This window comes from Apodemus sylvaticus, chromosome 3 (assembly GCF_947179515.1).
Source record: "Apodemus sylvaticus chromosome 3, mApoSyl1.1, whole genome shotgun sequence".
Lineage (NCBI taxonomy): Eukaryota > Metazoa > Chordata > Mammalia > Rodentia > Muridae > Apodemus > Apodemus sylvaticus.
This window is the reverse complement of record NC_067474.1, coordinates 85,485,746-85,557,834: the sequence shown is the minus strand read 5'-3', so window position 1 is coordinate 85,557,834 and position 72,089 is coordinate 85,485,746. Positions and strand designations below refer to the sequence as shown.

The window sequence follows — 72,089 nt, the reverse complement described above, 5'->3', positions numbered from 1 at the left end:
TATTATCATAAATTGATTGCACATAATGGTTTGCATTGACAGTTTTGGAAATGTATATATTTTAATTATGTTCACCCAAATCCTTTCCTTTACCACCTTGCCATTCCTGCTTCCTGACCAGTACCTCTTGAACTGTCTTTTTCATGTGTATATATTAACCAAACACTTAAATTAGGGTTACTTACAAGTGACTTGGTAAGAGGTTATTTCGAGGAGCATGGTCAAATAAATACTGATTATATCAAAGAAGAAAATGCACCTTGTTACAGCAAGCATTAATCTCTCTGCTCATCATCAAGAAAGAGTGAAACAATTTAATGACTAAAAAAACCATAGTCATCTTGCCTATGTAGTTTATTTTAACTTTGATGCTCTATTATGAAACATAAATTGTTTATACAACATATTGTTGAGAATTCCTTCTTGGAACTCTGAATTTCATAAGAGTTACTATAGGGAAAATAACTATGATATCCTACTTCATTGTAGGACTGGTAATACCAAGCTCACACTAGACAGTTCTCATCTCTGTGAGTGCCTGGAAATTTTAGGCAGCCAAGAGAAATACCAGAAATGATGATTTTCAATACTGTTTAGCAGAATACCTTTAAAAAAAGTAATGTTTCAAAGGAAGAAAAAATAAAGAATAATACACAAAATACAATTTTGCTCCTCAAAATAAGTAATTATAAATGTTTGGAGATTATGATATCAGTCAGTGTTCACTGCTATCTGTCTGCTGCCTGTGGATTAGGATGCAAAACTCTCAATTACTGTTTCATGCCTGTATCTATCTGCTTCATATCATGATGATATGAACTGAATCTCTAAATCTATGGACAATGAAAAGAAACAAGTGAAGTTAAAAGAAATACAAATATTATGCAAACATTATTCAAGAAAGTGGCCAGGTTCTACCTGCCAGAAAGATTTAGCAGTTTCAGCTCTTTGGTGTGGCTTTAGAGTCAAGGATGATACATGAGTAAAGAGGTTGTAGAATCTTCCTCTGCCATTAAGGAAAGTTACAGAGACATGTCTATAACAGAGGAGACCCTCCATGAAGGAGATGCCATTGTATGAGTCTATGAATGTTAAGCCAGGATTGCACTGGAACCCCCAAATGATGGAAATGGCAGATCTGAAAGATACCTGCCAAGAACTGCTTACACTCAATACTACCATCAGAGAGAAATATGTTGTAGTCAGAACAATTAGAAAAGAAAACGTAACAGGACTTTCTTTGGGAATACCAGTCAATGCTTTCTCTAAAGAAACTAAAATAGCATTCATTTATATATATATATTTATATATGTATTTATATAGAATACATAACTACAATTATGTATTATATGTGTATTTGCTTCCAGCATTAATTTTTGAAGACCTGATATAATTTAAAACTCCAACTTAGAAAATAGGTTATTATGTTACTAAAGTAATCTGAGAGCCACCAAAACCTGATTAATATTAGAGAAGTTTCCAGAGACAAAAATATTTAGCCAGTAAATATTTTCAACAAAATTATAGAAGAAAACTTTCCTAACCTAAAGAGATGTCCTTGAACATATAAGAAGCCTATAGAACTCTAAAGAGAGTGGACCATACCATAAATGTCTCCTGGCACATAATCAAAACACCAAATGCACTAAGCAAAGAAAATTAAAAGCAGTAAGGGGAGAAGGTAAAGTAACTTATTTTATTTGTGGTAGCCCAGACTACTATACCCAGAAAAACTCTCATTCACCATGGATGAAGATATTCCATGATAAAACCAAATTTACACAATATCTTCCCACAAATTCAGCTCTACACAGGATAATAGATGAAAAACAAAGAAAACCCAAAGAGGAAAACTACAACCTAGAGAAAGCAAGAAAGTAATCTTATTCCAACAAATCCAAATCAAGATAACCATTCAAACATAAAAATAACATCGAAAGTAACAGGAAGCAACAATCACTATTCCTTCATATCTCTTAACATCAAGGACTCAATTCCCCAATAAAAAGACAGACTAACAAGTATTTTCCATGTAAATCTTCAATTTTATCAGAAAATGTTTATAATTCCTTTCAATTAATTTAGTAGTATTTTTAATATCTATCATCTTTCATGTTAATCTTCAATTTTAACATGTTTTTCTATGTACTTCTATTTTATCAAAAATGTTTTCCATGTAAATCTCTGATTTTATCACAAAATGTTTTTAATTCCACCTTCAATTAATTTAGAAAGGTGTATTCTATCTTCCATTTTGTCTGTATAATTTTCCATGAAATAGTGAATTTTAATGTGTCTTTCTACATTTTTCTACAATTTTATCAGAAATATTTTCCATGTATCAGAAATTATTTCCAATTCTATCAGAAATTATTTCTACTTCCTTTTTCAATTAATTTCACAATGCTTTTATGTCTATCACTTTACTCTTTAATTTTCCATGAAAATTGTCAATTTTAATGTGTTTTTCTATATCTCTTCTATTTTATCAAATTATTTTCTATGTGAATCTTCAATTTTATCATAAAATGATTTGACTTCCTTTTCAAAAAAGAACATGCTTTTCAAAAAATTACAAGCCATAAAATTTACCATCATAAATGTAACAGTATATATTTTTATATATTATATATTATAGAAGACACATTCACAGGTTTATATTGATAAAGTTGCAAAACATCATGACTCAATTCAGAATATTTTTCTCAACTTTTTCATCTGAAAATATAACGCACAAAAAAGGCTGTCTTATCATCATGACACTCTCCTGACATATTTTCTTCCTCTTCCAACAAGGTTCTTTCTTTCAAACTCTATGGACTCCTAGACTATGGATATTTCCCAGAAACCAGCACACTTGTGATGAACCACATGCAAATATTTCCCAAACAAGCCTTGTTTTTCCTGACTCACTAAATACTCTAAATGTATTTCTGTTGTCTTTCAAATAGCACCAATCTGTTCAGCTGCTGTGTGTTTCAACTTTTAAGCCCATATTATTTCTTAGCTAATATCTGTCTGCTTTTATTTGGTGTGTTTCCTTATTGCTTAGACTGTAGGTACATAATTCACATTGACTTGTCTTGGTCTAAGAAGTACAACTTCTGATAGCCTGGTTCAGATAGTCAATAGTTCAAATGTGAGCTCCTTCAGGACTCTCATATTTAAGATAAAAGGCTGATCTGAGAAATTTGAAAGCTATACAATTTTGTGCTCTACTAATCACTTGCCTTTTTGTTGAAAAGTGCTAAATTCCTGTGTCATGTACTAAATGATGAACAACAGGACACGTTAGCCAGTCTAAAACCCTGAAGAAGTCATAAAATCGTAACAGGGAATTGCCAACAATGTATGAAAAAGCACACAAAACCTAGCAGCACAGGATTCTTTAAACTCGTAGTTTTAAATGTTTGAAACGGTCTTTGTGGGAATAAAAGCCTAAAAAAACAAAAATGTAAACCAACTTTTCATAAAGAACTAGGAAATATAAGCTCAGAAGTCTTCTTTTTTTATTAGACATTTTCTTTATTTACATTTCAAATGTTATCCCCTTTCCTTGTTTGCCCTCCAAAAACAGCCTTTCTCATTCTCCCTTCTCACTGCTAACCAACCTTCCCACTCCTGCTTCCCTGTCCTAGCATTCCCTTATACTGGGGCATTGAGCCTTCATAGGACCAAGGGCTCTTCTCTCATTGATGTCCAACAAGGCCATCCTCTGCTACATATGCAGCTGGAGCCATGGGTCCCTCCATTTGTACTCTTTAGTTGGTGGTTATAATCCCTGTGAGGTCTTCTGTTGAGACCTTTTACTGTAGTAGAAGTGTCATCCCTGTCTTTATCCTGATTATGCTGCAATTGAAGCTGAGTAGCTTACTGTTTACTGAGTGTTTATTTCTGATAGTTCTAGATGCTTTAGAAGCTGAAGACTACACATCTACCAAGAGCCTTCTTGATACACCATTTCACTGTGGAAAGCTGAAGAGCCAGAGAACACATGTACTTGTTAGAGAAAACTGCCACTCAATCTTGAGCCTTTTCAGATTTATGCATATTTGATAGTATGTCACTTTCAACCCAAATTGCTTAAAAACTGACCAAGGTTACCTTTAGGTTTAGAGGATTGTCGGTGATCAGATTGTAATCTTTCTATGGAAAAACTCTTATAAAGAAAATTAGATGTCCATTTCTCTTTGGATTCCTGGTGCCAACAGATTTGTGGTGTTCTTAACTTTAGTCAAAGATTTTTTTTTATTGTAGTGAGGAATGGTTAATGAAGAGATTTACAGGTATACAAAGCATTCAGGACTGTGTGTGCTTATCTTGTGTTAAAATTTGTATGACATCTTCCCTATCCTCAAACCTAAGGAAACATTATGGAAGAGGGCTGGAAAGATAATAAGATCTGGAGGATGGGGCAGATCAATATGAAATGGTATCCTTTGGCAATGGCATGGCTACCTCACAGATGAATTCAAAGCACCTCTGGTTATATCCCTAATATCAATAAAGGATAAAGCTAGTAGAAATTTCCAGCATTGAGTGATGAGGGCCCTTCTATTGCTACTATGGATCTATAATATTGATGGGATGCTGGTAAAAAGGACAGTTACTGTCTTATATAGGAAGCAATAAATAGAGGTAATTGGTTCTTAAAAAGAGAAAGGAAGGACATAGGTTTGAGAGGACCCAAACGAAGTTAGAAGGAGAGAGTTGAAGTTAGAAATTATTAAGATATATTGTATACATATATGAAATTTTCTTTTTTAATTTTTTTTTACAATCCAGAATTATTCTTCCTCCTGGTTCACCCTCCAACTGTTCCACACCCCACACCTTCTAGCCCCATATTCAAGAGGATGTCCCTATCCCCCACCCTCCAGACCTCCCCAATGCCTGGGGCCCAAAGTTTCTCAAGGTTTAGGTACATCTTCGCTGACTGAGTCTAGTACAGGCAGTCCTCTGCTATTTATGTATTGGGGAACACGTATCAGCTGCTGTATGCTGCCTGGTGCTGGCTCAGTTTCTGTGAGATCACAGGGTTCCAGGTTTATTGAGACTGTTGGTCTTCCTATAGAGTTGCCCTATTCCTCAGCTTCTTTTATCTATTGGTTGGGTGTAAATATTTGCATATATCTCTTTCAACTGTTTGTTGGGTATTTCAGAGGGCCATCATGACAGGTTCTGTTTGTAAGTACATCATAGCATCAGTAATAGTGTCAAGCTTTGGGACTTCACCTGAGCAGTTTCTAATTTGAGCCTGTCACTAGACTTCCTTTTTCTCAGGCTCTTCTCCATTTTTAAATCTTTTAAAAGAAAGAAAGCTAAGATATTAGTTTAATTCAACAATTCTAATATTAAAATTTTCTGAGATTTCAAGAGTGAAGGTTTGTGCCTTGATCATGCCATAGCACTCACTATCTATTTTTTAAAGATTATCTATCTATCTATCTATCTATCTATCTAGCTAGCTAGCTAGCTAGCTAGCTAGCTAGCTATCTAATGGGCATCAGTGTTTTACCTATATGCATGTCTATGTGAGGGTGTTGGATGACCTGAAACTGAAGTTACAGAGAGTTGCAAGCTGCCCCGTCAATGCTGGGAACTGAAAAGTTTTTCATGTTGGCCAACTATGCCTGGTCATGGGGCTTGCCATGGAGTAAGGTTGACATACCCAGTGTTGTTCCAATGGAGAAAACTGAATTTCCTCATGCCAGATAGTATCAATTGCTAATAAATTCTTATTAAGGAATGGAACTCCATGTCTATTCCCCCTTTCTGTGCTGGGACACCATTTGGCTTGAATCTTTGTAGAACTTTGTGAATGTTGCCATAGTCTTATAAACTCACTGTCCTGTTGTGCCTAGAAATGTTTCTGTCCATCAACTCTGCCTCTTAGAATCTTTTTATCTCCTCTTCTGCATAGATCTATAGGCCTTGATGGGAAGGACTTGACAATAAAATCCCATTTAGGGCTGAGTTCTTCAAAAGTTCCCTCTGCACAATTCCACTTATGTGTTAATTCTCATCTACTATAAGAATAAATTTCTCTGAAAAAGACCACATGAGGTACAACTATAACACTATGTCACTGCAAATCATTTTATCATTATGTTCTTTTAGTAACATAAGCATTAGGTTTTACCCAAGACCATGACCTACCTTCAGGTTTCATGTTCTTAGTCACTTAAGCAATGTTGGGTATGGAAACTGTCTCATGGAGTGAATTTCAAATACAATAAAAACATTGCTTCTGGTTCCTGCAGCATCTGCCATTTTCACTCCCGGATAGACCAGACAGGCAACACCAGGTACACAGAGATATGCCAAGTTTAACATTGCTCAGGACAAAGCCCACCAGGCTTATGCCTACACCCAAGGCCTGGGCAGCTCTGTGGGTCATCTGTGTGCCACCCCTGTCAGAGGATGTTCGCCTTGCAAAGTGACTGGCACTTGGAAGGGTTCTCAGAAGAAGGACACTTCTTGCTAGTCAAAGGAAAAATCAACCCAAAAGAACTTCTCAATTCTGAACATCTATATCCCAAATGTAAGGGCACCCACATTCATAAAAGAAACATTACTAAAACAAAAAGCATACATTGCACCTAACACAATAATTGTGGATGACTTCAACACTCCACTCTCTTCAATGGACCAATGAGGAAAACAGAAACAAAACAGAGACACAGTGAAACTAATTGAAGATTTGGACCAATTGGATTTGACATATAATATATATATTACATTTCATACTAAAGCAAATGAATATACCTTTTTCTCAACACCTCATGGTACCTTCTCCAAAATCGACCATATAATTGGTCACAAGACAAAGCTCAACAAATATAAGAAGATTGAACTAACCTCATGCCTACTATCAGATCACTATGGAGTAAGAGTGGTCTTCAATATCAACAAAAACAACAGAAAGCCCACAACACATGGAGGCTGAACAATACTCTACTCAATGATATCTAAGCCAAAGAAGAAATAAAGAAAATTCAAAGACTTATTAGAATTTAATGAAAATGAAGGCACAACATACACAAATGTATGGCACACAATGAAAGCAGTGCTAAGAGGAAAACTCATAGCCCTGAGTGCCTCCAGAAAGAAACTGGAGAGAGCATAAACTAGCAGCTTAATGGCACACCTGAAAGCCCTGGAACAAAAAGAAGCTAATTCACCCAGGAGGAGTAGAAGACAGGAAATGATCAAACTCAGTGCTGAAATCAGTAAAGTGGAAACAAAGAGAACCATACAAAGAATCAACAAAACCAGGAGCTGGTTCTTTGAGAAAATCAACAAGATAGACAAACCCTTAGCCAGACTAATCAGAGCCCACAGAGACAGTATCCAAATTAACAAAATAGAAATGAAAAGGGAGATATAATAACAGAAACAGTAAATTCAAAGAATCATCAGATCCAACTACAAAAGCCTACACTCAACACAACTGGAGAATCTTGAGGAAATGAACAATTTCCTAGATAGATACAAAATACCAAAATTAAATCAGGATCAAACAGATCATCTAAACAGTCCCATTACCCCTAAAGAAATCGAAGGGGTCATAGAAAGTCTTCCAACCAACATAAAGCACAGGACCAGATGGTTTTAGTGCAGAATTCTCTCAGTCCTTCAAAGAAGACCTAACACCAATAATCTTCAAACTATTCTACAAAATAGAAACAGAAGAAACACTGCCCAACTTGTTCGATTAAGCCACAATTACACTGATGCCCAAACCACACAAAGATCCAACAAAGAAAGAGAACTTCAGGCCAATTTCCTGTGTGAACATCGATGAAAAATAAAATTTTTTGTCAAGTCAATAAAATTCTTGCCAACAGCATTAAAGAACACATCAAAATGATCATTCACCATGATAAAGTAGACTTCATCCCATGTATGCAGGGATAGTTCAATATACGGAAATCTATCAATGCAATCCACTACATAAACACATTCAAAGAAAAAAAACACATGATCATTTCAATAGATGCTGAAAAATCATTTGACACAATTCAGCATCCTTTCATGCTAATAGTCTTGGAAAGAACAGGAATTCAGGGCCCATACCTAAACATAGTAAAAGCAATATACAGCAAACTGGTAAACAACATCAAACTAAATGGAGAGAAACTTGAAGCAATCCCACTGAAATCAGAGACTAGACAAGGCTGCCCCTCTCTCCATATCTTTTCAATATAGTACTTGAGGTACTAGCTAGAGCAATTAGACAACATAAGGAGGTCAAAGGGATCCAAATTGGAAAGGAAGAAGTCAAATTATCACTATTTGCAGATGATATGATAGTATACTTATGTGACCCAAAAAACGCCACCAGAGAACGCCTATAGCTGATAAACAACTTCAGCAAAGTGGCAGGTTATAAAATCAACTGAAGCACATCAGTAGCCTTCCTATACTCAAAGGACAAGCAGGCTGAGAAAAAATTAGGGAAATGACACCCTTCACGATAGCCACAAACAATATAAAGTATATTGGGGTGACTCTAACCAAACAAGTGAAAGATATGTATGACAAGAACTTCAGGTCTCTGAATAAGGAAATTGAAGAAGACCTCAGAAAATGGAAATTTTTCCATGCTCATGGATCGGAAGGATTAATATAGTTAAAATGGCCATCTTGCCAAAAGCAGAATACAGATTCAATGAAATCTCCATCAAAATCCCAACTCAGTTCTTCATAGAGTTAGAAAGAGCAACTCTCAAATTTATCTGGAATAACAAAAGACCCAGGATAGCTAAAACTATTCTCAACAGTAAAAGAACTTCTGGGGGAATCAGTATCTTGGACCTCAAGCATACTACTGAGCAATAGTGTTAAAAACTGCATGGTGTTGGTACAGTGACAGGCAGGTGGATCAATGGAATAGGATTGAAGACCCAGAAATGAAACTACACACCTATTTTCATTTGAAATTCGACAAAGTAGCTGAAAACATCCAATGGAAAAAAGATAGCCTTTCAACAAATGGTGCTGGTTCAATTGGAGGTCAGCATGCAGATGAATGGAAATTGATCCATTCTTATCTCCTTGTACTAAAGCTCAACTCCAAGTGGATCAAGGACCTCCACATAAAACCAGTGAAACTAATAGAAAAGAAACTGGGGAAGACCTTTGAGGACATAGGCACAGGGGAAAAGTTCCTGTACAGAAAATTAATAGCTTATGCTCTAAGATCATGAATTGAAAAATGGGACCTCATAAAATTACTGAGTTTCTGTAAGGCAAAGGACACTGCCAAAAGGACAAACATCAAAATGGGAACCAACAAATTGGGAAAAGATCTCTCACCAATCTTGCATCCGACAGAAGGCTAATATCCATTATATACTAAGAACTAAAGATTTAGACTCCGGAGAGCCAATTAACCCTATTAAAAATGGGGTTCAGAGCTAAACAAAGAATTTTCACCTGAAGAATTTCTAATGGCTGAGAAGCACCTTAAGAAATGTTCAGCATCATTAGTCATTGGGGAAATGCAAATCAAAACAACTCTGAGATTTCACCTCACACCAGTCAGAATGGCTAAGATTAAAAACTCAGTAGACAGCAGGTATTAGAGAGGATGTGGAGAAAGAGGAACACTCATCCACTGCTGGTGGGATTGAAAGCTGGTACAATCACTCTGGAAATCAATCTGGTGGTTCCTCAGAAAACTGGGCCTAACACTTCCATGGGACCCTGTTATTCACTCCTGGGCATATGCCCAGAGGATTCCCTGCCATTTAATAAGGACACATGCTCCACTATGTTCATAGCAGGCTTATTTATAATAGACAGAAGCTGGAACGAATCTAGATGTCCGTCAATGGAGGAATGGATACAGAAAATGTGCTATATTTACACAATGCAATACTACTCCATTAAAACAATTAAATACAATGAATTCATGAAATTCTTTTGCAAAGAGTTGGAACTGGAAAATATCATCCTAATTGATCTTAGCCAATCACAAAAGAACACACATGGAATGCAGTCACTGTTAAGTGGATATTAGCCCAGAAGCTCTGAATACCCAAGACACAATTAACATATCAAATGATGCCCAAGACGAAGAAAGGAGAGAGCCCTGGTCCTGGAAAGTCTTGATGCAGCAATGTAGGAGATAACCAGGACAGAGAAGTGGGAGTGGGTTGATCTGGAATGGGCAGAGGGTAGTGGGCTTATGAGACTTTTGGGGAGGGGGGAAATAATTTGGAATGTAAACAAAGAATGTAGAAAATAAAAACAAAAATAAGAAAAATGTATTTTCAAAGTAAAAGTATCACATTGCTCATAATAGTCATGCCAAAATTGTGCCACTTTATGTTTAAAGCAGATTGGTCTTGTAGGTTTCAATAGCTGGGTGATATTGGTGATTACATTTTTCTTCTGGTAATATGAAGAATACATTTCTACCATGAACATTAGTTATAATGGTGAAGGCTTCTGTCAGATACTAACTCTGTGTTTGTACATCCAGATACTTGATTGACAAGAACTTCCAGAATACTTAAATCTTTATGATCCTTTTCATTTCCCTTTGGTTTTTCTTCTCTTTACCTCTCTCACTCTTTCTTCCTCTCTTTTGTTTGTTATATTTTCTTCTCAACAACTATGATAAATAATATGCCATACCAATAGTGGAAGAGATTCTTGGAAGTCAGTATAAAACCCTTCATATCAATTGTCTTCAGCACAATCAAGTGCAAGGGATCTGATTACACAAAAATTAATTTTAACCTTCAAGTACCCAATACCAACATGCCTTAGAGTTTCTAGAAATGGAAGAATATGTGAAATTACCAACATGTAGTTGATATATGTGAAAATCATCAAAATGTAGATTGATATATTTTAGGATTAGAGATGTAAATGTAAGATTCTGTACAAGTAATTCTAATATTTAATATCAAATCTCAAGCATTTCATTTGATTTTAGAAAAAGTAGGTGTTAATTATTAACTCCAAAATATTCACATTGGCTAAAAAACTTTAGCTACTTCATTAATTGAAGTAGTATAGTCTCTATGGACAGTTAGATGACAGGTAGACAGATAAAATATCAATCTTTAAGTGAGAATGAAAAAGACCTAGTTATCTATCACCATTTGCCACCATTTTCTTACAATGGAGTTTCTGAATAAAGGAAGCTTCCTATTTTTTCCTTTTTCTTTTTCTAGAATTACCAAGGACTCTTTATTTTTATAAATAATAATATTAAGATTCTAACATAGTATTATTATTAAATTACTTCTTATTAAATGTTTAGTTAGCATGCAAAGAATTAGGTTTAATTATGAGACTCCAAACATAATCAAACATAAACATTTTATTTAATCCTCTTTAACAAGTTTCCAACCCCATGGCCGCCCTCCTTATACCCTGCCAGTATAACTGGTATCCTTTTTGCTTTCAAGTCACATGTATTTTGTTTCCTCTTCCTTTTCCTTGGTAGTTCCATTTCCCTTTCCTTTTTTATGGCATTCTTTCTGCTTTATGACCTATATTCACACTTATAATCCTCTCTCTCTCTCTGTCTGTCTGTGTGTGTGTGTGTGTGTGTGTGTGTGTGTGTGTGTGTGTGTGTGTGTGAGAGAGAGAGAGAGAGAGAGAGAGAGAGAGAAAGAGATTTTACTCATCAGAGCTAGGTAAAAACTCTGTTAGTAAAGACTGCATACACTTGGATCTACATATGAAAAAAACACAAAATATTTGTTTTCCTGATACTGGGTTACTTACCTTAATATAATAATTTCCAGAAAGATGATTTCTAAGAATTTCAATAGTTACCTAATACTCCTAAATTAATAATGAGCTTATTGATTTGAATGACTGGTTAGATACACCTCTGATCCAGGGGAATTGCTCTCAAGTAACAGGAAGAAGGAGTGGAAAAGGAAGACTTATTGGAACTGCCTCAAAAGATGCAGAAATCTATGTTATTGTTATATTTCTATACATATACTCAACCTTTCCAATACTTCTTGATGTTTGAGGAGTTATAGTAAATATTCTCTTATTAAAATTCAAACATTATTATAATGTGAAGTGAACATTAAACAAATCATATATAAATCAGCATTCACCAAATGTATTAACCTTAGAAAATCTCTTGTGAACAACAACCACAAAGAAAAAGACAGGGAAATATTGTACTGTGAAACTTCTAAGAATAAGAGAAATCACAACAAAGAAATTGTCCATTAATGATCACTGTGACAAAAATTAGCTTCTCCCAACAATAAATCCTCTAATTCATTATCCCATACAAAGCATTCAGAATTAAAGTCATACACCCAAACAATAAAAATGAACTTAGCAAATTGTATTTATATATTTGTTCGTTTCTCTCTACTTCTCCACATGTTATACTCATATATAAATATGCATTATATAAGCATTTGTGTGTATAGCAAAAATGAGCAACGAAAAGGCAATTATCCAATTATAATGGGATGGAGAGATATGATTCAACTGTAGACATTAACCCTGTCTCCCTATTCAAGTGCATGTAACATACATGCTGAACCACCAGAGTGCTGAGACAGTTACATTGTCCATTCTTCCAGATTTTCTGTTTCTGTGTATATGTGTCTCTTTTTTATTCCTTCTTTTATAGTCCTCAGTATGTTCGGGTCTCTGAAGCCATGCAAGAATGTAGCATAACTCCCTCCCTCATTATGACTTTTCTAAGTAGTGATACTTTGGTTACAATATATTAATCTGCTTTTTGTTCTCTCTTACCGAATAAAGTTCATTATATATAAAAGGTTTAATCGACTCTATTATATATTCCCTGCTTTTGAATGAATATATAATTAGATAAGTCTACCCCTGTATACAAGAATAGGTTTTTTTGAAAATCATGGAAAAATAGCTTTGAGTTGAAAGTAAATTTTGACATACACATGATTCTATTAATTTTTCTTAAATAGAAACAATATTGATGTCCTTAAAGTTATATTTAAAACTACAGTTGCCACTTAGTTGTATAGTGCTTGTATAGCATGGATGAGGCCATGAGTTCTATCCTAAATTCTAAAAAAAAAGTTATATTAAAAAACAGTTTAATATTGATATTATAGAACAAATGGTCCCTGCAGAAAAAGTTGTTTAGGACCCATAAAAACCATAAGATAGACTTCAGTGTTTTATTCATTGCAACAATCATTATTTGCTATGCATTCTCATTTTACTAAACTGCTTAATGATCAGCTTGAAGTACACTTTTTCAATTTGCTTTCTTTGTAACATTAAATGATCCAGACTAGGAATTTATCAATAAACACCCAAGATCAATATTATCTCCCTAATTTGGTGTTCCTGTAGGCACTCAACTTAACCATCTACATTTACTGTCTTAGGAAAGACAAGAAAAGTGCCCTTTTGGACTGGGATGGTGTGAGGACAAGATGTAGCTATGAGAGTCTCCCATAAGGCTTACAAGCTTAGGATTTTAATTGTTGTGCCTATCGATTCAGTTACCATCGTTTCTGAACTGAGTTTGTGTTTGGTTTTCTTTCATGTGGTGGCTAGTTCAGGTTCAAGAGGTATAGATAGAAAAATGTGGGATTGCCTGAGGTACACCACAAAGGCCATGGGGGATTTGAACCACAGGGTTGGTGGGTAGTGACCAGCCAGTGAGAACTTTGCAAACAGGGTGGAGACAGTTCAGGACTCCAGGCCAGAGTCTCCATGAGATCAAAACAGGTAAGTCATTGCCCCCCCCAGTGCATGGCTGGCCAGGCCTCCATAGCAGAGAGTTGTTGGCACAAGTGTGGGAACATGCATACCAGATTTTGTTTGCTTGGTTTTTTTTTTTTTTTTTTTGTATTTTTTTTTAATATTTCCTGCAACAGGTGGTGAACCAAAATGTTGGGCAAGTATCAACTAGAAACTTAAAGTTATTAGCATGAGAGTTAGAGTTTTTGTTTGTTTGTTTGTTTGTTTGTTTGTTTTTGAGTAGCTGGGTAGCTTTGGGAGGAGTCACATGGGCTGAAACACTGGGGGAACTTTCAAACAAAGAAACTGCTAGCAGGCTCTGAGGTCCCCTGCTGAGGTAGTGCAGGCTGCTCTGAGTCCCAGAGCTATAGAATGAAAGCTGCCTACTTCTTGGGGCAGAGAGTGATTGAACTATGAATTTGTAAATTTGGAATTATTTGGTTTTAGAATAGATTTTTATACAATTTTTGTCTGAATCACATGGGGAAATTCTGCCTGCGGTTCAGAGCTAGAATAGGGAAAATTAGTTACTGACTTCAAGTAGAGAGAGCATTGAACAGGTATTAATTAATAATGTCTGTAGCTCCAGGCAGAAAGCCAAACAGATAGAAGGTATAACAAGATGGCTGCTCTAGGCAGAGAGCTGAGCAGAAAAATGTTATAAAGATATATTGCTCTAATATATTTTGCAGGATACTCAAATTCTATCTAACGTGGTCTCCACAGAAATTCTGGGTGTGAATACTGCTTTGACTAGGTGCCTGACTATAAGCAGATACAGATAAAAGTGTGAACCAATTGTTTTGAAGAAGGTATAAAAATATATTGCTCTAATACATCTTACGGGACACTCAAATTCTATCTAACATGGGCTCCATGGAAATTTTGGGTTATTATACTGCATAGCAAAATAGAAAAGGTCTAAGAATCGGCACATACAGTATTTTAGTTTACTTCATTTGTTTTGGATTGTTTTAACATTCCAAATAGTTGTGACTTTGAGTTTTGTATATTAATCCTCTGGAAGAGAGGTCAAAATAAAGGTTTTTCTGGTTTCTGGCTCAAGGATATACTGATTTGGGAGATAGATTTTGTCTTTGCATTTTTAGAAAGGTTGATTAATGTCTATACACCTTCCAGAGTAATAATGATTTGATTTGATAGAGGGCAATCCCCTGAAGAACTAGATTATGGGGAATAAAACAAAAAGGTTATCTTGATGATACTAAAATATTGTTTTGAGATTTGTATATTGCAGAATATACAGTCTAGAAAAAGAAGGGAAATATGTTCAATTGTGTGTTGTTTTCACAATCCAAAATTGTAAATTCCAAATGATTTGAGAAATTTCATGTTTTTCACAACTGTAAGCAAATCATCAGGAATGGAATGAATTGTATCCTCTTGGCAGTGAAACATTTGAAGTACTGTCTTTTCTCTAACAGCAACTCTTGGGAAAGGCTAATCCAATCTCTCTTGTACTCCTAACTTTTAGTTCATATTATATAAAAACAACCATATAATATACAACAGGAGGTATCTGGCTTTTTCCACTCACATAGGGTTTATGTACATCAAGTGGCAGTTCTCTGGATTATGGCTAGATTGTCAATGCCTCCTTTTATCAGTCATTTGCTAGACTTGACACATAAGTGATTTTCAGCTTTTAACTCCTGTGAGTAAAATCATTAGGTGCAATACTTTATAGGGTATTGTGTGTGTGTGTGTGTAATATATGATATATGATATATGATATATGATATATGATATATGATATATGATATATGATATATGATATATGATATATGATATATGATATATATACATATTATATCTATATATGATATAACCATATAGATGTGTATATATGCATATTTCTAGGATATGGTTATATCCAAAAATAAGATTTGGGGGAGGTTATAGTATGTATATGCTCAGTTTTACAGTATAATAATGACAAATTGTTGTATTAAAATTTGCTGGTAAGATTATTCCTGCCATCTATGTGTCTTCTTTTTTGTTCTAGGGTTTTTTGGTGTGTTAAGTTGCTAGTGTAGGATCTCTCTAGTTTCTTTATAAGAGCACTTACTGCTATGAATTTTCCTCTTAGCACTGCTTTCCCTGTGTCCCATAAGCTTGGATATGCTGTATCTTCTTTGCTTTGAATTCTGAAAAGTCTAATTCCGTCTTTATTTTTCCCTGACCAAGTTATCATTGAGTAGAGAGTTGTTCAGTTTCCATGGGTATGTAGGCTTTCTATTGTTTTTGTTTTATTGAAGTCTAGCTTTAATTCATTGCTATTGCCTTCCTCTCCTTTGTAAACTAGAATGTCCCAAATCATGAATCAAAATTAATATTTACTTCTTTAAGTTTTCTTCTTTCAGGTATTGTATCACTGGGTTGAGATAAGCAATGATTATAGAAAATTAGTACTGGAAATTTTTGATTGCTGCTTTAATAGATCTGACCACAAGTAGCACAGATTGTTGAAATTGATATTTAGAGTACCTATAGAAGAGTCATGAGTTTCATAATTAGAATGCTGTAAACAGTTTAAAGAGCCATTCTTGTAGGAAGATAGAAGGCAAGAACTGGTACAGAAGGTTGGTGTAAAAACACTCTATTTTGTAATTATGATATTTCAGAAAGAATGGGTGACTCTGAGAATTTGAACTAGAGACTATTCCAATTATATTTTGAGGAAGTTCTATATTCTATTTACTGAAAAATTTAGTGAAGGTGAATTTTAAAGTAAGGAATAAATTTCACAGGTTCCAGCAGTTCATAAATGATATAGATGTCAGAGTGGACCAACTCAGAGCCCTGGATTTGGGTGTCAGTATTAGCTGAATTGGTCAGTCCACCAATTCTCCTGAACCCACACTACTACAGTAAGATCTCCAATACTGACGCCAGCTTGCTTATTCAGTGCAATAGCAGAGAGGAGCAGGGAAGGACAAGATATCCTACTCTTAAATGCTCACACATTTTTTATTGTAACCAAGCTGGTAGAAAAAGATATATAGAAGCCTGTTGGAGTCAAGGTTATGCCACTATTTATATCAAATACTTCAGAGTTTGGTGTTTGTTTCCCTGGATTTTAGTCTTTTTGGTCTAGTCCTCCTTGTCTGTTCTCTGATTATTCATTTTTGGAGTGAGAACATGTTATTACAAGCATATAACTTGTTATTTTTTATCATTTTACAAATGGTCACAGTCAAAAGATTGCCTTGAGGCTGAGAAGAGTGAACATTGGCCATTTGGACATTATTAGAACTGTAAAGCTATGCATACTTTTGATGTAGAAATAAAGATATTTTATATTGTGAGGTGGTCATGAGTCTATGAGGTCAAAAGGTAGAATGTTATGGCTTAAATGTAAAATGTTCTTTACAGAATGATGTGTCTGAATACTTTCTTGGTAGCTAGTGGCAGTGTATAATGAAATTTTTGTACATGTGTATAGCTGAACAAAATGGAACTATAGGGAATAGGCCTTAAGTGTTTCACCTTAGCCTCTGTTCCAGCCCTAATTTTTCTGTTTTCTGGCTGCTACCATGTAACAAGCCTGCTACTTTTATGGTACGAAGCATTTTATTGTATGGCTCTATCACTGTTCATTTGTCCTTTTACATCTTAATAGTTACACAGGTTAGTAGTGGTTGTTCACTGTTATATAAAAAAAAGGCCATCAAAACTTAAACAGGTTAAGATCTACAGTTCCAGTGGGTTTGGGGTCTGTGTGCAGATTAATGGGATGTCTGTGAATAACAGTCTCTCAACTGGTTGAAATAAATGTACGACCCAGGGCCAAAGTAGTTTCACAATCTAAGTGGAGAAGAATTGACAGTCTTAATAATGGCATGCCTTAGATTCTGTATTGAGGTAGGTGAGACTGTGCTATGGTACCAGACTACTTATGAAAATACAGTGTCTCAATATAGTACAAGTTAGTTCTGGTGCCTGGCTCGGTCAGTTGTGCTTCTTGCTCTCTGTTTCTCTCTATCACTCTGTATATCTGCCTCTCTGTATTTCTGCCTCTCAGTCTCTCTCACATGCATGAGCAAGCACACGTAGATAGATAGATAGATAGATAGATAGATAGATAGATAGATAGATAGATAGATAGATAGATTGATAGATAGATAGATGATAGATAGATAGGTAGGTAGATAGATAGATAGATAGATAGATGGATAGATAGATATAACAAGCCTATATAAAATATGTGGCTTCAATAATCACTGACAGAGAGAGAATTCTGGACAGGTAGACAGGTGTTTTGTTGAATGGCTCTATATCATATCACCCTCATATCCTAATATTGTAGCCCAGGACTTCAAATTGTGGCCCCCATCACATTTTCAGAACCCAGTCCATAACTGCAACATTACTATGAGTTCTAAGCACTAACAGGCAATTTTTCACCTCCTCTGTAGGCTTTTAAATCTCACAAAACTAAGACTTTGCCTTCCTCACTCTTTGGTGAATCTAAAGTCTGTATTCAGAAACAGAACAATAAGACAATTCTTATTCTCCTTTAATTTGTAAAAACATGAGGTTCATAAATAATATGTGTCTGTAGAGTAACATTATTCCTTGGAAAATGTTTAAAAAATGTTTATTCACTCCAGATAGAGAATCAATGATAGACAAATATACAGATGCCTCCCAAGTCCAGCTTGATAAACCAAAGAGATTATGTATGTTACTTATCTAAGGAATATTGTTGAGAGGTTGCTTACAGAAACAGAAATTCTTCAAAGTCCACCGGAGTGTGGATAGCAACAACTGAAATCTGGGAACATGGAGCATACTCAACAACTAATTTGGTAGCTCAATGGGGTACAGAATGTCCATTTGGTAGCTCAGGTAGTTTGTACTCCTCCAGGCAACTTAGGTGCTCTCTGCCTCTTCCAAGTATCTCAACTTGTTTCTGTGTTTGCTAAGCAGCTTAGTTGCTCTAAGCCTCTTCTAAGCAGTTCAGCATATCTGGGAGAGTCTTTCAATTCTCCTGACAGCTTATATATGCTTAACGATAGAAAGCCAGAGTATACCTAATCAGTTTGAGGGAGCTTCTGGAGTCCTTAAGATATTTTCTTTCTGATTCCGAAGAGTCCTTAGAGGCTAGAAAGTTTCATATATGTAATATCACATTATACCCCTTGTTATTTTACCTCATCTTTAACGTCTTATGTCTTGTAGAACTTCCCTCCAAAATGGACAGTTTTATATAAGAGGGAATTGCTACAACTATTGTCCTAAAAGAAAACTGTTGGTAAGTCACTGAATGAAATATCACTTTTATACTTTCATGTTTTAAATTTTATAGGATCCACCTAGATTATAAATAATGATATTTAGTGTTTTGAAACTATACTGGGTAGATTACAATAATATAATACTTTTATTTTGATTTTACAAATGGGTCCCATCTGTGAGTTATTAGATCCTATCTGCTATTATTTTAGGTTTACTCTCAAGTCCTATGAAAAGATTGAAGCAGAGCCACTGGACTTGCTCTAGGATTGAAACTTCTCTTTTTACCAGAAACTAAATTACTCTGTCTCTAGAGTGTCACTAATTTGACATTCTCACCAGTGCACGTTTTCTTGAAAGAGTGTGCCAGTGTCTTGGATAGGGTTTTATTGCTATAATGAGACAGCATGATTATAGCAACTTTTATAAAGAAAAGTATTTAATTGGGGCTAGATTACAGTTCAGAGGTTTAGTTCATTGTGATCATGGTGGGAAACATGGGGAGCTCAAAGACAGACATGTTACTTCTGGAGAAGAAGCTGAGAGTTTTACATCCCAATCTGTAGGCATCAGCCCGAGAGAAGAATCAACTGGGCTTCATTTGAGCATCTGAGACCTCAAAGCCCACCCCATATGACATGCTTCCTACAGCAAAGCCACACTTACTCTAACTAATCCACATGTACTCCAAATAGCCACACCTACCCCAACAAGGCCACAGCTCATAATAGTGCCAACCTCTGAGAGGCCTTGAGGCCATTTTCAGTCTAACCACTAGAGTCTGCTTTCATTTGCTTAGTTTTTATGGTATACCTACCATAGAATACCTGCCTACTCATCTTCATTTGTTCAAATATTGATCCTTCTTTCCTTTCACAGTAGTAGATTCTCCATCCCATTGATTATACACACACATTCCCTGTCTTTCTTCTTGTTTATGGCCTTTCCTCCTGTAAGGTTTACATCTGTGTCAATATAACATAAAGTCATCAAAGGGGAAGAAGCTTCAGTTGAAGAAATGCCTCAATTTGAAGAGATCAAGGTGTAAGGCATTTTCTCAATTAGTGATTAGTGGAGAATTGTCCAAGCCACATTGGGTGGTGCTGTCCTTGGGCTGGTGCTCGTGTATTCTAACAGAAAATAGGCTGAGAAACCCAGAGGAAGCAAGGCAGTATGTAACAGCACTCCACTGCCTCTTTATCATCTATTGCCTTCAGGACTCTTTCCTGTTTGAGTTCCTGTCCTGACTTCTTTTGGTAATAGACAGACATATGCAAGTGGAATTTGAATAAATCCTTTACTCCTTAACTTGATTTTTTTGGTCATTTAGTATGGAATGGATTCTATTTTTGATAGTCTTCTGCAGCCCTCATTTATCATTTCAGTTAATTTCCCATGTTGTTTCCCATGATACAAAGTGGCTCCATCTACTGTCATTCAGAGTGTTGGTTATATCTGTGAGAAGGTAAATTCTAGAAGCTTGCTATTTGCTTATCAAAGGCAGGATGAATGTTAGAAACAAATTGCATCATTTTGTACTTTTACCAGTTTTCAGTTATTCAACCAAATCTTTTCACTGTAATAGCAGCAATGGTGCACAGACTATGATTATCACAAAGAAATCCTGAAAGATAAATGAAAAATCCATAAGAGTATGTCAATGAGACAACTTTTGTGGAATTCCTGGAGGAAATCATTAATGATAAGGCCTTATTAGTCAAAGGTAAGCTAGAATGGCAACTGAAGAAATAAATGGCTACTGTCTCTCTCTACACAATGACTAAATAATAAAAAGTCACCTTTGTAATTCATGATTCATTACCTGGACTAAGCAAAGGACAAGTTTTTCAGACAATATATTATAAATTCCTCTATTTTGAGCTCTAAAAGCTTAACTCCTGCTTGAGTATTGCCTTAATTATCTATGCATTCTTTTCTACTTCATAGGAATGACAAGCGTATGCTAGTCCAAGAGTTCTGCGAACTCCCCTAAACTTGTTTCAGAGAAAGGATTTTTCATACATTGCCTTCCTCACTCTTAGTCTGTACCCAGAGACTTCCCTGGCTTGAACTTGAATAATTTCTCTGTAATTGAAATCACCTTAGACATTTATTTTGTCACCTATAATATCCATGAATTTTCTAATCTGCTAATTGAATTATTGTTTATGTGACTGTCTTAGTTAGGCTTACTACTTTTGTGATGAAACACCATGACCAAAGCAACTTGGGGAGGGAAATTTTTATTTGACTTACATTCTCACCTCACTGTTTATTATCAAAGTAAGTTAAGACAGGAACTCAAATAGGGTAGGAACTTGAAAGCAGGAGCTGATGTAGAAGCCATGGAGGAATGCTGCATACCAGCTTTCTCCTCATGGCATGTTCAGGCTAGCCTAGTATCATTTATAACCCAGATCAGAGGTGTTACCACACACAGTTGGCTGCAGCCTCACACATCAATTACTATTTAAGAAAATATTCTACACTGTAGTGTCTGCAGGCTTGGATATACCCTAATATTATGGTGGTATTTTCTCCCAGTAGTGATCTCTTCCTCTTAGATAACTATATCACTTTGTGATCCTTGAATGATGCTAACACCAAAACAAATTCAAATATATAATAAAGCCTGTGAAACAGCTACATGACTATAACATGGAAATAAAAGCCACTCTGTCGGCAGTATTAAGCAAGATGAAGAAAAAACTTAGAGGAGGAGAAAGCAAGTTCTAGAACTATCGAATTAGAGCATGTTTTTTTAGCATGAAAATGAAATTGCAAAAGAGGAAATATACAAAGCCAAATTTCACAAAAGAATTAACATTGGCATTCTATTTTCAAGTATCAATTGTTAAAGAAGACATTGTTAAAAGTGCATTCATTAGAAATATATTCAGAAAGGGCTTGAATTACAGACTTAGAAATACACTCTTAAGAATGGAGTAACAAGTTGTTGGTTATTGTGAGTAGAAAATAAAATAAGATAGCCAAGAACTACTCTCTCTCTCTCTCTGTCTCTGTCTCTGTCTCTGTCTCTCTCTCTCTCTCTCTCTCTCTCTCTCTCTCTCTCTCTCTCTCCCTCCCTCTCCCTCCCTCCCTCTCTCTCTCTTCCAAACAATGTTTTTCTGTATAGCCCTGGCTGTCCTGTAACTCACTCTATTGACCAGGCTGGCCTCGAACTCAGAAATCCACCTGCCTCTGCCTCCCAAGTGCTGAGATTAAAGGTATGCACTACCATTGCCCGGCTAGATAAGAAATTTCTACCAGGGCCTCAACAGCTAATTCTGCATTTAGTATTACACTTAACCTTAGTGTTGCAACTATGGACAACATTTAATCTCTATGATTATAGCATAAAGAGCAGGAAAACAATGTAATAGTAAATATCCTCCTTATTTCAGCTGAAAAACTTAGGTAACAGACTAAAAACAATGCTTATTATACACATGTGCTTTATAAAAATTTGTCTTTTAGTTGGTGTCTAGAACAAAGTAAATATGCAATAAATGTAGCTTATTTCATGTTAAGAAGGATCCCTTAACATTTCTTTTAGCAAAAGCAATATTACAGTAACAAATATTATAAGGTTAACAAAATAAAACTTTAAAAAATAGATCCCTCAACAGAAGAGTGGATGCAAAAAATGTGGTATATCTACACAATGGAGTACTATTCAGCCATTAGAAACAATGAATTCATAAAATTCTTAGGCAAATAGATGGAGCTAGAGAACATCATACTAAGTGAGGTAACCCAGACTCAAAAGGTGAATCATGGTATGCACTCACTAATAAGTGGATATTAACCTAGAAAACTGGAATACCCAAAACATAATCCACACATCAAATGAGATACAAGAAGAAAGGAGGAGTGGCCCCTGGTTCTGGAAAGACTCAGTGAAGCAGTATTCGACAAAACCAGAACGGGGAAGTGGGAAGGGGTGGGTGGGAGGACAGGGGAAGAGAAGGGGGCTTACGGGACCTTTGGGGAGTGGGGGGCTAGAAAAGGGGAAATCATTTGAAATGTAAATAAATTATATCGAATAAAAAAAATTAAAAAAAATAGAGATATCTTTTAGCCTGCAGTTTTATTAAGAGCAAGATTTTCCCTTTGAAATAAAGATCGAAAGCTTAATATCATGTTTCAATAAATAACTATAATGTGCTGTATGCACATACAAAAATGAAAAGCAGTGAATGAGTATGAAAAAGAATTCTAAGGAAATCACACACATTAGACATATAAGTATGTCATAATAGTACTAAACCAAAAGCAATACAATGAAAATTAATCAATCTATGCCAAGTTTTCATTTTAGTTTGGAATTTCTGTTTTATAAGACATGAGGAAAAAGTTGAGTAAAGGTGTAGAATGGGCAGAAAGTGTGTTGAGTTTTCTGAAATTTCATGAAAGGCACTATTCAATCCCTCAAATAAAATTCCAGCTTTAGGTTAGTGATGTTGATCACCCTATCACTTGGGTTGAACACTTAGGTTGATTAATGGGATACAGTTGAAGACCCAGGATTTAAAACCATACACTTACAGACACTTGATCTTTGGCAAAATAAAGTTAAAAATATACAATGGGGAAAAGATGGCATCTTCAATAAATTGTGTTGGTCTAATTGTCAATCAGTATGCAGAAAAGTAAAAATAAATCAATATTTGACATCTTTCACAAATCTCAAATCCAAATGGTTCAAGGACCTCAACTTAAAACAAGATACACTGAATCTAATAGAAGAGAAAGTGGGAAAGAGACTAGAACTCACTGGCATGAGGGTAGGAACTTTTACTAAACAGAACTCCAGTGGATCAGGCTCTAAGGTCAAGAATTGGTAAATGGGACATCATAAAACTGAAAAGCTTCTATCAGGCAAAGGATAGAGTCAACAGGGCAAATCAGCAATTTACATACAGATTGGGGGAAAAATTATTACACTAACTCCACATTTGATAGAGGGCTAATATGCAAAATATATAAAGAATTCAAGAAACTAACCTACAAAAACCCAAACAACACAATCAAGGAAGGGGGAATATAGAGCTAAACAGAGAATTGACAACATAAGGATCTCAAGCAGCTGAGATGCAATTAAAGAAATGTTCAAAGGTTTTAGACATCAGGGAAAGGCAAATAGAAATGACCCTTAAATTCCACCTTATATCAATCAGAATGGCTAAGATCAAAAACTCAGGTGGCAGCACATGTCGCCAAGGATGTGGAGAAATAGGAATACTCCTCCATTGCCACTGGTATTGCAAACTTGTACAGCCACTTTGGAAATCACTCTGGTTGTTCCTCAGAAAATCAGAAATAGATCTACCTGAAGATCCAGTTATACTACTCTTGGGCATATACCCAAAAGATGTGCCACTATACCACAGGGGCATCTGCTCTGTGATGTTCTTAGTGACATTATTTGTGATAGCCAGAAGCTGGAAACAACCCATATGTACCACAACAGAAGAATGGATACAGAATATGTGGTTCACTTACACAATGGAATTCTACTGAGCTATTAAGAATGAGGACAACAATTTTGCAGGCAAATTGATGGAACAAGAAAATATCAACCTATGTGAGGTAAGTAACCCAGAACCAAAATGAACTGCATTGTATGTACAACTAATAGGTGGACATTTGCCAAATGTACAATCCACAGAACTCACAGAGGTTAGCATGCAGAAGGGCCCAAGTGAAGATGCTTCAATACCACTTGTGAGGGAAAAGGAAGTAATCACAGGAGGCAGAGGGAGGGAGGGACCTGAATGGAATAGGGAGGGGGAGGAGAAAAGCGGAACAAGATCAGTAGTAGGGGGGAATGTAGAGAAGCCCTGAGGGCCAGCAGAATAAAGGAAAGTATGCAACCTTGGGGGGGGGGGTGGAAGGTATGGGGGCAGGGTCCCATAGAAAGTTCCAGTCCTGAGCAGTGAAAAACTCTCTCAGGACTCAATGGAAGGGACCTTGGTTGACAAGTCCAACAGTGGGGAGATGGAACTTGTAGAGTCTACCTCCAGTAGAAAGACAGGGTATCAAGATTGGGGAAATGGTTGCTATTCCACAGTCAAAAACTCTGACCCAAAATAGTTCCTGTCTAAAAGAACTGCAGGGGAAAATATGGGGAAGAGACTGAGGGAAAGGCAGTCTAGTGACAAACCCAAATTGGGATCCATCTCAAGTAGAGGCCCCAAGGTCTAACACTGTAAGCACTGATGTGCTTACAGACAGGAGATTAGCATTGTTGTCCTCTGAGAGATCCAACAATCAGATGACTGAGACAGATGCAGATATTTACAGCCGACAGAGTCTGAAGTCAGGAACCCATATGGTTGAATTAGGGAATGGTAGAAGAAATTGAGGAAGAGAAAGACCATAGAAAAACCAGCAGTCTCAATTAATACAGACCCCTGAGATCTCACAGACACTGAATCACCAACCAGGCAGCATTCAGGAGCAGGCCTGAGGACACCTGACACACCTGTACCAGATCAAAGTACTGACTGATCTGGCCTTAGTGGGAGAAGACACACCTAACCCTGAAGGTACTTCATTTGAGGCCCCATGAAGTAGGGAGGCTTGGCTTGAGTGGGGTAGGGTGGGGACATCCTCTTGGAGACGGGGGCGGGGGGGGGAATTAATGGAATAAGGAACTGTGTAAGGGTGACCCAGGAGGTAGGTAATGACTGGACTGTAAAAAAATAAAAATAAAAAAATAAAATAAAAATAATAAAAAAGGTTTGATGCCATGAATGAATACAGTGGTTAAAATGAAAATGAGAGAGAGATTGAGAGAGGAGAGAGACAGAGAGAGAGAGAGAGAGAGAGAGAGAGAGAGAGAGACAGAGAGACAGAGAGACAGAGAGACAGAGAGACAGAGAGACAAAGACAGAGAGACAGGGAGAGGGAGAGGGAGAGAGACAGAGTGACAGGGAGAGGGAGAGGGAGAGGGAGAGGGAGAAGGAGAGGGAGAGGGAGAGGGAGAGGGAGAGGGAGAGGGAGAGAGAGAGAGAGAGAGAGAGAGAGAGAGAGAGAGATTTGATTTTTAAGCCAATATTTCTCTTTGTAGACCTGACTTTCATGAAACTTACTCTTTAGACTAGGCCGGCCTCAAAGTCAGAAATCTGCCTTCTTCTCCCTCCTGAGTGCCAGGATTAAAACCATCTTCTGTATATAAAAAAATAAATTTAAACAAACAAACAAACAAATAGCAATTTCATTACTTTGTAAACATAGCTTTGTTTCTTTTTTTGTCTTATTCTTCTTCCCCCTCTTCTTCTCTCCCGTCCCCTGCTCCTCCTCCTGTTTCTTCTTTTCCTCCTCCTCTTCCTCCCTTTTCTCCTCCTCTGCTTCCTTTTCCTTCTCTTCCTTCTCCCCCTGCTACAGAAATGGCTCCTTCTCTATCTTCTTTTATTTTCTCTTCCTGTTCTCTCTCCTTTTCTTACTCCTCTGCATTTACCAATTTGCCAAGCAGCAGAGATTTTGTCTCATCATATGTGCAAAGACCATCTTGAGCTTGAGATGTCATGATCTCAGACATTCAGAAGGTTTTCTTTTGGGAAAAGTACTAGAATGAATACATCTCAAATTGGAAGCTGTTGTTGATTAAGGCTGAAATGTAATGATATAGTCTGGAGTAGTGGAGGGAAGTTGAGTTCTGTCAAAGAATGCTGAGACCTAGTGGGCAATAGTGGCAGGCTTGACCTGCCAGTTCTATGGTAGCACAGACGAGCTCATGGTGGCATAGGATTAAGTTAAACTGAGTAGCATTCATAGCAAATGGCCCTGTGTTGTGATGTTCACAATTGCTGTCAGGGTGCTAAATACAATCTTGAAAGGTTAACAAAGCAACAAGAAAGAAGCTACTAACTGCTCACTGCCTCCTCCCCCATTTCCTTTAGAGATGATTTTCAAACTCATTTAAAATAAAAATGGACAAGTGGGTCTTCTGTCCACAGCCTGATCTTGGCTGAATAAGATTACTTTCAACGATATAAAATGCATAAATGCCTTTTCATCGCATGAGGAAAGCATGCCTACTGGCAAATGAATCATATTATGAAAATTGATTGCATCCCAAAAGGGGAAATGTTATTGAAGAGCCAATGGACTGGGCTGATATATCATTGATCATTGTAAAGAATACTTCCAGCAACTGTTTTTAATCTTTCTGCCAGAGCATTAGCAATTATTCTTTAGGTTGCTGTGAGTAATGACTTGAGTTTCCCAGCTTCTGAATCAATAAAACATTTACCCAACTGCTACAAATGTACTCTTCGCTTAGACAAGCAGAATTTTTCTTCCAATTACTATTTTTAAGTGTGCCCTTGTAAAGTATTTAAAATGTATACCAAAGCTTTTCTGTTTTATGGAGAAGGCAATAGACATCCATTCTTTTGCATTCTTTTTTTCTTCTTACCTTTGAACAATAAGTCATGAGGGTTTCACTGTGATTTGATAACTAAGATTTATTTTCATCATCTTTTTCAAACATAATATAGGACAAGTTCTGCCAACTGGTGTATTGGACTTGCCAGTCAAGGAATGTTCCCACTTCTCCTGCCTGAGAGAGGATAAATTAACACTACTATAGAGGCTGACCACTCACATCATCTTCATAAAGCATACATACACACTTCTTGAAGCTGTAACACTGGCTAATCAAGGGCACCCATAACATAGTTATCAACCTAACACAGAGATGGGTAGAAATTTTAAGATATAAACAAATATATACACATGATCTTAAACCTATCAGACAATTTTCCTTTGAAGAAGAAAGATCCTGTTTCCAATTGAAATTATTGCCAAAATCCAAGACAAATCTCCTACTATGATTTTTCTTTTCATCTTTTTTTAAGTTTTTTCTTTTTTTATTTATCATTCCATTCGTTTACACCTCAAATGATATCCCACTTCCTGGTTACCCTTCCATCAACCCTCCATCCCACCTCCTCCCTCCTCCTCCCCTTTGCCTATATGAGGGTGCTCCCCCATCATCTCCCTCCTCACCACTCGAGCATCCCCCTACGTGGCATCAAACCTCCGCTGGACCAAGGGCCTCCCCTCCCATTGCTGTCAGGTAAGGCCATCCCTGGCTTCACATGTATCTGGAACCATGGATCCTTCAAGGTATACTCCTTGGTTGGTGGTCTAGACTCTGGGAGAACTGGGTTGTCAGGCCAATCTATGTTGTTCTTCCAATGGGATAACAGTGCCCCTCGGCTCCTCTAGTCCTTCTGTCAGCTCACACACCAGGGTCCCTGAGCTCAGACTGATGGTTGGGTCTAACCATCATTGGTCAGTTGCTGGCCAGACCTCCCAAGCATTTCTTGACCATGGCATCAGTGTAAAGTTTGGTGTCTGAAGACATGATGCATCCCCAGGTAGGCCAGTCCCCGTTTGGTCCCTCCCTCAGTTTTTGTTCCATTTTTCTGTCCCTGTTCTTCCTTTGGACAGGAACATTTCTAGGTAAAAAACTTTGAGATGGGTAGGTGGCCGCATCCCTTGACCAGGGACTTTGCCTATATACTGGTGGTCGTCTCAATAGGCTCTATCTCCCCTTCTCTGCACATTTTAGCTAAAGTCATCACCAGAGGGTCCTGGTAATCTCACTCTTCCCAGGTGTCTGGGACACTCCAATTGCTAACCCAGTTCCTCATCCTCCACTGCTATATATTTTTATTTGATTTCCTGACCCACCGTACCTCTCTCACATCTACTCCAGTTCCTGATATTGCCCCCTTATTTCCTCCTCCTCTTCTCACCTTCCAGGTCACCCTCTCCTTTCATCTCCAATTCTCCCATCATCCTGTTCCTTGCTCAATGCAGGACTGAAGCATCTACACCCTAGTCTTCCTTGCTTCTATCCTATATATGGTCTATGGGTTGTATCATGGGTATTGTGATACTTATTAGTGAGTACATACCATGAGTGGTTGTTTTTTTTCTTGGTTACTTCAATCAGGATGGTACTTTCTAGTTCCATCCATGTGCCTATGAATTTCATGAAGTCATTATTTTTAATTACTGTGTAGTACTCCATTATGTATATGTTCCACATTTTCTGTATCCATTCTTCCGTTGAGAGATATCTGGGTTGTTTCCAGATTCTGGCTGCTATAAATAAGGCTGCTATATACATAGTGGAGCATGTGTCCTTTTTATATGTTGGAACAACTTTTGGGTATATGCCCAGGAATGGTATAGGTGGATCCTCAGGTAGAACTATTTTTAATTTTCTCAGGAGCTGCCAACCTGATTTTCAAAGTGGTTTTATTAGCTTGCAGTTCCACCAGCAATGGAGGAGTGTTCCTCTTTCTCCATATCCTTGCCAGCACCTGCTGTCACCTGAATTTTTTATCTTAGCCATTCTGATTGGTGTTAGGTGGAATCTCATGGTTGTTTTGATTTGCATTTCCCTGGGAAGTGAAGAAGTTGAACATTTCTTTAAGTGCTTCTCAGCCATTTGGGAGTCCTTGGCTGAGAATTCTCTAGCTCAGTACTCGACTTTTTAATAGGGTTATTTAGTTCTCTGGGGTCTACCTTCTTGAGGTATTTGTCTATTTTGGAAATTGGCCCTTTATCAGATGTAGGTTTGGTATCTTTTCCCAATCTGTGGGTTGCCGTTTTTGTTGACAGTGTTCTTTGCTTTACAGAAGCCTTTCAATGTTATGAGGTCCCATTTGTCAATTATTGATGGTAGAGCATAAGACTTTGGTGTCCTGTTCAGGACCTTTTCTCCTGTGCCCAAGTATTCAAGGTTCTTTCTCACTTGATCTTCTATTAGATTCCATGTGTCTGGTTTTTTTTCAATATTTTTATTGGGTATTTATTTACAATTCAAATATTATCCCCTTTCCCAGTCCCTCCCCAGAAACCACTATCCCATCTTCTCTCTCCCTGCTTCTATGAGGGTGTTCCTATACCTACTACTTTCCCACTTCCCTGCCCACAATTCCCCTACACTGAAGCATCTATTGAGCCTTCATAGGACCAAGGACCTCTTCTTCCATTAATTCCTGGCAAGGCAATGCTCTGTTACAAATGCAGCTGGTGCCTTGTATACTCCTTGGTTCATGACTTAGTTCCTGGGAGCTCTGGAGGGTCTGGTTGCTTGATATTGTTGTTCTTCTTATGAGATTGCAAATCCCTTCAGTCCTTTCTCTAACTCCTCCATTGGGGACCCCATGCTCAACTGCCAACATTCCTATTTGTAAGGCTCTGGTTGAGCATCTTAGGAGACAGCCTTATCAGACTCCTTTCAGCAAGCATGGCTTGGGATCCACAATAGAAATGGGGCTTGGTGACTGCATATAGGATGCATCTCCAGCTGGGACAGTCTCTAGATGGCCTTTCCTTCAGGCTTTGCTCAATATTTTATCTCCAAATTCACTCCTGTGAATATTTGATTTCCCTTCTCGGAAGAAACAAAGCACCAACACTTTGGTCTTCCTTCTTGAGCTTCATGTTGTCTGAGAATTGTATCCTAGGTATTCAGACATTTGGGGCTACTATCCACTTACCAGTGTGTGCATGCCATGTGTGTCCTTTTGTGATTGGGTAAACTCACTCAGCATGATATTTTCTAGTTTCATCCATTTGCCTAAGAATTTCATAAATCCATCATTTTTAATAGCTGAGTAGTACTCCATTGTGTAGATATACCACATTTTCTGTATCCATTCCTCTGTTGAAAGATATATGGGTTTTTTTTCAGCTTCTGGCTATTATAAATAAGGTTCCTATGAACACAGTGGAACATGTATCCTTATTACTTGTCGAAGCATCTTGTGGGTATATGCCCAGGAGTGTTACAGCTGGGTCCTCAGGTAGTGCAATGTCCACATTTCTGAGGAGCCCCCAGACTGATTTCCAGAGTGGTTGTACCAGCTTGCAATCCTACCAGCAATGGAGGAGTGTTCCTCTTTTTCCACAGCTTTGCCAGCATCTGCTGTAACCTGAGTTTTTAATTTTAGCAATTCAGAATGGTGTGGGGTGGAATCTTAGGGTTGTTTTGATTTGCATTTTCATGAACCAAATGGATCTAACAGACATTTATAGACCATTTCATCCTAAAGCAAAATAATATACCTTCTTCTCAGCACCTCATGGTAACTTTTGAAAAATTGACTATAAAATTGATCACAAATCAGGCCTCAACAGATAAAATAAGATTGAAATAATCCCATGCACCCTATCAGATCACCAGGGACAAAGGCTGGTCTTAAATGCCAACAAAAACGAAGAAAAACACGCATAAGCATGGATGGTGAACAATTCTCTACTCAATGATAACTTTGTCAAGGAAGAAATAAAGAAATTAAAGAATTTTTAGAATTTAATGAAAATTAAGTTGTATCATACCAAAACTTATGGGACATAACGAGAACAGTGGTAATAGGAAAACTCATAGCTCTTAGTGCCTCCAAAAAAGAAACTGGAGAGACCTTACACTAGCACCTTGACAGCACACCTGAAAGCTCTAGAACAAAAAGAAACAAATACATTCAAGAGTAGATGGCAGGAAATAATAAAACTCAGGGCTGAAATCAACAAAATACAAACAAAAAGAACTATACAAAGAATGAACAACACTAGGAGACGGTTCTTTGAGGAAATCAACAAGAAAGATAAACCTTTAGCCAGACTAACCAGAAGGAATAGAGACAGTATACAAATTAATAAAATTAGGGGGATTTCAAATTAATGAAGAGGGAGACATAATCACAGAAAATGTAGAAATTAAAAAAATCATCAGATCCTACAACAAAACTTATACTCAATATATAGAAATTCACCATTGTAGTCCACTACATAAACAAGCTAAAAAAATGTTCATTTTATGAGTTGCTGAAAAATCATTTGACAAAACTCAGCATTTCTTCATGTTCAAAGCCTTGGAAAGATCAAGAATTCAAAACCCACAGCTAAACATAGTAAAAGCAATATACTATAAACCAGTAGCCCACATCAAACCAAATGGAGAGCAACTTGAAGCAATCGCACTAAAATCAGGGACTAGACAAGTGTACCCACTCTCTCCCTGTCTATTCAATATAGTACTTCAAGTCCTAGCTAGAGTAATTAGACAACAAAAGGAGGTCAAAGAGATACAAATTGCAAAGGAAGAAGTCAAAATATCACTATTTGCAGATGATATGATAGAATACTTAAGTGACCCAAAAATTTACACCAGAGAACTTCTACAGCTGATAAACAAACAACTTAAGCAAAGTATCTGGATATAAAATTAACTCAAACAAATCAGTAGCCTTCCTATACTTAAAGAATAAAGAGGCTAAGAAATAAATTAGGGAAACAACACCCTTCAACAAATAATATTACATACCTCAGTGTGACTCTATATAAGCAAGTGAAAGATCTGTCTGATAAGAATTCCCATGCTCATCACTGATAAGTATATAGTAGCCCAGAATCTCAGAATTCAACCCAAAACACAACCCAGAAACCAAAACACAACCCACATATCAAATCACTCCAAAGAAGAAGGAAGGAGAGGGTCTGGGTCCTAGAAAGGCTTGATGCAGCATTGTAGGGGATTGCCAGGACAGAGGAGTGGGAGAGAGTTGACTGGGGAACTTGTGGAGGGAAGAGGACTTATGGGACTTAGGGGGAGGGGGGAACCGGGAAAGGGAAAATCATTTGGAATGTAACAAAGAATATAGAAAATAAATAAATAAATAAATAAATAAATAAATAAATAAATAAATAAATATGATTCCCATGCTCATGCATTGGCAGGATTAATATAGTAAAAATGGCCATCTTGCTGATAGCAATCTACATATTCAATGCAGTTCCCATCAAAATTCCAAATCAATTTACAGAGTTAGAAAGAGCAATTTGCAAGTCCATTAGGAAAAATAAAAAACACAGAAGAGCAAAAACTATTCTCAACAATAAAAGAACTTCTTTGGGAATCATCATCCCTGACATCAAGCTGTAATACAGAGCAATAGTGAGAAAAACTGTATGGTATCAGAGTTTGTATGGTATAACAGAGGCAGGCAAGAAGATCAATGGAATAGTATTGAAAACCCAGAAATGAACTCACACACCTACAGTTACTTGATCTTTGACAAAGGAGCTAAAACCATCCAGTGGAAAAAAAGATAGCATTTTTATCAAATGGTGCTTGTTCAACTGGTGGCCAGCATATTCTTATTTCCTTGTACAAAGCTCAAGTCCAAGTGAATCCTCATAAAACCAGATAAACTGAAACTTATAGTTTCAGTTGGAACACATGAGCACAGTGGAAATTTTCCTGAACAGAACGCCAATGGCTTATCCTCTAAGATCAAGGATCGACCTCATAAAATTGAAAAACTTCTGTAAGGCAAAGGACACTGTCAATAGGACAAAATGGCGACTAAGAAACACATTGGGAAAAGATCTTTACCAACCCTACATCTGACAGACAGCTAATATCCAATATATACAAAGAACTCAAGAAGTTAGATTCCAGAGAATCAAATAACCCTATTTAAAAAATGGGGTACAGAGCTAAACAAAAAATTTTCAACTGAGGAATATTGAATGACTGAGAAAAGAAATGTGTATCTGGTTTTATGTGTAGGTCCTTGATCCTCTTAGGCTTGAGCTTTGGACAAGGAGATAAGAACAGATCAATTTACATTCTTTTACATGCAGACTGCCAGTTGAACCAACACCATTTGTTGAAAATGCTGTCCTTTTTTCACTGGATGGTTTTAGCTTCTTTGTCAAAGATCCAGTTTTAATTTGCCATTAGTCCTCAGCTATAGGTAGAATTCTGTGACCATCTCCCCTCTGATTGTTGAAATGTGGTTTAGCTTGAACTCAGTGTAGCAGTATAGGGCAAAACCAGAACAGGGAAGTGGAAAGGAGTGGATGGGAGAACAGGGGGAAGGAAGGGGGCTTATGTGACTTTCAGGAGTGGGGGGCCAGAAAAGGGAAAATCATTTGAAATGTAAATAAAAAAATATATCGAATAAAAAAAAAAGAAAGACATCACAATATCTGTGTTTTATATGTATGGATCCTGGCTGTATCCAGTGGACACTTTACTTTTAGTCAGCTACAACCTGTCACTATTGAAATATTTCTGCTCTTACTGTTGATTATAATAGTCCATGAGCCTTGGGAGAATTAGATGTGATATAGAGGAATAGTTAGTCTAAGAGTGTTACCCCTGATATGTTAATTTTACTCCAGTGGGAGGCTAAATAACCTAGAATATATGCACAATACAAAATGGACTTAATGGATGAAAAATAAACAAATTTGCATGGGTACTAAAGTGAAATGGATCTGGACAGAATGTGAGAAACAATAGTATCAAAACAACTTGGACAAAATTTTCAAAAATCTAGTGGAAAAAAGTCTGAAAGATTTTACATGAAATGCACTCTAGAAGAAATACATAATTCATTAATTTCTTTCCATGTGTTCCTCAAAAACAGCATTGGAGCTAATAACTTTTACTATGGTTATTAGATTATTTCTTTGTCTCTCTTTGTATTCATTCAGTTATGCAGCAGATACTGATTAAGTGTCTGTAACATGTGGGATATTTTATTCTACTCTGTCCCCCAAAACTTGTTTTCCAGTCAGAAAGACAGTGTGGGAATATATTTTTGCTTTCTTATTATATGTAGAGATCCAAAAATAGTAATTACTTGTGCATCTTCTTATGACTGCTCCTCCCTATGAAAATGTTCTGAGGAATGTTTCTCTAAAGTAAGTAGCTTGATTTATTCTTATCTGCCTCAGACATTACTAATTCACTAAACAACATTTTTTCTATCTATCTTTATTGCTTACACGTATTGTTAAAAAAAAAATCCAAGTACAGAATTGAATTGACAGAGAATGGACGTTTTCTTTTTGTTTGTTTGCATTGTTTGGTTTGGTGCCACTGACCCAGGGTGGGTGTTCTAGATTCTGCCTCTCTGATACAAGGGAATTTGTTAACAATCAACAGGGATGCTGTTGGTTGTCTGTAGTACTGTGAAGTACTACACATTGTCTATGAAGCACTAAAGAGACAGTGATTGTCAACTTTTAACAAATGTTTTGAATAAAATTATGTACATATTGGAAACATTCTTCTTTGAAGGTGCACTTGTTAGTTTTAGACACAAACTCCATTCGTCAGACTTTCAATACCCTGACCTATGATTTTTCTTATATCTCTTCAGGAATACCATGTTTTAAAACTATTGTTACACATTCCTATGTAGCTGTAGACCCCTAGCTGAATACATTTCTTTATGGAGAAAGTTAATCAAACGCAAGCACCACTTCATTCTGTGGGACATCTTGTTACATACAAATTGGGATAAGGAACTGACCCTGCTACTCATTCAGACATGTACGCTGTGGGACACATTCTTCTAATGAGCAGCAGGGAATAGTAAAAAGGCAAGTGTCGTTAGCTAAAAGTTACCTGAGGATTCAAAAGCTATTCACTAGCCTTTAAGATGGATGTCTGAAAAGAAACCCCTTTGACCTCTGCATCCTTATAACAGTAACTTCAAGGATGATTTGTCTTGGTCTTTAGCACAATGAAACTTACAGTATAGCTGGGCCATGTGTATTTTCTTTTTCACTTATCTGTTTCTTTATTTCTGGTATTATTTAAGAGAGTTAACTTTGGAGAGTCAAAACTGCTTACAGTAAACTTTGTGTAGTGGAGAAGTCCTCCATGTTAACAATGTATAGACAAATACAACACAGATCATAGTCAGAAATTCATATTTGAAGCCTTCCTTATTGGGCTACAGATTTAAATAATTAAGAAGCATTACTCAGAGAAGTCTGTTGGAGTTATGTTTTTATGCAGTGTATAAAGATTATCTATGTATTATATGAATGCTGATATCCAGGCTATCTGAGATCCAGTTTTAGATGAGACTTTAGTTTTGTTAAACATCGCCTGTCTTAATGGTTTGTAAGTACTCCTCCCTCCATCACCTTCCAATTGGTTTATTTAAAATGTTGATGACTTTTAGCAAAGGCAAGAAGTACAATCTAGAACTTCTGGGAAAAGAATGCCACTCTGGGAAAGACATAGGTGTGCAAAGATTCCCCAACCTGTCACAGAAGAAGATGGATGTATGAAATTACAGAGAGGAAACCTATTACATGGTAGACTTAGATTAGTATAAATGAGAAAATTGAGTTGTGAGATAGTGGAAACAATGCCTAGCTATAAGGCCAATGGCATTTGTTAATAAATATATTCTCCATGTCATTATCTGGGACTGGGGCAGACATAGAAAGAGCCCAAGCAGAGTATAAATGTCATCCAGTGAAAAGGGCTAGTAAAGTGCAAGGTTAGAGATGAAAAAAAGTGCTGTGAGAGAAGGCAGGAAACAACACCTTCTAGAGCCAGACAAAGATTTATAACTTGGCAGTAGTCTAAATCTCTCAAACAGAGAGCAAGTAAAGGCCTATTAGTGGCAGGTATCATGCCATGGATCCTCAGTGCAAGCCCACAGACATGCAACTTCTCAGAGATAGGGCAGGTAGGCACAGCACTCTACTGGTTGCTGGGGGTAAGAGACCCAGCATTCATGAAAAGGCAATCATTACTGCCAAGGGCAGGTAGCTCGGTGGAGCCACCCAATGGGCAAAACTGACTGACCATCATAGAAGCAAGTTGGCTTTAGGAGCCTGCAGACACATAGAAGGAGAGAAAAAAATGTTCCTGGAGCCACAGTGGGACAGACAAATGCCAAACTTCTGAAGTGGTAATGTAAAACTTGAAAACAGTTAAGGCAATAGAAACTGGGTATAAAGAAATGTAGAAAGAAATAATTAGTTTGAAAATAATAAAATGAAGCCTCCAAAGGAAGGAGAGAGTTAGAGATTAAAGGAAAAATATTTTTAAGTGCATATATTTTTCATTTACATTTTGAATGTTATACGCTTTTCTGGTTTTCCCCTCCCAGAAAGGATTTTCTCCCCTCCACAAACCATCCTCCCTCCCCCTGCATCCAAGAAGATGCCCCTCGACCCAACCCACTCCCACCTACATCCCCTCAATTTCCCACACTGGGCCATCTATTGAGACTTCATAGGACCAAGGACTTCTCCTCCCACTGATGCTCAACAAGGCATTCCTCTGCTGTAACCATGTATACCCCTTGGTTGATGGCTTAGTCCCTGGGAGCCCTGGGGGTGTCTGGTTGGCCATCATCCCCATTCTTCCCATGAGGCTGCAAACCCCTTCAGCTCTTCCAGTCCTCCCTCTAAACCCTCCATTGGGGACTCCATGCTCAGTTCAATGTTTGGTTGCTAGCATTTGCCTCTGTATCTGTAAGGTTCTAGCAGGGCCCCTCAGGAGACAGCCATAACAGGCTCCTTTTGTCAAGCACTTTTTGGCATCTATGATAGGGTAAGGGTTTGATAAATGTTTATAGGATGAATCTCCAGGCAGGACAGTCTCTGGCTGGCCTTTCTCTCAGTCTCTGCCCTACACTTTGTCTCCAGAAATACTCCTGTGAGTATTTTGTTCCCTTTCTCAGAAAAACTGAAGCACCCACCTTTTGGCCTTCCGTCTTCTTGAGCTTCAGGTGGTCTGTGAATTGTATCTTGTTTATTCTGAGCTTTTGGGCTAATACCCACTTATCAGTGAGTGCATATCATGTGTGTTCTTTTGTGACTGGGTTACCTCCTTCAGGATGACAATTTCTAGTTACATCCATTTGCCTAAGAATTTCTTCAACTGGAAGTCAGCATGTAGAAAATGCAAATTGACCCATTCTTTTCTCCTTATACAAAGCTCAAGTCCAAGTGGATCAAGGACTTCCACATAAAACCAGATACACTGAAGCTTATCTTCTATCTCCAGATAGAGGAGAAAGTGGGGAAGAGCTTTGAACACATGGGTACAAAGGAAAATTTCCTGAACAGAACACCAGTGTCTTATACTATAAGAACAAAAATGGACAAATGAGACCTCATAAAACTGCAAAGCCTCTGTAAGGCAAAAAACACTGACAATAGGACAAAATGGCAACCAAGAGAGTGGGGAAAGATCTTTTCCAACCCTACATTCGATGGAAGACTAATATCCAATGTATACAAAGAACTTAAGAAGTTAGACTCCAGAGAGTCAAATAACCCTATTAAAATGGGGTGCAGAGCTAAACAGAGAATTCTTAGCTGAGGAAACTCAAATGGCTGTGAAACACCTAAAGAAATGTTCAACATCCTTAGTTATCAAGAACATGCAAATCAAAGCAACCTCAAGATTCTGCCTCACACCAGTCAGGATGACTAAGATGAAAAACTCAGGGGATAGAAATACTTCTCCATTGCTTGGTGGGATTGCAAGCTGGTGCAACCACTCTGGAAACCTGTTCGATGATTCCTCAGAAAATTAGACATAGTACTACCTGAGCACCCACCTATACCACTCCTAGGCATATACCCAGAAGATGCTACAAAATGTAATAAGGACACATGCTCCACTCTGTTCATAGCAGCCTATTTATAATTGCTAGATGCTAGAAAGAACCCAGACATCCTTCAACAGAGGAATAGATACAGAAAATGTGGTATATTTACACAATGGAGTACTTACTACTCAGCTATTAAAAACAAGGAAATTATTTTCTGTTGAAAAATTAAAAACACAATAACAGGGAGTAGTTGGACCCCATGTAGTTTTGTTATGACTGTCAATATAGAAATAACTGTATGTTCAGTAATGATTGTAGTTTTTAATATCCTCTTTATGATCTTTATTTTGATCTTTAAGAAAGATCAAAATGAAGCAAACTTAGAAGAGGACTGAAAGATGAAATGCTAGGTTTTAGACCATAGAACAGATATTAGAGGATTGTTTATATCAGGATAAATAATCATCAGAAGAATCTAATATGGAACTTGCAGTGACAGCAAAAATGTAGTTCCAGATGGGAAGAATCCACAAAGGATGTGGAATTAGGATGGTAAGCCATAGAAATACAGTATGCTGAGTTAAGAGTACAGTTAATCATTGAGCTACCTTAGAACAATGTCATAGCCTTCTGTCAGATTTAGGGTTGGTAAAGATCCTTTCCCAATCTCTTGACTGACGTTTTGTATATTTGAGAGTGTCCTTTGCCTTACAGAAACTTTGTAGTTTTATGAGGTGCCATTTGTCTATTCTTGATCTTAGAGCATAAGCTATTGGTGTTCTGTTCAGGAACTTTTCCCCTGTGCCCATGTCCTCAAAGGTCTTCCCCAGTTTTTTTTTTTTCTATTAGTTTCAGTGTGTCAGGTTTTTTGTGGAGGTCCTTGATCCATCTGGAGTTGAGCTTAGTACAAGGAGATAAGAATGGATCAATTTGAATTCTTCTGTATGCTGACCTCCAATAGAATCAAGAGAACCAAATAATCCCATTAAAAATGGGGTACAAGGCTAAACAAAGAATTTTCACATGAAGAACTTTGGAGGGCTGAGAAGCACCTTAAGAAATGTTCAACATCATTAATCATTAGGGAAATGCAAATCAAAACAACCCTGAGATTTCACCTCACACCAGTCAGAATGGCTATGGTCAAAAACTCAGGAGACAGCAGGTGTTGGTGAGGATGTAGAGAAAGAAGAAAACTCCTCCACTGCTCGTGGGGTTGCAAGATGGTGCAAACACTTTGGAAATCAATCTGGTGGTTCCTCAGAAACCTGGGCATGATACTGCTGGAGGACCCTGCTATACCACTCTTGGGCATATATCCAGAGGATTCTCCAGCATGCAATAAGGACTCATGCTCCACTATGTTCATAGCAGCCCTATTTGTAGTAGCCAGAAGCTGGAAAGAACCCAGGTGTCCCTCAATGGAGGAATGGATACAAAAAATGTAGTATATTTACTCAATGGAGTACTATTCAGCCATTAGAAACAATGAATTCATGAAATTCTTAGACAAATGGATGGAGCTGGAGAACATCAAACTAAGTGAGGTAACCCAGTCTCAAAAGATCAATCATGGTATGCACTCACTGATAAGTGGATATCAGCCTAAAAACTTTGAATACCCAAGACATAATCCACATATTAAGTGATGTCCAAGAAGAACAGAGGAGTGGCCCCTGGTTCTGGAAAGACTCAGTGAGCAGTATAGGGCAAAACCAGAACAGGGAAGTGGGAAGGAGTAGATGGGGGAACAAGGGGAGGGAAGAGGGTTTATGGGATTTTCGGGGAGTGGGGAGCCAAAAAGGGGAAATCATTTGAAATGTAAATAAAGAGGGGCAGCAGAAGATCAAGAATTGACAAATGGGACCTCATTAAATTACAAAGTTTCTGTAAGGCAAAGGACACCATCAAAAGGACAAATTGGCAACCAACAAATTGGGAAAAGATCTTCACCAACCCTACATCAGAGAGAGGGATAATATCCAATATATACAAAGAACTCAAGAAGTTAGACCCCAGAACCAAATAACCCTATTAAAAATGGGGTACAGAGCTAAACAAAGAATTTTCACCTGAAGAACTTCGGCTGAGAAGCATCTTAAAAAATGCTCAACTTCATTAGTCATTAGGGAAATGCAAATCAAAACAACCCTGAGATTTCACCTTATACCAGTCAGAATGGCTAAGATTAAAAATTCAGGAGACAGCAGGTGTTGGTGAGGATATGGAGAAAGAGGAACACTCCTCCACTGCTGGTGGGGTTGCAAACTGGTACAACCACTCTGGAAATCAGTCTGGTGGTTCCTCAGAAAACTGGACACATCATTTCTGGAGGATCCTGCTATATCACTCCTGGGCATATACCTAGAGGATTCCCCAGCATGTAGTAAGGATATGTTTTCCACTATGTTCATAGCAGCCCTATTTATAATAGCCAGAAACTAGAAAGAACCCATGTATCCCTCAACAGAAGAATGGATGCAAAAAATGTGGTATATATACACAATGGAGTGCTATTCATCCATTAGAAACAATAAGTTCATTTTTAGACAAATGGATGAAGTTGGAGAACATCATATTAAGAGAGGTAACCTAGTCTCAAAAGATCAATCATGGTATGCACTCACTAATAAGTGGATATTAGCCTTGAAAATTGGAATACCCAAAACATAATCCACACATCAAATGAAGTACAAGAACAGAGGAGTGGCCCCTGATTCTGGAAAGACTCAGGGTAGCAGTATAGGGCAAAACCAGAACAGGAACGTGAGAAGGGGTGGATGGGAGAACAGGGGGAGGGAAGAGGGCTTATGTGACTTTCAGGGAGTGGAGGGCCCTGGAAAGGGGAAATCATTTGAAATGTAAATAAAAATTATATCGAATAAAAAAAGATCACAAAAAATGAAATGTAAATAAAGAATATACCGAATTTAAAAAAAAGGAACAATGTCATAGAATAGATTACATGTTTCATGACATACATTTTGGAAAATTATGATATCTACATATGTTGCTACTTCATACAATTGATACTTACCCAAGATTTCAATATGCTTCAGTCTTAAGTTCTGAAAGGGCTGATTCTAAGATTGCACATTCATTAGAAGAGATGGCTGTCTGTGAAATGTTTTTATAGACTGAAGCAGATAAAACTTCAACATATGTATCCATAAAATATAGCAATATTTCATACACTATGGTACAGAACATGTTACAGATATATCTTACAATCTTCCATCTCAAATAATTGTAGAAAAATCTAATTACACATTAAAAAATATTCATAGAACAAAAAGAGGATATTGGGTAAATAATGCTTTTTGGCCTTTACGTTTAATGCCAATGAAAAAATTAGCACAGCTGCTAAAAAGCACTGGATCTTAGAAATGACTGCTGAATTAAATCAGCCTATATATATATATATATATACATATATATATATATATATGTATATATATATATATATACTGTAACTTCAGAATAGAAGGCAGGAATTGTCTTGTTTTGGTGAAAAGGTTTTGTCTTTGATTCAACATGAACTGAAAACCTTTACATTGCATCAAACTTAATAAATATTATATTGACCAGGGGATACATCCTGAAAATCTTGAATACAGAAAGAAAGAAAAATACCAAGAGGAACAACAAAGAAGAACAAGAAATGTATGGCTAATATTGGAATAACTGTAAAATGGGCTAAGACATGGTCTCCCTCCAGGACTTTTAGCCACTCATATCCAATAGATTTACTGGATTACAGAATCCTCAGAACTTATCATGTCATTCTTTCAAATGACAAGGATTTAGATTTATATTAGAGTTTGGCTATATAATCCAAATGGACTTAAAATGTTTGATGCCTTTTCCCTGCTTGAACATAAAGCAAAAAAATCATCTTTAGCTGAATTGTGCACACTGCACAATCCAACAAGTCTTAATACAGAAATGCATATTACTTTCATAAGTTTATATGTTCACAGAGAGAAACAAACCAGATACCAGTGAAGTTAAAGAGGCAATGCCAAGATTCACTCTAGAGAATGCAAAAAGGATGCTGAGATGCAGAGACAAATTTATTCTAGTATCCTGCTTGATCCAACCACAGACTGTCTAGCTGCTGTTTCACCAACATGTGCTTCCAGATAGCTTCAAAGCAGTTGACCCCAGCTGATCCAGACTGACTCTTAGATGGGACTTCACTTAAGCCCTGTACTTTAACATCACACAGAGATTGGACAACAATGTTACAGCTAGCTTACTTAAAATTGTTCAATGTCCCATTTTTTTAGGGCTCCAAAAAAAAAAGAAGATTGCCATCAGACAACAGAATCAACCTTAACAGGAGGACACGGCATTTCACACAATGAGGTGGGTTGTTTTCAGTCATTTGGTGGGTAATAGATGTTCAGTGACCTTTAGGGGGACTTTAGATGGGGGGTTGGTCATAAGTTGTAAATGGTTTTGGTAAGGGAGAAAACAAATTAAATGAAATTAGATTCAGGGTTTCTTCTCTCTTTCTTTAGCTTTCCTCTATCCTGCTTTCTCTCCTATCAAGTGTTAGTGGGAAAAGAAAGGAGAAGGGATCAAAAGAAGTAGGGGGATTATAGGAATGATAGAATGAAAGCATAAATTATTGAATCTACTTTTAAGCTAAAAGACATTAAGAAGTCAAATATTTTACATTTAGCAAAATATATTTTGTGTATTGACGTAAAATCAATGTTACTTTTGCTGCAACATACTTTATTTTTGTATCAACTGTTTTACAAAGTACCTATGCAATGCATTTAAAAATACAATGTGAAATTCTACTCCTTCCAAATGCTGCTATTACAAACCATTCAGAATAAGTAAGGCATGCAAATTAATAGTAAGTCTATGAACCTTGTAGTCATGTTAGATCCTAGTGCAGTTAATTACAGAAATATGTCTTCTAGGTTGGACAGTATTAAATATATAGAAACAACCAATGTTACCTATTCAGATAGATAGTCTTCAAAAACCTCAAATATAGACAGAAAATGGCATTTAGTGCTGTTTTATTAATGAAAGCCTTTTTCAAAGCAAGATACGTCAGCTGCTAGAACCACCCCCATTCCATGTCAAAGAAGATAATGAGCATAGAAGAACCCCCAACAAGAGTTTGCTTTTATGTGGCTAGTAAGCCACTACATAAGAATCTGCCATTGTCTCAAGTAATGACAGCCATGTACTGTCTAAATTGAAAAAGCAAGACTCTGAAGAAGTTAACTGTTGAGCTTTGCGAGGACACAATAGGCATGTCCTTCATAATTTCCTGCTTTACAGAAAAGTCTGTCAGATATACTGGCCCAGAAGGCTGAAGATGATGTTGGAATATTATAATGTTGGATGACTCTCCAGGAAGCCAGATGTCTCTGCCATTTTTATAGTTTTAGAAGCTGCTTGCTATGTACTTCCTATTAACTCAGGTATATTTATCCTTTTCAAGTGTCTGATGGAGTTGAAGACTAGATAGTTATGGTCTCGAAATGAAGATTAAATTGTTTCAGACTTAAGATAATAATTTAAGGTCTAAGATGATATTTTTAAGTTGATAAATGCAAGTTATGATAAAAAGTGAATTAGGTACAAAACTTTGGATTCACTAAATCAGATAAATAGCACTTTCTCCAAGATTGCCAAACACATATGGATTGGACATTGTGAATGCAATTTTTACCTGAGAGTTTTCATGACTGTTCTTATGGTACATAATCTATTGATATTAGAGAGTTAGCCTTTTTTGGACTAAAACTGGAGATGTTGGAGTAATGTTTTATGCACTGTATAAAGACTGTTGATTTCTTAGCTGGCAGAGATATGATTTCAGACTGGACTTTAGTCTTGTTAAACATCACATGTCTCAGTGTTTTGTAAACAATCCCATACTCACCTTCTGGCTGGTTTATTAAAAAGCTGATAGCCAACAGCAAAAGCAGGACGTAGAATTTGGGACTTACAGGAAGAGACTTGACTCTAGAAAAATGTCAAGTGGGAGCATTTACCACCAAGATATAGAGAAAGTTGAATTTATGAAACTGGGGGGAAGTAACCAACCATGTGGAAGGCTCAGATTAATATAAATGGAATAATTGAGTTGTGAGCTAGTGGTAAACAATGCCTAACTATATGGCCAATATCATTAGTAAATATAACTTACATGTCTGTATTTTGGACCTGGGGTAAGCATAGAAAAAGCCCACAAAGTTACAGAAGTCTTCTCTTTGGTTTTTATTTTCTCTTCTATTATCTCTTTGTTCCACTGCCTACTTTCTTTACTATTGCCATAGGCAGTATTCTTTCCTGTTGAAGTCTAGATTCTGGCTAGTTGAGATAATTCCATTGTATGGTTATCTATGTTTGAATTATTAGCTTATTTTTATGCTTCTCAGACCATGCATAGAGCATATGTTTATGCTTTTTACATGATATTTATTACAACTTATAAACACTTATAATTTATTCTAATACACTTAATATAAGTGTAGCTACAAAATTATCTAAAACCAGTCAAGTAAATTACGATCTGTAGATAGAGGTATAAACAAATTCTTATGTGCCACAGTGGCCCAGTGAAGTCTGTAAACATGGTGTTTTACAAAAGAAAAATTGTCTCCTGGGAATAACAGGCCTCTCTGTATATTTAGAAGCTGAATTTGGCAATTTCCTAAACTCTCCTATTTCCTTATAGCCTTATATATTTATATATTTTTATATATTATATATTTATATATAGCCTTATATATTTATATATATTACATCCTTATATATTTGCATGGTATAACCAATCAAATATAGATATATAAGTATTCATCTTATAGCAAAAAATTCTGCTTTGCTTTGCTCTAACCATTTATGCTATTATGGTAGAAAAGGTATTCCAGAAATTCCAGTCACAAGTTTTTTTTTTTTTTTTTTTTTTTTTTTGGTTTTCTAGTCACTGCCTTTCAGGGCAGGTAGATTCCAAACAATAGCCCAGACTAAAGATATTTACATCTGAAAAATCTTATGAGGTCCCTGCCATACAGATGAGTATTGGACAAGGTAGAAAGAATTTACATTTGAGTTGATACCTAGTCCCATAGCTACTACCTTCCCCCACAAGTTAATCCAGTTCCTTCTTAATTTTGCTTACAAACAGGCTATCTCAGGCCCACCTGAACAGCAAGGAAAATTTATGAGGAACTGCCCTTTTGTGTTGCAGGCCTCACACAGGGAGCCCTTGAGAAAAACAGCCTTTCTTATCTGATCCAGTTGTGATTCAGTTTACAGTTTATACTTAATACTCATGAAGACTCAATTGAGTCAGAGAGAGAGAGAGAGAGAGAGAGAGAGAGAGAGAGAGAGAGAGAGAGAGAGAGAGAGAGTAAGTAGAGAGATGGTAGATACTTTTTACTCAGAGAGGCAGTAGATTCTCTCTACTTAGAGACTCAGAGGAGGAATGAGTTAGTTAATTCATCAAGCTAAGGGCTAGAGGCTGGAGCGGATCCAGCTAATCGCCCAGAGCCTAGGGCGGCCTTGGGCTGAGGCTAGGGACTACAAGGAACTGATCACCAGGGGCCTTGGAGGGCCTAGGATGGCCCTAGGCATAGCACAGAGAAGAATGCAACCTACAGACTAGGCAGAAGTACTCTTGAAAGACAGCGTGAGCCAGACAGTTTCCCAAGCTCTACAATGTTGCCATTTTCACCAGGAGGCTAGGCATGAGAATCATCCTTCTTCAGTTCCTGAACCAACAGGAGAACAAGATGAAGAAGCACTTTAGCCACATGGGCCCTGGACTTTGTATAAACACCCTGTGTTGCCCTAGAAAGCCTAACTAGCCTTTTACAGATGTATATAATGTTTAATTTGAGATGTTAACTTGACTGGACTTTGGGAGATACCCAAAAAATATATTCAGATTTCAAACCACCTCTGTGGTCATGTCAGTTTGTAATTCCCGCCACACCTGTATCTTCCTGGACCAAAGAATTCTGGTTATCCCACAACAGACCCACAGTTTGTAACACTTATGCAAGGGTCAAGCAGCTGATATAGGGATGATAACATTACCATATAGAGTTGTGAGGTTTGTGTCCTAAGCAAATACATTGTATTCTCTGCAGTTAAACTAGCTGGAAAAGCACCTACAATGTTCTTCCTGAAGAAGTCTGTATCTCTTGAAATTGAAGAGGTACACAATATCAAACCATTCACCTAACATCTCTCTCTCTCTCTCTCTCTCTCTCTCTCTCTCTCTCTCTCTCTCTCTCTCTCTCTCATGTTTCAAATAACATTTAGGGTAATGATGACTGTATAATAAAATAGGTCAGATATATACCCAAAGTATGCATATGTATATAATTTAGTTTCTAATATAGTAGTAATGATAAGTGAGGTTTATGGGAAATAATTGAATCATGGCAACTCTGACCTCATAAATGAAAAACAACATTTTTGGATCCATAAGACAATGAATTTTAGAAGATGATTTTTGATACTAAAAACAACTACAATGAAAACAACAAGAACAACAGCAGCAATACCAACTAGCTTTCTCTTTACACTATTTGCTTATTGGCCTGACTCCGAGGAGATGACCTGCCACACAGTCCTTTCAATAATATCCTGACTTTCTGAAAACCTTGGGAAAGTGGAGACCCAAGTGGCCACAAACAGGAAAGTGATCACCAAAGTATTTTCTGCCTTTGTGTAGTCTTGATTTGATATTTAAATTCAGTGATTGAAACATTACTTTTTGCCATGTTGTCTTGAATTGATTTCAGTTTGTTTAATTATGATTCATGATTTAATAATAAAGCCCATAATATATAATACTAGCATTATCATATACAAATAATTAGAATAGTATCATTCTAAAAAATATGTAGCTTGAGGTAGAAATGCTAGGCCTAATCCACAAATATATGTATAAATTAATCCTCCAACTATGAATATGGAAAATGTAATTAGAAGTCTTGAGCATGTTGCCTGAGTTATCGTGAAATATGCCAAATTTAATCACATAATTCTTTTCTTAAAACATTTTTTGGCTCTCTGTAAATTTCACATAATGCACATCGATACCACTTATCTCCCCCTCCCTTTTAACTGCCTTTCCCCCTTGAAGCAGTCCCCAAAAGAGAAAGGAAAGTACTACTTGTGTAAACTCTAGTGTGTCTCAAAGTACAGCTTTTTGTTTACACTTCTTTGTTTGCAAGTGTTCATTGCAGTGATGTGTTAGTCTTGCATGACGCCTGTGGCTTGTACTACTCTATCAAAACTATATCCTCAGTGGGATACCTCTATGATACACTGTTATTGAACTTTGTAATGGATCTACAGGACTGGTCCCTTTATGTATTCCAGAAATTCAGCCCCTCATGGCTGGCTCATCAGCAACCCCAACAACCAGGGCCAGATCTTTCCTGTTGAGGTGGGGTGCTGGAACCCCTCTTCCAAATGATCAAGCATGTCAAGGACAGGGATTGTTCTCCCAGTCTTATGACATGTGGCCTGTTCTTGCACTGCTATAGGCTGTGAGGGTCAACAGAGCAGAAGAGGGCATCTCCTCCTCATCTATCTGTGCTCAACACCAACCAGCAGACAAGGGCAGGGCAAGTTGTACTGTGATTACTCATTCTGAGCCTGCAACTCACACACATGACCAGGGCCAGCTTTATTGTACTGCCCAAGAAAGCTGCAAGACTGCAGAAGGTGGAAGACAGGGCTAGATCTCCTGCTCTCATTCCCCAAGCACTAGATCTCTCATTAGGCCAGTTCTGCACTGCCCTCAGACATCTACATGTCCCCTGGAGGTAGGCCAGACTAGGGCCATCTCTTTTGCCATTGGTGTTAGTAGTGACCTGCTGCTGCAGGGCCATGGATCCAGACTTGACACTGGTGACAGCACAAACAATAACCCATGGCTCCAGATGGCATCACCACCTACTAACATCAGGCTATTACTTCCAGTTCTGTCTCTTTTCATTGTATCTGCATCCTTTAGAATCTCTTTTTCTTCCATTTCTCCACAACTAACTTGCTTTTTTTAGAGGCACCCAGGGTCTCTAAATGTCATTTCACTAGTGATCTCAGAAGTGCTATGCATTGTGGCATGGGGGCAAGTGTTATCTCAGGCATAGTCTGGCCCCTAGGCCTGGATGATGCTGGATCGGTGGTCCTCTTGAGCTGGTTTCCAGTCCAAGCCCGTTGGTGCTGTACTGGTGGTAGTATTAGGATCTGCCTTGGATCACTGGAGGCACCATGTACGAGTAGTCTGTGCCAGGTAGTGTTCATCTAGCCTTCTACTTACTCTCTGACCTGGATGCATGTTCATGCCTGTGCAGTACAAGACTGGTAGTCTTCTCAGTTTAGTTCACTGCTGGGCCTCCTGGTATGATGGTAGTGTTTGTTGTCTCAGGCTTTCTAGTTTTTAGGGTTTATAGAGCTGTTAATCATTCAGATGTTTGCAGGTCAGAATGGTGAGGGCCAACATAGCTTCTCTCTTCTCTGCCACCTACAGATGTGTCTACTAATGCCACATCTGTCTTGCCTCTAGGGGAAATTAATCATAGGATTCTTCAAGGTAGCAAATATTTCTCTGCTGTACACAGAGAAATTGGGAAAACAAAAACGTCAGAAAGATTATGTACTTTTGGCTTGGAATACAGGAAATAAACACAGTCCCCTAAGATAAGCAAGAAAAGACAGGGAAGGGTATTTTCCCAGTTAGTAAACATTTTTGTCATTGTTATAAGAATTTTTAAGATAACAACTTATGAGAGAAAGAATTTATTTTGGCTCATAATTGATTTTAGTCTGAGGTCTTATGGACCAGTCTTTGGCCTGAAATAAATGCTATCCATGTGTCAGAAAGGTGTTATAGGAGATCTTATTATCCATGGCAGTAAGGAAGCAAAGAAATGGGACAAGGCATGAGTTTCCAGGGCACACTGCCAGTGACCTGCTTCTTCAATCACATCCCACCTCCTAGTTTGACCTTCTCCCAATAATGCAATCACATTATGAATCCATCAAGGGAGTAATCCACTGATTAGATTAGAGCCATCTGGATCCAATCACTTCCCAACTGCTCAAGTGCTACCAATCACTCCTTTAACAAGAGCATTCTGAGGCTACTTCATCGTAAATCTGCACAGTCCTCTAGCACAGAGCACAGCTGACGCTTTAATTTGAGTCAATGCTGGCGGACTTCTGACTTATAGAGCTATAGAACTAAGTGTGTGCAGCTTTATGTCATGGAGATCCCACACTCTATTTGTGAAGTAACAGAATAGATGGGATAAGAACAACTACAGGTATGGAGCCCTCTTCTTCAATATGTCCTCATACATCTCCCAAATGCATATACTTCTGTCAATTATTAATTGAATTTATATATCTAGAACCAAAGAGAATAGGTTAAGTAGTAGATTAAAAAACTATGAGAACAAGATTATTAGTAGAACCTGCTTAGAGTAACAACATGTCCACAGATCAGATGTGGTTTCTTCCAAACAAATTATTTATCAACACAAAAAATTGCTTTCTCCACAGTAGTTTGTAGAGCTCTTTCCTTCCCAAGTTGAAAAGCTGCCCTACTGAAAATGTAGTCCTCAAATCAACAATATCCATTGAACACTAGGAAGACATGCAAATTGTTACGCCATAGCCAGAATCACCTGCATAAGTGCATTCAAGCTAAAGATTCATTCCTTTAAAACAAAATAGTCTGTGTTTGTAAGAAAATTATCAGAACATATCATACTAATATCTGTGTTTCTAGCTGCAGAACATCCCTAGAGTAAGATGTTTGACAGAGTTTAAGTAGCCAAAGAAAAGACAGGAACATCTGCTAAATGTCTGTTTTTGTGTAGAAAATTTTCAGATTTGTGACTTTATGAGTCTCCATAATGGTTCTTTTGGTCACAGTCCCCCTTTTTTGGTTGTAGAAATTGAAATTTATACACTTCTTTGATGTTTGTGGAAAGAACCAGGTTCAGTCTTTTATGTTCTAAAGTATCTGCTTTCAATCCCCATTTTAATTCCTGAAACAAAAGATATTTATGGTTTTAAAAGTTTCTAAAATATGAGATCTAGCAAAAATTTTGATAACTACAACTTTGAACATACATGGTTCAGTCTGTATTTCTGAAATCTTTTAAGGTATTTCATGGCTTTAAATTACTTTATCCACATATTGAAGCACTCTTTGGATGATATTCTGTAGAGGATATTTGACCTCTAAAATGCACCAGCAAAATATTTTAAATTTCAGCCAGGCAGTGGTGACGCACATCTTTAATTCCAGCACTTAGGAGGCAGAGGCAGGCAGATTTCTGAGTTCGAGGCCAGCCTGGTCTACAGAGTGAGTTCCAGGACACAGAGAAACCATGTCTCTAAAAAGAAAAAAAAATTTTTAAATTGCCACCTAGAGAGCCCTTCTAAAATGCATTTATCCCCTACTTGAGTCTACAAGGTGAGTAACAGCTGGATGAAGCCTGGCATGTGTGCTTTCACTTTATATCTTTCCTGTTTGCTTTGGCCCAGACTGCAGCATGATTCTTCACAGATGTGATGAAGTTTAAGGATGTACTGTCTACCTAGCCTGTCTCATCCTCCTTTGAGGTTAAAGATAGCAAGGTAAGTCATTATCATAAACCTGTAGTTACCTTGGATTCCAAGAAAAGCAAAATCTAGATGTGTTACTGTCACCTAACATAGGAAAAGTATGATGCTTTTTAACTGTTTCTCAGCATTTACTGATAATTTTAGGATTGATGGCTGAGTTTGGCTTTTATGGGCTGCATAGAGGAACTCAAGCTTTTGCAGAAATGGTTCTGCTTGCAATATGGCTTATAATTTTATGGCTAGGATAACAGTTGTTTCTTTTGATTTATAAACAATTATTATAGCTGAAGTTCTGGACACAGTTATGAAATGGCTACATTTAATTAATTGTAGCTAACTCTGTCTTTGTCTAACCAGCCACCACATCCGTCAAAAGACAATCTGATAACACAAACTGCATGAACACAGTATCCCAGAGGACATTTCTGGAGGCATGGAGTCACAGAAAGATTTTTCAAGATTTTTTACTTTCTAAAGAAATGTTAGAAACCATACTTTATTCAGAATTAAATTCTATAAACATTAGTCTACTGGTCCATTCAGTATGAATAAACAGTTGAATAGAAGATGTAGCAGATCTCTGAAAACACAAGTCATATTCCAGCTGATTTGATTTTATGGGCAGTACAAAAATTAGATTTCCATATCCAATGAAAAACTTTTGCAGACATAAATGCCCTGGAAAAGAAGTGTTCCCTTCCTGATGAAGCTGAAATTTGGGAAACCTCAGCAACCTCGCACAAGCATTTCTATATCCAGCAGGTTGGACTCTGTAATCCCAGGTTTGTAGTGTGTCCTAAGTCTCTGGCAGTCATATTACATTTGGTGAGTGCACCAAATAGTGTGTACTTAGCCACTGGTCATCATTTGGCCGTCAGTAAGCATATCTTGAGTCTCTGCTGCTCATCTAAACTTCAGTGAGCGCAGTGAATAGTGCACCCTGAATCTCTGTCAGTCATTTGAACCTCAGTTAGAGCAACATGTTTTCTTGTTACTGTTCCACTATGCATCCAAAGGGAAATTCCTATTTTTCCAAAGCTCTATCTCTTTTATTTAGCTGGTATTATTTAGCTTTTATTTGAAGGGAAAGCACACTGAGGACCAACATATTGGAAACCAAAGTTTGGTCTCTAGATGGCAGTGAAGGCCTGCTGAATTTGACAAAATTTCACTTCTGGCTTATTAGCATGGAAGCCACTGCTCAAAAGAAAACCTGACCAAGAAGAGTCAATGCAGAGGCCTAATAAGTGTTCAACATTAATTGTTCATTAATAGAAATAAAATATTGAGTTTCACCAGCATGTTGGAAGCTATAACTATTGCTTGGCTGTTCCACTTGGTGATAATAGTGGATTACTACAGCATGGAATGAGAATTTTCACTAAGATGTTGCTTTACACAAGAACAATATGATCATGGCTCTTCTCAAATTTCTCAAGCCACATTATACATTGTCTATTTATCTATAAATCTTTAGTCAAGCAAAAGCTAGATGAGAAGTCTTGAAAAAGGAAAAGATTTATTGCAATTCTTGAAAAAATAGTGAAATGTATGGCCATTTACAGAGAATAGGAATACTTTTCGATTCACAGGTGTTTCTAACAGATGGAAAAATGTAGCAGACCTGCTTGATTCTCAGTTGCTTCTTGGCTGAGCTTGAATTAAGGAATTATGGAATGTTGAGAGCAAAGTAACCTTTGTTCTCAGTTTCATTCAGTATTCTTACTTTAAAGATAATGAGGCTAGCACAGGCACCACTCAGAACCCAGAGACTGTGTGACTGAATTCGTTCTAAGTGTCCTAGGACAGGGAATGCACTTATTGCCACAGCTTGTTTCCAGTCATGTGAAATCATATGAAAAAGACAGCTTTATATTAAGTCCATATTCAGATGTCCAAAATCTCACTTTAATTTCTTTGCTCACTAAGATAATTTTGTGATTTTCAAAATACAGTCACTAGGCTTTGCTAGAATGATTTTAAGTGTTAGAGGGCTTTACTGGATGTGCTAACATGAATGCTGACAGGATCCCATGTTTTATTGTAAGGTTTTAGAATGAGGACACTAATGTGCATGAGATATCATTCTGAGATGCTGAACTAACTCTTTGTTCAATATTTACCTATGAAAAACAAGTCCATACTCTCTTGCTTTATGGCTGAATTATGAAACCCAAGTTATAGAATAGGGATGAGTGTGTTTTCTAGAGAGCCACACACAGCATAGTTATTAAGCCACAAAAAGGAAAATTTAAAAAGAGAAAAAATTTACTCCGATTTATAAACTCTCTAGAGCAGGTAATACCACTGAACTAGAAAATACATTGCTGATTTATAAGACTGGAGAAAGGCAGGACGATGTGGAATGATTGCTGAGGAAATGTATTTTCCTTTGAGGTGAAAGAAAACATTTTGAATCTAAAGAAATATAGTGGTAGTTCAGCACTGTTACAATATTTAATGTCAATGACCTGTTATCATTAAAGCTATTACTTCTACTTGTATGTGAAACAGAAAACTATAGCTGGGAATAGCGGGGCTGTATTATGACATCACATTAGGAATTTTTGTCCAGATTATTTGGCTAATGATATCTCAGACTAACAGAACAATTCGGTCCTTTATCACAAAGGGTCTACAGTGTTTACATTGTTAGCTTTTTCCTTGCAAGCACACTCATCAGCCCTTACACACACACACACACACACACACACACACACACACAAATTCCTGAGTATTTTTCAAGGATAATGTATTCATTGAAAGCAACACATGCTTAAACAAATGTTCTTTGGCCTTCAGAGTCCTAGGATTAGATACTGTGAGAGACATTGAGGAAGAGATTTGGGAGACAGTGTTCTCTTCAGTCATATTTCCAGTTTAACATGACTAGACATAAGGCAGCATTATTTAAAGCGATTTCTGATGCGGACAACTACCACCAATATTTGGACAATATTGAAGTTCAAGTGCATAACTTTTAAGTGGACCTCTCTTCTAAGCCTCAGAGAACTTCTTTGTGGCATGAACTGTATCACATTAAGACATTGCCTTCTCTCTTTCCAATGACTTTACTCCTATTTGAAACATATGCTTGTTTTCAAAGGTTGCCTTTATTTGCAGTACAAATTTTAGAAATTGGTGAAGTGTCCAACAAATTTTTATTTGTAGTTGTGCAATGAGATACTCTAAACACACTTGGAGGCACACACAGGAAATCATATAATTATCTGTGTTGTATTTTCCATAAAATTTTTATTATAATGGAAGAAATGTAATAAAAACAAAACAAAATGTAACTAATAAAAAAATACAAAATGTTACAAGCTTGATATCCTTAAGCCTGTGACATTTCCTGTACTTTGTTTTTAATGTCAATTGCCAGCTTGATGTGATGTAGGCTCATATAGGAAAGGAAGCACTGGTATGCTTTTGAGAAGCTGTCTTGACTGGGTTAACTGAAGTCAGAGGACGTGGTTATTGTGCACAGCGCCACTCGTTTGACTGCAACCCTCAACTGTTTAAGAAGCGAAGGGTGAGCAAACCATAAGCATTCATCAGTCTGTGCTTTCTGACTCTGGAGGAAGTGCAACCATCCACCCAAGCTCCTGCCTTGATTTCGCTGCCACAATGGGCTGTATTCTTGTACTGTGAGTCAAAATCACCCACTTTATACTTAGGCTGATTTTGTCAAGGTATCTTATCACAGGAACAGAAAAATAACTCAGAGTTGGTATCCAAAAGTGGGATCATTGCGGAACAAACCCATTCATGTAATGATGAAATTTTTGCAACTGGTTTTTAGAAGGACATACGAGAGACTGGAACTTTGAGCAAGAAAAACATTGAAATAATGTAAGCCTAGAATAATGATACAGTCTGGTAGGAGCTTGAAATACATAAATGCTGAAAGAAAACCACTAGAGATCTTCCTTTGTGAGATTCAGAGAAAAAGGTTTCTATGAAGAATCAAATGAACTAAGGGACCATTTGTTGTTTTGTGTCAATGAATCTCAGTGAAGTTGAATTTAATATGAATGAAAAAAATTGGTATACAACACTTAGCAGGATCAATTCTCAAGCTCCATATCTCTCAGTACTAAACACTTACAGAATGTGAGCAGCAAAGTTGAAGTATTGAGACCAACTTTTCAGCAGCACATGACAAAACTCACAAGAATACTAACAGAAGGAAGGAAATAAGCTGCCTCATTGAGACATTACCACACACCTGTTAGAGTTGCTGTCATTTAATGCCCACATTTGAACTCTGTCACATATTCCATGATTATTTTCTCAGTTTTCCTAATGCTCCAAACAGCTCTTTTAGAGAATAGGTAGTTTCACATGTAATTTCCATTTGTGTTTCAAGTTTTCCAGCTAGACCACAAACTGTTTTGAAGCACCTGGTGTGTAACTAGGTTCTTGTATATGTTGAATGAAGAGAATCATGTTTGTCTTGCATTGCTACTTCCAGATAGATACAGTTAAAAAAGTAGATTATATTATCAAGTGTAATTCCCTTAGCAAAGACAAGTTTTTTGTGTGTATTCTCACTCAGTTTACTGCTCTATTTAATGACTTATATTTTGCTTAATAAACCAAGGATTTGTCCAATAAAAATACTGTACCTTTCAAAAAGAAATAAAAATGCTAATTTACCTTATTATATATTTATTTTCAAAATTAAATATATACACTATAAATATAAGTACATAAAGATCTAATCTAGTATATTCAGTTTTTTAAATCCAATATACTCATAATCATATATATATTGAACATGTTCATATTCATAGAAATGAAAAAAATTTAATGTGTAACTGTTTAACATAGAATTGTTTGTATCAGAGAAAGAAAGTGTTTGCATGTGTTCAAATTAGTACATTTTATTTTGCAAAATGATAGTTTTACATTGTATATTTATGGTTTCAATATCTTCTACTGTAAACATCTCATTGGTTATAATCGGGAGTCTTCCAAAATGTTGAAAACAAAAAATATAATCCAGTAAGCACTAATGCAAAAAGTTCTATAATGCTACAACTAATGAGTTTTTGGTAATAAAAAGCTAACTTAGCTGTTTGAGAGGTATAAATTCTACTTTAGATTGTTTTCATATGCATATAGGCATGTACTATAAAATCTTGGTACCAGGAAAAATTTTCAATATAGTTGCAATATGAATGAAATTATCATCTGACTAGCAATGAATGTAGATCAGGAAAGGACTTGTAGAAAATGATAACTCTTGCATTGTATAATAGGTCAGCTGCTCACAGAAATCAGGACACTTCACCACTGTGCACTTAATTGTCTACAGAAGACTTGAATATTTGAATGGTGGTCATGAACTCTTCAGTCAGATTGTTTAGAGTACGTTCTGTGCCATATGCTTATGTATATAAATGTGTTCTAAGAAAATCTATGCATCCTATAAAATCTTGTTTGTTTCATTGTTTTGCCTTCCAACATGGCTGAAAACAAAAAATATCTCTAAGAATCCTTAGGCCTTCAAAGCCAAATGGGAGTTCTAAGAGACCCACTCTCAAAGACTGGGTAACTTCAGGATTATCCACTTCTCCAATGTGAAGACAGTATTTGTTGAACTATGCAGATACTATCTACCATGGTAGCAAATCTAATAATACTATTTATATATGTATTTATTTATTTTATTTGATATATTTTTATTTACATTTCAAATGATTTCCCATTGTCTGCCCCCCCCGACTCCCTGAAAGTCCCATAAGCCCTCTTCCCTCCCCCTGTTCTCCCACCCACCCCTTCACACTTCCCTGTTCTGGTTTTGCTCTATACTGCAACACTGAGTCTTTCCAGAATCAGGCCATTCCTCCGTTCTTCTTGTACATCATTTGATGTGTGGATTATGTTTTGGGTATTCCAATTTTCTAGGCTAATATCCACTTATCAGTGAGTGCATACCATGATTCACCTTTTGAGTCTGGGTTACCTCACTTAGTATGATGTTCTTTAGCTCCATCCATTTGTCTAAGAATTTCATGAATTCATTGTTTCTAATGGCTGAATAGTACTCCATTGTGTATATATACCATATTTTTGCATACATTCTTCCATTGAGGGATACCTGGGTTCTTCCTAGCATCTGGCTATTATAAATAGGGCTGCTAAAACATAGTGGAGGACGTATCCTTATTACCTGCTGTGGAATCCTCTGGGTATGTGCCCAGGAGTGGTATAGCAAGATCCTCCAGAAGTGACGTACACAGTTTTCTGAGGAACCGCCAGACTGATTTCCAGAATGGTTGTACCAATTTGCAACCCCACCAGCAGTGGAGAAGTGTTCCTCTTTCTCCACATCCTCGCGAACACCTGCTGTCTCCTGAATTTTTAATCTTAGCCATTCTGACTAGTGTAAGGTGAAATTTCAGGATTGTTTTGGTTTGCATTTCCCTAATGAGTAATGAAGTTGAGCATTTTTTAAGATGCTTCTCAGCCATCCGAAATTCTTCAGGTGAAAATTCTTTGTTTAGCTCTGTACCCCATTTTTAAATAGGGTTATTTGACTTTCTGGGGTATAACTTCTTGAGTTCTTTGTATATATTGGATAATAGCCCTCTATCTGATGTAGGGTTGGTGAAGATCTTTTCCCAATTTGTTGGTTGCCGATTTGTCCTTTTGATGGTGTCCTTTGCCTTACAGAAACTTTGTAATTTTATGAGGACTCATTTGTCAATTCTTGCTCTTAGAGCATACGCTATTGGTGTTCTGTTCAGGAACTTTCCCCCTGTACTGATGTCCTCAAGAGTCTTCCCCAGTTTCTTTTCTATTAGCTTCAGAGTGTCTGGCTTTATGTGGAGGTCCTTGATCCATTTGGAGTTGAGCTTAGTACAAGGAGACAAGGATGGATCAATTCGCATTCTTCTGCATGCTGACCTCCAGTTGAACCAGCACGATTTGTTGAAAAGGATATCTGTTTTCCATTGGATGTTTTCAGCCTCTTTGTCGAGGATCAAGTGGCCATAGGTGTGTGGGTTCATTTCTGGATCTTCAATCCTGTTCCATTGATCCTCCTGCCTGTCACTCTACCAATACCATGCAGTTTTTAACACTATTGCTCTGTAGTATTGCTTGAGGTCAGGGATACTGATTCCCCCAGCATTTCTTTTGTTGTTGAGAATAGTTTTAGCTATCCTGGGTTTTTTTTTATTCCAGATGAATTTGAGAATTGCTCTTTCTAACTCTATAAAGAACTGAGTTGAGACTTTGATGGGTATTGCACTGAATCTGTATATTGCTTTTGGCAAGATGGCCATTTTAACTATATTAATCCTGCCCATCCATGAGCATGGGGGATTTTTCCATTTTCTGAGGTTTTCTTCCATTTCCTCTTCAGAGTCATGAAGTTCTTGTCATACAGATTTTTCACTTGTTTGGTCAGATTCACACTAAGGTACTTTATACTGTTTGTGGCTATTGTGAAGGGGGTCATTTCCCTAATTTCTCTCTCAGCCTGCTTATCCTTTGAGTATAGGAAGGCTACTGATTTGCTTGTGTTGATTTTATAACCTGCCACTTTGCTGAAGTTGTTTATCAGCTGTAGGAGTTCTCTAGTGGAGTTTTTTTGGGTCACTTAGGTAGACTATCATATCATCTGAAAATAGTGATAGTTTGATGTTGTCTAATTACCGAGCTAGTACCTCAAGTACAATATTGAAAAGATAAGGAGAGAGAGGACAGCCTTGTCTAGTCCCTGATTTTAGTGGGATTGCTTCAAGTTTCTCTCCATTTAGTTGATGCTGGCTCCCAGTTTGCTGTATATTGCTTTTACTATGCTTAGGGATGGGCCTTGAATTCCTGTTCTTTACAAGACTTTAAGAATGAAAGGATGCCGAATTTTGTCAAATGCTTTTTCAGCATCCAATGAAATGACCATGTGGTTTTTTTTCTTTGAGTTTGTTTATGTGGTGGATTGCATTGATGGATTTCCTTATATTGAACCATCCCTGCATCCCTGAGATAAAGCCAACTTGATCATGGTGGATGATCGTTTTTTATGTGTTCTTGGATCCTGTTTGCAAGAATTTTATTGAGTATTTTTGCATTGATGTTCAAAGGGGAAATTGGTCTGAAGTTCTCTTTCTTTGTTGGTTCTTTGTGTGGTTTTGGTATCAGCGCAATTGTGGCTTAGTAGAAGGAGTTGGGTAGTATTCCTTCCATTCCTATTTTGTGAAATAGTTTGAAGAGTATTGGTGTTACGTCTTCTTTGAAGGTCTGATAGAATTCTGCACTGAAACCATCTGGTCCTGTGCCTTTTTTTTTTTTGGAAGACTTTCTAATACTATTTTTAATATATAGTCATTCTATCAGGTCTGTCACTCTAGAAAATTCTAACTAATTCATAAATTGGAATAAAGATTAGTTCTACAAATATTGAATAGAAAAGATGAATTTCTTTAATGTGGACAGTGGTGTGTAGAGTTGGCTCTCCAACTTGATAAAAATCTACAGTTGTTAAAGACTGCCTTGGTAGTGTAGAAAACACCAAAAGTGCCCAATGTAAACTATTAAGGAGGTATGCATGATAAATTCATCTGATGCTTCAGATTTACTGCTTATGTGGAGCAATGAATTTGATAACTCTGTAAAATATTTGAACTTTTATAAGAAATCTAGGAATATAATGTTCTTAAGTGGTTGCTTTAAATATCTGAAGACAAAGTAATAGGAAAAAGCATGAGCCCAGACATAAATTACATTTGTAGATGTACATCAACAATATAAAGATTTTTTGTAGAAAATTCTTTTTTTAACATCCTGATTTTTAATGCACTCTGAAAGAGAACCTTCTCTCAAGCAAATGCACAGTTCAAGTAGCTATAATCCATGCCAAGCCATCATCCTAAAACTAGCTGACTTATAACAAATTAAAGTCTCAGTCTGGAAGATGAATAGCTAAAGTAAGAACACTGAATGTACTAGTGTGAGCCAGTTACATGTAATAGAGTTGAATGAGAGGATCCTAATGAGACTAATAATTTACACTTTCATATTTTTAGAAGTTCCTTTTTCTAGGTAAGTAGTTGTTCCACAATTAGCCAAGTATTGATTTCCAATGGAATCATTTCTTTCTATTCTTACGGAATTAATTCTGTACTGTTAGAAGAATAGGCGATGACCTTCCCTGAAGGAGAAACCAAGATAGCCAATGCTGATGCCCTTCTGTGATGTCAGCTTCCATTCCTATAAACACACTCAAAATTAAGGACCCTACAAGTAGGCTAGAAAATATGATTCATGGGGAGGTGTGGTATACCTGCAATGAAGTTAATAAGTCTTCCAATTCAGACAAAAGCTCTGCAGAATAGTAAAGGAATAAATTTTAAAAAGGGTGCTATCTTGGTGAAATGACCATAGAATAGATTAATCTAAGTTTATCAATCTATGTCAATTGAAAGAGATTGTCTGTCTATTACTTCTGCTTGAATAATTTAAAAATGTACCAATTATTTATTTGATTGGATGAGTGAAGTATGGTCAGAAAATGGCTTCTCACAAATGAGTTGTAGATTCCTTATAATATTTCTAAGCTTAGTATTGCCAAGGGAACTCAGTAGCTCAAGGAAATTGACATACTGGAGTGGATTGCCATTTTGTACCTGCCCTTCCATAGTGGGGTGGTCCTAAAAAGTCAGTTTTTACAGAAACCATAGAACAGGGGGTGGGGAGTGGTCAACAGCAGCTGTCATTGTTCTTCTATGTGCTCAAGAATTAACATCAGAGACAAAGCAGTTCAATTGTATGACTTGTACCCAATGTGTTTAATTGGATCCCACAGTAGCAAGGGACAGATGGAAACACAGAACTTAAAGGAAATGCAACACATTCACCCTAATGTTCAGAACAGGCAAAGTAGTGTTCATAGCAATATGGCTTGTATAGACCTAATTAATCATGTTGCTACAAGAAATGGATAGGAAACCTGGTATTATTATAGAAACCATATAAAATGAAAACTTCAAAAAAATAAAAGTACCCTGAGTGATAGCAGCATAAGAGGGTTTTCAAGTAATTTTCAGACTTGAGATATTTTACAGACTCAGGATACCACATGAGAAGCAGAGGCAGATCTCCTTATAGAGGATATTTCTATAATGCTGAAACATTTTACTATTATTTTTCTCCCATCATTTTCCAAAGAGGTATCTATATATTGGGCAAAAAGAAATAAGTGGACCACTCAGAGTCTGCTGGATACTACCTCTGAGCTAACACTGATTTGGAAAGACTTGACAAGGTATTGTGGCACTCCAGTTACAGGAGAAATGGTCAGAGGAAGCTAAGCCAAAGTCTGGCTTACCATTGGTCTAGATGACTACAGAACTCACACAGATTCAGAAAGCATCATTGGCATATTTATATCATTTTAATGCAGAATTTAGAAGATTCCTCATTGTGACTCCCTGACCAGTGAAATGAGGACTATCATTGGAAAGGCCAAATAAAGGCCACTGGCACTAACTTTGCTAGAGAAAATAAGTAAATTATCATATATTGTATTCAATAAATGTTTACAGAAATTAGTGCTCCCATGAAGAAAATGAAAGACACAGAGGTGTTGCTTCCCATCAAGCTTTCTTTTAATTCCCCTATTTGTTTGTTTGTGCATGGGTGGATGGATGGATGGTGGATGGGTAGATGGATGGGTGGATGGGTGGATAGGTGTATGAGTGTATGAGTATATGGGTGTATAGGTGTATGGGTGTATTGGTGTATGGGTGTATGGGTGTATGGGTGGATGGGTGGATGGATAGACGGATGCATGGATTCATTGATTGATCAATTATAGAGAATAGCAATTGATTATTATGAACTGAATCATATAGTGACTTGTATCATAGTTCTTGTAGCAGATGCAGTGTCCTTACATAAACAGATAGATACATTTCTTGCTACCTGATATTCATCTATTAGTCCAGAAAGTGATTTTACTCCATAATAATGGTCTCTGGGTACTTGTAGTGGCTATTCCTGGTTGTTAACTTGACTATATTTGGAATGAAGGCTCACCTATGATCCTAATTTGGAGGCTCAGAGGGATAAGTTTCTGACCTGGATCTTGGTACAGGGATCTTGAAGCATAGTGGCTAAGACAAGGAGATCTCTGAGTTCAAGATCATTTGGGATTAAAGGCATGGATGCACACACCTTTAATCTGGGCCACACCCTCTGCTGGAGACCCACATGCCAATAATCTGGGTCACACCCTCTGTTGGAGACCTATAGCCTTTAATCTGGGCTACACCTTCTGCTGGATATATATAAAGACATTGGAAGAAGGAAGATGCTCTCTCACTCTTCCTTGCCTGCTTGCCTCGTGGGACTGAGAAACTGCTAGATCCTTGGACTTCCATCCACAGCTGCTGCTGACCATTGTTGGGGAGTTGGACTATAGACTGTAAGTCATCGACAAATTCCCTAACTATATAAAGACTATCCATTTGATCTGTGACTCTAGAGAAGCCAAACTAATACAGAAGGTGGTACTAGGAATGGGTCTAGAGGAACAGAAGTATAAGGATGAATGTTTCAAAATTTTGGAGTTGGTTGGTTGATCTAATAGTACCTTCAACTACTGAAATTTCTCCGGATTCTCTCCCTCCTGGAAGCTCGGAGATTATTGAAGACCCGTGGATGAAACTATATCTCAAGCTTAAAGAAGCTAATGCCTTTGATTATCTTGATGAATTAAGTGATTCAGTGGTATACAATACTTACTCCAAGTTGGGGAAAAAATTGGAAAATGATTTTGCTGGCTGGTTGCTCTTAGCATCTTGGGGAAAAAACAATGAAGGAAAGGAAGGAATTGTGTGATAAAATTGAAGAACTCCAGACTCAAGTAAACAATCTAAAAGTTGCCAAGTGTGCCCTTGAAGAGAATCTGCTCTCTAGCAGCCATAGAGCTCAAGTAGCAAAAAATCAAACTGAAGGCCTCATTCTAAGGTTGGCTGAATTACAGCGAAAATTTCAGTCTCAACCTCAGAAGGTGTCAGCAGTTAAAGTAAGGGCATTAATTGGCAAAGAATGGGATCCTATAACTTGGGATGGGGATGTGTGGGAAGACCCTGTTGAAATTGAGAATTTTGAATCTTCAGATTTTCAAGGATTTGCTCCACCTGAAGAAGTAGTACCCTCAGCCCCACCCCTTGAAATAATGCCTTCTCCACTTGAGGAAATTAATCCCTCAGAGACTGATAAACCAGCAGTGACTTTTGCTGACAATACTGATGTTTCTCATGGCCCACCAATAGTTTCTTCTAGACCTATAACCAGACTCAAGGCAAAGCAGGTCCCTAGAGGGGAGGTAGAAAGTGTAGTCCATGAGGAAATACACTATACTAATAAGGAGCTTAATGAGTTTGCTAATTCATTCAAGCAGAAGTCTGGAGAATATGCGTGGGAATGGATTTTAAGGGTGTAGGATAATGGTGGAAGGAACATAAAACTAGAGCAAGCTGAGTTTATTGGCATGGGCCCTCTAAGTGGAGATTCTAGGTTTAATATGGAAGCTCGCACAGTTACAAAAGGTGTCAAAAAGCTGCTGCTGACCATTGTTGGGGAGTTGGACTATAGACTGTAAGTCATCGACAAATTCCCTAACTATATAAAGACTATCCATACGTTCTGTGACTCTATTGAACCCAAACTAATATAGAACTACTTAGAAGCAATTTGTCATGTGGCAAATCCAATATTACTCCTGGACTAATCTACCCCAAAGGTGTATCAATTTTAAAGCTCTTTGTCACATCTTTGTTTCCAAACATCTTGATCCCTTCCTGACTTTTTAATAATGTTTCATACTCATCAATTGTATTGCTGACATTATGCTAATCAGACCAAGTCAGCATGAGAGAGCAATCACTGCAGATTTGTTGTTAAAGCATGTACAATGAGAAGATGGTAAATCATCCAAACCAAATTCAAGGGTGTTCTTCCTAAGTAAAATATTGTTGAGTTCAGGCATATGGGACACACAGATGTATATCGTTGAGTCCAGGCATATGGGACAGACAGATAGAACCTTTCTGCAGTGAAGGATAAGTTGTAAGACTTTGTAGAAAAGTCAACATGTTAGTTCTCCCTATATAAGCATAAATATTATATATAGAATTGTCTTTCTGATACATGTAGGTTCTGCTAAAACAACCATTTATTGACTTTCCTTAGATAATACATACAAAGTGATTTCTCACCAAGGAATTCACTTCACCAGAAAGTCACCAGAAAACTTGGTAAAAATCACATACACTAAGATTATTGGTCTTACCCCATCATCCTCAAGGAGCTGATTTGATAGAAAGTTGGAATGGTTTTCTAAAGACATTGCTACACTGTTAGCAGCTTGGTGATATTCTCCCCTGGGAAAAAAGTCATTTTTTAGACTGCATATTCCAGATCAGCACTCAATACATGTTATTGTTCCTTTCATGGCCAGGATTTAATGACTCACTGTTACCTCTGATGACTCAGCAATAAAATGTTTCCTTCTTTTTCCAACATTACTATGCTCTCTGACCTAGAAGGTCCAGTTCCAAAGAAGGGAGTACTTGTACCAGGAAACCAGGTAAACATTTCATTGTGCTGCAAGCTGAGGCCTCCCTTTGGCCACTTCAAGCTCCTAATCCTCAGGAATCTAAAGGTTAAGAAAGAAACTAGTGTTAGTAAGAGCTGATCATAGAAACAGAGGACTTCTCCAAAGTGGAGGTAAAAATGAGTGTGGTTTTCTTACTTCTGGAGTGCAGCAGATCATTTTGCATATGTCTTAGTGCATCATGTCCTGGTCACTGGTAAAATGCAACAATCCAAATCAAGGAGTATAATAAATAGACCACGTCTTTCATTAATGAAGATATGAGTGATGTCTTAAGGTAGAGAACTGAGACCTTTGATTATGCTTACTTACTGTGGAGAAAGTGGGGGATGATTCTAAAGAAGGTAGTGATAAATAATAGGTAAGGCCAGATGACCAATGACAGAAGGAAAAGTTGTAGCACAAATGTTTTTGTTCTCGTTTATATTTTCTGTGTGACCATTATGTAGACATTTGTAGTTTTTCTCTTAGTTTCTTTACCATTTATTCATATGTAAGTTATGGGAAATTAATAAACAAAGCATCCTCTAGAGATTTTGCAACCAATTGTATGGGAAGAATGAGTTCATTTATGGTTGTATTTGTAATAGTTAAACATCATGCTAAGTAGAATTATGACCTTGTAATTATATTCCTTTTGGAAATAAACATGATATAAACAGATATGATTAGATGTCAAGTTGAAAAGGGATGGGCTTGGGAAGGCTAATCTTCATTGTCAAATTGATTGGAAATGGAATCAAGTAAGAGATTTGCCCAAGGCCATGTCTGATAATGCACTTCCTAAAGGATTAACTGAAGGATGAACTGCTACTCATAGGAGGTAGAATCTCCTGATGGCAGGCCAGATATATGGAGGTCTGAAGAGAAAGCTTTTCCTTTTTACCCACTGGTCTTCACTTCTGCTATAGAGTACATCTACTCTGTTGCTGCCATCCTTTCTGATGTATGAACCAATTGATCTAGCTTTCAATGTATACTGAAGAACCCTTGATTCTTCATGACTCCTCTAAGCCCTCAGTGCCAGATCAGGATTACTAATGTATACAAGCCAGTGATCTAGCCAGCTACAGCATCCCTAGCTTCTACAGTATGAAGTCAGATATTTTAGGACTACCCATACCATATCATACAAGGTAGTCTAATAAATTCTCTGTTAATGTATACTCCTGTCAGGTGTGTTTCTCATCAGAACCCTGAATAATAGAAACATATATGCAAAATAACAGGAAAGTCTATTCACCTAGTATTCTCACCTGAAGAGCTATTATGCTCCTTTCTCTGATACATCTTAAACTAGACTAGTGTGAGTATGGCAGCCTTGAGTTGTCAAGTTTACCATTGACAAAAAACAATCAAAAGTATCACCTTTACTTCTAGATCTAGACAAATAAAATATAATTCAGGAACTGGAGGATCATGCTTCTCATATTAGGACATCTGTCTTAAAAGAGACCCTTGTAACCTGGTAAAGATACTTTGAAGCAAGCAACCCTTTTACCAATTCACCCTGATAGTTTATTTTGAATATGCCTTAGCAAATCCTGCCTTGAATGCATTCGTTGCTTCTACTTTACAGCAGAGCTAACACACTTTGTGCTTAGTGAATGGCTTTTCTGCCTACAACTGACCCCTTGATCTACTTATGATCATCAGCACAGGAATCTTGGTTCTGACTGAATCTGAGGGTATGACTTGTCACCCTCATCTAAACAGTGGAGCACACAGATATATAGCCAAGGTCTAGAAGGGACATAGAGAAAAGACTCTTGGACAAGAATAACAAGAGATCTTTAATCAGCCCCCCCCCACACACACACCGACCTGTCTGCCGCTCTTTACATAGTTTTCCAAGTTTGCCCCAGGAATGGTCTTGAATGCCATGTGCACGTCACTCCTTGAAGGTTACTGAGTTACAAATTAAGAAGCAGATTACAGCAACAGAGCTGGTTTTGTCTGGTTCTTACTGCAAAGCAACTAAGAGAAAATTATATGAGTCTCAAGATAAGACTCTTGGTCCTCCCAAGGTCTAGGTAGTTCAAGTGAGTCATCCCTGGCCCTTAGCTGCCATAAAATGTCATTTACTGACAGGACATGGTATGCTTAATACTCTCTTGTGTCCTGGTTCACCTTAAGTTTAATTCAAATTTTAAAGTAAAAAGAAACCAATTGAAATGAGATGATATGTAATGATAATGACTATCAGTGCAGATAAGTGCATTCTATATTAGGCCTACTGCTTGCTATCTGGGGAGGAAATAAAATGAGAAAATTACCTTGGTAATGCTTCTATTCTGTAATGTATTTTGGAACTTGGAAAACGCTCATGTAAATATGAAATAGAATTCAATTCTAGTCTCTGCATTAGTGTGTATAAGTCCAAGGTCTGAAAAAATACATAGAAAAATCTACCTTTAAAGTTCTTATATGAATGGTTTGTTAAGCATACACACACCTACTATACTACTCTTGCACAGGTACTCAAAAGACATTCCACATACCACAAGGGCATGTGCCCCACTATGTTCATAGTAGCCTTATTTGTAATAGCCAGAAGCCAGGAACATCCCAGATGTCCCTCACCTGAAGAATGAATATAGAAAAGTGATTCATTTACTCAATGGAATACTATTCAGCTATTAAAAATGAGGACATCATGAATTTTACAAGCAAATGGATGTAACTAGAAAAAAAAAATCATCCTGAGTGAGGTAACTCATACCTAGGGGACATACTTTATATGTATTCACTGAAAAGTGGATAAATATTAGCTCAAAATACAGAATACCTAGGATACAACCTGCCGATCATAAAAATGTAACAAACAGTAAGTACCAGATGAGGAGGCTTCAATCTCACTGAGAGGGTAGAAGGAAATAATCACTGGAGGCAAAGGGAAGGAAGGACTTGTGTAGGAGAGGAGAGGGGATGGGAAAGGGCAGCAGGATCAGTTATGAGGGGGCGACAGGAGAGAAGACCAAAAGGCCAAGAGAATGAATAAATTGTTTTCAAAAAACTTAGTCACACATAGGCTATGAAAAGCAGAGAAAGATGATAAGCCTGAATTAAGCCACCTCATTATGAAAGTATATTAATGCCCAGACTACAAATCAGTTATAACAAGCTAAGATTTCTGAATTAACCAGAAACCTCTCTCTCTCTCTCTCTCTCTCTCTCTGTGTGTGTGTGTATGTGTGTGTGTGTGTGTGTGTGTGTGTGTGTGTATTCTTTCCATCTGAAATACTTTAGTTATTTCAGAGACATGCAGAAGGGTAGGTACATTTGCATTCTACCTGGAGATGCACTGCAGATTTGTCTGACAGAACAGACATCAAACCCCTCCTGCAAAACCAGCTGGAATTTAGAGAAGGTTTTTTGTTTGTTTGTTTGTTTGTTTTTTAATAATTCCCCACCCATTCATGATGACATTAAGGTGCTTCATAGCCACGGGGTTACAGGACTGCAGAAACTGATTCATATTAACAATTTCATTCTGTTCTAAAGCTAGTAAGGATATAAAGCACTTCAAATGGGCTTTAATGATTTCCTAACATGGTATTTCTTCTGATTGATTGCCTCACAACTTCCTCCTCCTCCTCCTCTTCCTCCTCCTCTTCCTTCTCCTCTTCCTCCTCTTCCTCCTTGTCCACTTCCTCCTCCTTCTGCTTCTTTTCATTTTAGTTGCTAGATCACAGGTCCCCTTCATTATGGTTATGAACATTAGAACTTAGGCTCTGAAGTGTTATTGTCTCCTACATTGCCACCCCATGATTACTTTATCAGTGATAATAGAAAAAATGATAGATGGACATAAGAGAAATCACAGACCAGGTGAGCCATATATGACTGGGAATTGAGGTGAACTTGAGATCTTTCTCTTTGAATCAAAAGGAGGAAACTGTTGTACATTCAATATTTCAAAAGAAATGGCAAAATAAAATACTTGCAAATTTAAGTTTTACACTTAAGTATATGTTGTAGAGCAGAATAGAACAAAGGTAGACAAAGGAAATTATGTATGCAAAACCAATAAATCTGGCATGCAAAAGCCTGGAATGCCAACTTGACTGTATTCAGAATCCGAACAGTTAGGTAAATGACTAATGGCAAAAAGAAAATCTTCTGATTTTCTCTAAGTTAACACCAAATACTAAGAGAAATAAAATCATGAGCAACCATGAATTCTTTGCCAGTTCTCTGGTATGAAACCATTCTGTAAAAGAAGATGTTCTTTGTTAGAAATCGATTCTCCAAATTATACCAGTGAGGCTGGTGGAACAGTCAGAGTCTAAATGCACATCTAGCTACTAACTGCACTCATTTCTTGTTATTTTCACAGTAAAACTAAAGAAAGACTTTAGCACCCATTTAATTTTTTCATATATTTTATTCAGAGTTTATTTTCTGAAAATTATACACCTTTCACGTAAATATCTTCTATTGAGGATTATATTTTCTTTTCTTTTCTTTTTTTCTTTGATATATTTTTTATTTACATTTCAAATGATTTCCCCTTTTCTAGACCCCCACTCCCCAAAAGTCCCATCAGCCCCCTTCCCTACCCCTGCTTTCCCACCCAACTCTTCCCACTTCCCTGTTCTGGTTTTGCCACTTAGAATTTCCTGTCAAAATTTTAGATAACCCCTTCCAACAGCTGTGGGCAGAAAGGAAGCTGTCTCTATCATCAGTCATTGTCTGTTTTGAACCTAAAGATGAAACATTTACTCTAGAATATCTCTTCAGGAATACAGTGTGCACTTTGCTGTTTTATCCTCTCATAACAGTTTACTGGACATTAATTTTGCTATCACCAAAATGTATTTTATTGTAGAAAATGTCAGTATATTTGTAAATCAGGCACCACTTCCAAAAACTTAATGCACACATTCATGGGAAAACGAGAGCACAAAAATACTACTGGATGCTAATAAAGGTAAAGGAAGATAAATTTAAATTTAAAGTTATGAACTTCTTTTTTTCTTCCTGAGTGTTTTACCTTCCAGGTCACTGGTTTCCACAAATAACTGCTGTCTTAGCAACATACAGGATATTTTTAAATCTAGCTCTTAGACTGTATATTAAATATTTGTTCAACAGAGTAAAACAGTTCTACATTTCCTTAATGTTTGAACAGTAAACAGTTTATTGAAAAGTGATATTTTTTTATATTCATATATGCTGATGCGGCTACCCTCTTTGAGGAGCGAGCTTGTGATATGAAGTTGCTCAATTATTCTCCGTACATGCCATTGTCAGGCATTGTTATCTTTCATAAAGTGTTCATCTAGGTGGGTGGCCAGACTGAGGGGAATGAACAGTGGACACAGGAAGAACAGTAGATTGAAAGTAGAGTAAGATTTTCATGTTAATAAAAACATTTATATCAAGGAGAAGCATGATAAATCTAAGGAATAAAGAAAGTCTAAATACTGTCTCATGGATAGCACTCCCTGCCATTTTTGCTCTGTTTTATTAAAAATGAAGATATTTTGATCTCAGACAAAGTGTAAAGGTTGAGATTGCAATAAAGAAAAGGTATGCCTCACTGCAATGTCCTAGCTTTGTCATTTGTATGTAAGTCAGGGAAGAAATGGACTTACCACTGAGGTCTGTGCCTCTTTGATAAATAGGACCACGTCACAGCCAAAATACTCTTACTTGGCTGACTGATATTATGAAGGTTAAGGTACACCATTCTCTCAAACTATGTCTTTCTCACTTTTGAATAACATTGTTTGAGTTCTCCCAACATTTTACCAGAAATATATTTATTTTTCATCTTTTGCTGTATCTCCCATCATCATGTTTTTGGAAGGCTGACATTTTTGGGGGACTTTCTATTAACAAACTTTCAATCCTGTGTTCATATTTATTTTATTTCTGCCCCTAAGTTCAACACTGTCTCTACTGATAAAGATCTCTTAGCTCTAATTTGAGCGCATTCTTTTCTTTTAAGCATGTTATTTCTATGATGGCAAAGCATCAGAGGAAAGTTAGGTAATTTTTATCTCAAATATCTATTGTACATTTTTTACTTCTTAAAAATTGCTTTATATTTGCAAGAATCAGTACCTTGTTTACATTGACGTAACTTCCTATTAGAAGTTGGATAACTACTTCAGAATATAAATTGAATATATTGCTTCATGTGTATAAATGGCTGAGATGATAATGGAAAATTGGCAACCTATGTATTTTATCTTTGAAATAATCTCAGCAATGCAAAACAAACAAATAAGTAAATAAACAAAAACTTATTTTGACGAAAATCCCAAGGAAAGAAAGAGACAAAATGAACAAAAAGGAAGTTAGAATTCACTTGAAGGAGTGGACATTCTTCACTACCATTGTCACTTTTGAAAACTCCCCATACACTAACTTCCACAGCTTTAGAAATTTTCTGAATTGCCAGAGATTGGAATAAGAAATAGTATAAGCCTCAACTTTATTTCTGTCGTTTATGATGGAACACTGTCTAAAAACAAATTGGAGAGGAAATGTTTATTTTGCACCTTATTAATTACCAAGGTAAGGCATGGCCAGAACTCAAGGCAGGAACTGGCAAGCAGGGACTGATACAGAGGCCATGGAGGAAAGGCTTATTGGTTTGCTCTCTTTGACTTCTTAAACCTCTTTTTTTATATAACCCAGGACTGTTCATGAGGAATAATTTTGACTAGAGTGAGCTTGGCCCTTGTATATCAGTAATCAATCAAAAGCATGCCCTACAGACTAATCTATGGACCAATATGATGGAGACATTTTTCTTAATTGGAAATCTCTTTTCCCAGATGACTCTGATTTGTATTAAGTTGAAAAAAATCTAAGAAATTATAATTTTGCTCCATGAAATGTTACAAAGTCACATAAGAAAACCAAAAACAAACTCACAAATATAAGAGGTTCCCTAGTCCAGGCTTGGTCAAGAGGCCTCTATTCAGCCAGCAAGTCTGAGAAGTAATAAATTTGGGACTTTCTTCCCTGTGGGAGAGAACCCCACAAACATGGTTATGTGTGTAAATTAATAATTTTAGACATGACTTACTACCTATTCAATATAAGAGGTATAAAATGATAAAAAGAGCAACAGCATAGTACATAGAAAAGACCTTAATTTTTCTTTTAAAGTGACCTGTGCAAGGAGGCAGGCTTATCCCCTAAACAGAGGAGAATCAGCACCATACTCAAAGCTGTCAAATTTCAAGCTTCCTTCAACAGGCCTAGACTCTGGAGTGACTGGAACTGGGAAAGTCAAAGTCATCAAAGGAAAGGTAAATTGCTTTATTCAAAGACTTATTCCTGCTGGCAAATTCTAATAGAATAACTCTCAGCACCTTGGAGAATCTTCAGAGAGACCAGTGGACACTCAAACTATCAAAGGACACTAAAGAATGGTCCAGTGCTA

The 72,089-nt window shown here is 37.1% G+C and overlaps 1 non-coding gene across 1 annotated transcript; it reads right to left on the bottom strand.

Annotated features, from left to right (window-relative positions):
• Positions 1–48,856: 48,856 nt before the first annotated feature.
• On the bottom strand, positions 48,857–48,983 carry LOC127681992 (small nucleolar RNA SNORA17). The gene has a single exon (XR_007977304.1). It is a non-coding gene; the product is annotated as a small nucleolar RNA SNORA17 (small nucleolar RNA).
• Positions 48,984–72,089: the final 23,106 nt, after the last annotated feature.